The following is a 72,089-nucleotide window of genomic DNA, read 5'->3' on the forward strand; positions in this document are numbered from 1 at the left end:
GGGAAGTCTCCATTACTATTTTTTAAAGCACAAATGCCCGTACAACTTTGGCTTATAAGATAGTTCTATATAGAATATATTAAAATACTAGTGACCTTGATATTATAAACTGTGTGTATGCACAGTCGCTGAGTTGTGTCTGGCTCTTTGCTGCCCAAAGAGTAACCTGTTAGGCACCTCTGTTCATGGGATTTCCCAGGCAAGAATACCAGAATGGGTTGTTGTTTCCTCCTCTAGGGGATCTTCCCCACCCAGGGATCGAACCTAAGTCTCTTGCATCTCCTGCACTGGCAGGCAATTCTTTTCCATTAGTGCCACTTGAGAAGCCCTGGGTCCCATACAGGCAAATTAAGACTGTTTTCTTCAGGCTGTTTCAATAGGACTGGATTTGGTCATTTCCATTTGGAAAATACTCCCCCCCCACCCCCCCAAAAATTATGTGTAAGTGTGATGCTACTGCATTTGGATAAAACTGGCAAGTTCTTCCTACTATCATAGACCAGGCAATAGCACCAAGGAAACCTAACATATTGGAATAGATGTTGCAGCATTTGGCACACAGTTTGATAGCTCTTAGGGTTAACCTGAAGTTGTCAAGGTTTAGTGTGTGTGTGTGCACACTCAGTTGTGTCCAACTCTTTTTGACCCCATGGACTGTAGCTGCCAGGTTCTTCTGTCCATGGGATTCTCCCAGCAAGAATACTAGAGTGGGTTGCCATTTTCTAATCCAGGGGATCTTCCTGACCCACGGATCGAACCCAAGTCTCCCGTATAGCAGGCAGATTCTTTACCACCGCACTGCCTTTGAAGCAATGTTTAGTACTAGTAGTAAAATTTCATCAGTTATGCTGCAACCAATAAGACTTCTTATGCATCTTATATCTAAAAATTTAAGCAGACTGTCATCTTTTAAATCCAAGTATTCTGCAGTGTCCATCTTGCAAACAAAATATCAATCTCTATTCCACAAAAGTGCAACTTGATAACTGGTTACCAATGCCTCTTCAACAGCTCTTCCATCTTTTAGGTGTGTTCTAAGTCGCCTCAGTCATGCCCAACTCTTTGCGACTCCATGGACTGTAGCCCACCAGGCTCCTCTGTCCATGGGATCCTCCAGGCAAAGATACTGAAGTGGGTTGTCATTTCCTCCTCCAGGGGATCTTTCCGGACCCAGGGATGGAACCAGCATCTCTTATGTCCCCTGCATTGGTAGGCGGGTTCTTTACCACTAGGACCACACGGGAAGCCCCTTACATCATTTACTTCTTCCTGTAATTTCAGTTTATCATAGTATGAGGTGAAGAAGACACTTCCATAAACATGTCTTCGGGCAACAAAACACATCAATTAGTGTCAGCACCTTCTGTATGTACTCTTCATCTATGAGATCCAAAAGTAAAACATTTTACTGAACAGTTTATTTTCCCAAAATGAAATTCCTGCACTGTAGTTCCTCTTCCCAAACCCCAAAGGGATTCAGAACCTCAACTAGTTTCTGCGTAAGTAGGCACTCAGTTTCCTTGGGGTCTGCTGAACTGATGGGAGAGGTGATGCCATAGTGTTTTCGGAGGTGGCTGTGTTTGTTTGGATCCCTGAGTAGTAAGGACTCAGCAGCTGCTCTGGGCGTGGCCACTGAGGGGAAAGGGAGAAGGGGCGAGACTCCGCCCCGGGGGCCACGGCCACTCCCGCCCCACCTCCCCCACTGTGTCAACTCGGGTTGCTTTCAGCGCTGCTCAGCTTTCTTCTTTGTCCTCATGTGGTGCCCAAAGACGGGCACAGCAACTTTCTAGAACGCTGGTTGGACTCTTGTTGAACTCCAGAATCAGTTTGTCTTCCAGCTTACTTATCAGAGCGAAGTGTGGTAGGAGAGTTCTTGCCTAAACAACAGTGATAAATACCGTTTCTCTGTATTACAAACCAGAGCCTTAATATACACTGTGCAGCCCTCAACATGCCAGCAAATTTGGAAAACTCAGTAGTGGCCACAGGACTGGAAAAGGTCAGTTTTCATTCCAATCCCAAAGAAAGGCAATGCCAAAGAATGTTCAAACTACCACACAATTGCACTCATCTCACTCTTGCCTGGAAAATCCCATGGGCGGAGGAGCCTGATAGGCTGCAGTCCATGGGGTCGCTAAAAGTCGGACACGATTGAGCGACTTCACTTTCACTTTTCACTTTCCTGCATTGGAGAAGGAAATGGCAACCCACTCCAGTATTCTTGCCTGGAGAATCCCAGGGACGGGGGAGCCTGGTGGGCTGCCGTCTATGGGGTCGCACAGAATCGGACAGGACTGAAGTGACTTAGCAGCAGCACACGCTAGTAAAGTAATGCTCAAAATTCTCCAAGCCAGGCTTCAACAGTACTGTGAACCATGAAATTCCAGATGTTCAAACTGGATTTAGAAAAGGCAGAGGAACCAGAGATCAAATTGTGAACATCTGTTGGATCATAGAAAAAGCAAGAGAATTCCAGAAAAAACATCTATTTCTGCTTTATTATGCCAAAGCCTTTGTGTAGATCACAACAAACTATGGGATATCAGATGGGAATATCAGGCCACTTTACCTGCCTCCTAAGAAATCTGCATGCAGGTCAAGAAGCAACAGTTAGAACCAGACATGGAACGACAATCTGGTTCCAAATCAGGAAAGGAGTATACTTCAAGACTGTATACTGTCACCCTGCTTATTTAACTTATATGCAGAGCCCATCATGCAAAGCGCTGGGCCAGATGAAACACAAGCGGGAATCAAGATTGCTGGGAGAAATATCAATAACCTCAGATACACTGACACCACCCTTACGGCAAAAAGTAAGGAGGAACCTCTTGATGAAAGTGAAAAGAAGAGTGAAAAAGCTGGCTTAAAACTCAACATTCAAAAAATGAAGATCATTTCATCTGGTCCCATCACTTCATGGCAAATAGATGGGGAAACAATGGAAACAGCGACAGACTTTATTTTCTTGGGCTCCAAAATTACTGCAGATGGTGACTGCGGCCATGAAATTAAAAGACACTTGCTTCTTGGAAGAAAAGCTATGACCAAACTAAAAGCATATTTAAAAAGCAGAGACATTACTTTGCCAACAAAGGTCCATCTAGTCAAAGCTATGATTTTTCCAGGAGTCATGTATGGATGTGAGAGTTGGACTATAAAGAAAGTTGAACACCGAAGAATTGATGCTTTTGAACTGTGGTGTTGGAGAAGACTCGTGAGAGTCCCTTGGCCTGCAAGGAGATCAAACCAGTCAATCCTAAAGGAAATCAGTCCTGAATATTCACTGAAAGGACTGATACTGAAGCTGAAACTCCAATACTTTGGCCACCAGATGTGAAGAACTGACTCACTGGAAAGACCCTGATGCTGGGAGGGATTGGGGGCAGGAGGAGAAGGGGATGACAGAGGATGAGATAGTTAGATAGCATCATGGACTCGATGGACATGAGTTTGAGCAAGCTCTGGGAGTTGGTGATGGGCAGGGAAGCCTGGCGTGCTGCAGTCCATGGGGTTGCAAGGAGTTGGACATAACTGAGCGAATGAACTGACTGACTGACTAAGATACACTATTTATGAGGGAGCAGGAACTCCTAAGAACTTTCTGTGTTCAGTATTATGTTCTCAGTTGCAGAGACCAGGGAACTGATGATTTGAGAAATTAATTTCTCTTGGTGGCTAACTCATAAGTGGTGAAATAAGAGATTCTGACCTAGGGTGTGCTGCCCATTCATTTTCCTTTTTAAAAAAAAAACTTTTCTAGTATGAAAGTTACAGGCTTCTCACGTGGCTCGGTGGTAAAGAATCCACATCCAGTGTAGGAGATGGAATAGAGGCAGGTTCAATCCCTGACTTGGACAGTTCCCCTGGACTAGGAAATGGCAACCCACTCCAGTATTCTTGCCTGGAAAATTCCATGAATGAAGGAGCCTGGTGGGCTGCAGTCCATGGGGTCAGAAACAGTCTGACTTAACTGAAGTGACTTAGAAGTCACACACATAGTTGATTTACAGTGTGCGTCAGTTTCAGATGTACAGCAAAGTGATTCGGTTATATATGTATATATATGTTTATGTATTTTTTCAGTTCTTTTATGGATTATTACAGAGTATTGAGTATAGCTCCATGTGCTATACAGTGGGTCCTTGTTATCTATTTTATATATAGTAGTTTATAGTAGTTATATATATAGATAAAGTATTTTATATATAGCCTATGCTAATCCCAAATTCCTAACTTATCCCTCGTTTCCCCTTTGGTAACCATTCATTTGTTTTCTATGCCTGTGAGACTTATTCGTGTCTAAAGGTATGACAGTCATAGTGAAAATGATAAGAATAAAAATGAAACTAAATGGGCACTCCAGAATTACTACTCTTTGCAATTTGTAATACCATTCTATAGCAGGGACAGCAGTATTTCTGTTTCTCTTTTTAGAAAGGACACTGATTTAAAATAATGTACTGCTAATGTTGATATTTTAGCTTGTTTTAAACCTTTGATTTCTTTCTGGTTGTGTTACAAGAATTTTAAATTTCTCCACTTCTAGAAAACAGAGAATATTTGTTTTTGAACTAAAAGTCATGTTACTTTTCATTTTTAAAGTAGATTTCAGGGCATATTCACAGATATTTACTAATTCGATCCCCACAATGATACTGTGATGAAAAGAAGTGGCTATCAGTATTTTATTTTGCAAACGGTGACCTAATGGTGCAATCAAGATACACAGTGACTCCCTCAAGGTCACACAGCTGATCCAAAATAGGGTTGCGATTCAGTTTTTCTTTTTAATATTTACTTACGTATTTGTTTATTTTTGGCTGTGTCAGGCCTTAGTTGTGGCACTGGAATCTTACTTTGTGCCTCCTGGGCTTAGTTGCCCCATGGCTTGTGGGGTCTGAGTTACCTGACCAGGGATCAGACCCATGACCCCAGCATTGGAATTCTTAACCCATGGACCACCAGGGAAGCCCAGAGACCCAATCATAGCATCTTCCTCCTAGAAACATTCCATGTAATGTCTTGCCATCCACGTATCTTTTTCCTTAAATTTCTTAATTTTCCTTAAATTTAATAAAAAACAATATGGAAACATAAAGACTGTTTTTCTTCACTGGATTTAAATTCTTAAATTTCTTAAATACTGAAGGAAAGTGCTTCATGTAACTATTTATCAGGACTTAAAGACTGGAAGCTGAGGGTATGTACAAGTTATTTCTGAAATTCTCCTTATAAAAAATGATTCTTAATATAGATAACCGTTACATCACATGGTTGCCATAGCTAAAAGTTATGAGGTTTTCTTATGTTTAAATGTTTGAATAATTAAATGAACAGCAGTGTGTACAATGTAAATTTCTTAAATTTAATTAAAGGATACCCCTATAGAAAGCACTATTGTGAAATGTACATGGAGTGATTAAAGAGTTTAGTACATGTAATTTTCCGTAGTGTTTAAAAGGTCACTAGAAAGAAAAAAGTGACAAATATGCTGTTTTAAGCTTTTTTTCTTTTTTTTTTTTTTTGCCACTTTAAAAATGTCACAGTGAGTGAAAGGAAAAAGCTGCCCGATAGCAGATGAATGGGTATTGACGGCTGCACCAGTGTTAAATGCTGCATGGCAGAAAAATCTAGGGAAGAAAAACAAACTGTAGTCACGTTTCCATATTGCTTTTTATTAAATTTCAGTAAAGAGACTTTAACTTTGACTGATATCTGAATTTGATAATGAAAGCAATTTGTGAGACAAATCCATGCACACACAGAAAAGATAGGTGTATAATATAAGACATTTTAATCATGCACTAAATGTAAAATTATCCTGACAACACATGTGATATTTTATGGTGTCCATATGGTATTGCATATGCAGCTTATAATATACAACTGGTATCTGGATAACATATGATATAGATGTAAAGCACACCCTACAAGCTTAGAATTCTGTGGTTACACACACACACACACAGACATAATATTCATGCTTTCTCTGTGCTGAATATACATTATACATTTAACCCCTGTGCCTGTGTATTCATATTGTGAAGGGCTCAGGTTACTTTCTGGGGGCGTGTTAGATTTCTTTTGGCTTGAACAACCCTTTTCCCAGAAGCCTGGAAAATTCATCATGTTGGATAGCCAGGTGTTCTCCATTTGCAAATATTATTACCTTGTAGGATTAGAAGAAGGTTTAATTATGAGAGAGGATAAATAAACAGTGCTGCAGGCAGAAAGGCCCACCAAGCCCCTTTGTTGGGGGGTGTCCTCTAGGACAGCAGTCCCCAATATTTTTTGCACCAGGGACTGGTTTCATGGAAGACAGTTTTTCCATGTATGGCTGGTGGGGGGCGGGGGATTGGTTTAGGGATGATTCAAGAGCATTACATTTATTGTGTATTTCTATTGTTATTACATCAGTTCCACCTCAGATCACTGGGCATTAGATCCCGGAGGTTGGGGACACCTGCTGTAGGACTCAAGGTCTGTGAACAGTCTTGATGCAACGGGGGAGGGATTTCTAAGCTGGAGACTACAGGGTTTCTGCCAGCAGACTCTGATGCTCAGTTGCAGGAGGACCCCAGGAGCCAGTGTCTTTTGCTCGATTGTTCTTTACCATGGATCTTCCTTCAGAGCAGACTTGACTGATGTTTACCTGAATCACCATCTTTTCCAGGAGAAGCTTGTAGCCATGTTCAATCTTAACAACTTCAGGCAAATCCCTTGTGCATCTGTCTTCCCCTTTCCCTCCCTAGACTGGAGCAGAGACCCATCCTTTTCATTCTTGAATTCCTGCTGCCTGGTACCTTAGTAGGCATAGGTGCATCAGTGATCAGTTGTGTCCAACTCTTTGTAAGCCCATGGACTGTAGCCCGCCAGGCTTCTCTGTCCATGAGATTTTCCAGGCAAGAATACTGGAACAGGTGGCCATTTCCTTCTTCATGGGATCTTCCCGACCCAGGGATCAAACCCATGTCTCTTGTATCTCTTGCATTGGCAGGTGGGTTCTTTACTAGCTGAGCCACCAGGGAAGCTCTACCTGGTGCCAGTCATCTAATAGGCTCTCAATAAATGTCAAATGAATGAATGATTGCACCTATATCTTAATGCAAAGTGGAATGCCTTTCTGGAGTTCTTTAGTACTGGGGTCATTTGTCATACTTCTGTCTGCATTCACAAATAGATTAAGGATGTCTGAAATTTCCCTGAATTTTCTCACTTTCAGGACCTTCCTTCTGAAGTAATCCTTTCAGACTTTACTGTCAGAGTTTGCTGTGAGCCCACGATTATATCAAAGATGCTCTTTCTGTCTATTCTTGGGGTTTCTTATTATGCAGATTAAGAAAAGGAACTTGAGAAAGAATTAGCAGACATCACCTTGGGTTATATAGTTACAATCCACAAAGAAATTGTGAATAGTATTAATGAAAAAATACATGGACTTGGAGTTTAATTTTTTTTTTTTTTAATTTACGAACATCTTTAGGGAGTATAACTGAGTACCAAAAAAATTACATTAACTAAATTACTTTGTTGTATAATTAGAGCATTCTACCAGCATACATAAATTTTAGAAGTGAATGCTGTCAGTTTTCATTTTTAAAAATATATCATGTGATGGATGAATAATAATCACACCTGGAAACAGTTTTATAAATAAGAAAATTAAGTTGCATGAAATTATATTCAAAGGTGGTAATGAGTGTCAGTATTGCTCAGAAAGAGAAAAGATGATTTTTCAGACCCTCAAAATGTGCTTAAGTGTTAACTAGATGTATTTATGTTTCACAGCCAACTATGCTGTAGTTTATATTCCGAGGAATGGCATTAGTGCTTTCTGAACTATAATCATTTATATTATTTTCCACAATAACAATGCCTCTAATCCTTATTACCGAAGAAATCCCACTCTAGTGTTTATAGGTAACTTGAGCTATATAAACATACAAAACAAGCATATGAAAACTAGAACTCTGTTAACTTGTTGATGAGTTCGAGATTAAAACCTGAGTGATATCAAACCCTGGTAGTTCATTTTTTTCTCATTGAATCAACTGAGATTTCAAATAAAATCAAGCAAATAAATAGCATATTATTTAGTTTTCTATTGAAAAATTAGAAGACTGACAATTAAAAATCCACTAGTCTGTGGATTCTCATTTCAAGTTATCCTGCAGACTGGTGGGACACTACAGTTGCCTCATCTTCTGGGCCACTTTACTCCATGTTAGTTTACCCCCCTTTAGAGATGATCTTCCCTAGGTGTTCTCAGGGAAAAAGTACTGATCAGATTTCTCTTTTTACTAAAGTAATGTCATTGCTTGGTGTTTTCCAACCTCCATTTCTGAACCAGTATAGCTAAAGTTGATCTCCAAGGGGAGTAGACAGCGAGGCTGATGATTTTCTCTTTTTCCATCAGGAGTCAAAGCTTATGGCTTTGCTCTTCACACTTCATCTTCTCTCTGTTTGCTGGGAAGGCATGTAGAGAAATCGGTGGTTGTAAATAAATGTCTGTCCATGCCACATTGAGTTGATCCTGCCAATGGAATGATCAAAAACACACTAAAGAAGAATTAGAATAGGTTCATTTTTTGTTGTTGAGTGTGTGGTGGGAGAAGAGGTTTCTGTGGGCTCATCAAGGCTTCTGTGTTATTGAGTTGGACAAGGCAGAAACTGGAAAATTCTCAAAGAAATAGGACTATCAGACCACCTGACCTGCCTCCTGAGAAATCCGTATGTAGGTCAAGAAGCTACAGTTAGAACCAGATATGGAACAAGAGACTGGTTCCAAATTGGGAAAGGAGTATGTCAAGACTGTATATTGTCACTCTGCTTATTTAACTTATATGCAGAGTTCATCATGAGAAATGCTGGCCTGGATGAAGCACAAGCTGGAATCAAGATTGCTGGGAGAAATATCAATAACCTCAGATATGCAGATGACACCACCTTTATGGCAGAAAGTGAAGAAGAATTAAAGAGCCTCTTGATGAAAGTGAAAAGGAGAGTGAAAAAGTTGGCTTAAAACTCAACATTCAGAAAACAAAGATCATGGCATCTGGTCCCATCACTTCATGGCAAATAGATGGGGAAACATTAGAAACAGTGACAGACTTTACTTTTTTGGAGCTCCAGATGGTGACTGCAGCCATGAAATTAAAAGACACTTGTTTCTTGGAAGAAAAGCTATGACAAACCTAGACAGCATGTTAAAAAGCAGACATTACTTTCCCAACAAAGGTCTATCTAGACAAAGCTATGGCTTTTCCAGTAGTCATGTATGGATGTGAGAGCTGAGCTATAAAGAAAGAGCTATAAAGAAAGCTGAATAGAAAGCTTTATAGAGCTTTATAGCTCTATAAAGAGCTATAAAGAAAGCTGAGTACCAAAGAACTGATGCTTTTGAACTGTGGTGTTGGAGAAGACTCTTGAGGGTCCTTTGGATGGAAAGGAGATCCAACCAGTCCATCCTAAAGGAAATCAGTCTTGAATATTCTTTGAAAGGACTGATGCTGAAGCTGAAACTCAAATACTTTGGCCACCTGATGCAAAGAACTGACTCATTTGAAAAGACCCTGATGCTGGGAAAGATTGAAGGCAGGAGGAGAATGGGATGACAGAGGATTAGATCGTTGGATGGCATCACTCATTCAATGGATATGAGTTTGAGCAAGCTCCAGGAGTTGGTGATGGACAGGGAAGCCTGGTGTGCTGTGGTTCATGGGGTTGCAAAGAATCGGACACGACTGAGCGACTGAACTGAACTGAAACATCCGTGGGTTGGATGAAGCACATTAGAAGTCAGAGGTGCTTATTCTCACAGAATATATCACTTAATCTGAGGGAATTTGGGAAGGGTCAGCTGTAATTCTGTAAGTTAAAATTTGGCTGGGATACTGGGATCGATACCTCTCTCTTTGATAAAATTACCAAGGGACTGTTAATGATCCTAGGAAATCTGACCATGAGCCAGACTTATAGAGCATTTGTAACTTACTGAAGTTCTGACTGCATAAAAGCCATAAGTGAACCATTCCTTATTTAATTGGCTTTGCTTGCCAATCATAATGGCCATTTGGATTGGCAGTACAGTCAGTAGATACTCTCTTTAATAGGCTTGAATATATCAGATTGACCTTTTTCATACCGTTGTCTTTAAGCATATGGACACAGTAGCATCAGAGTGAATTTTACTTGTTTAGGTGGGTTTTCTAGGTGGCCTAAATTACTTCTGTGAATAAGTTGAGCACATTTGAAAGTCACAGGAACACTTAAGTAATCAGAAAACTATATGGTTTATGGAGACCATAACTTAATCTCAGGAAAGAGCTACTGTTGTGAGAATAATTTAGGTGCTAAGAAAAATCAGTACATCAGATAGTAACTTACTAAGGAGTACCCTAGAGGTTTGAAGAGTTAATGTCGTTTCCACAGCTGTGTAAATTATTCCCAGAGAGTAGCTTAGCATGCCTGGAAGAGAGTTCAATGAGCCACCATAATCTTTTATAGTACCTCAATTCACCTTTGAAATCTATTTGGACTTGTTTCATTTCTGATTTCAAATTTATAAAACATGAGCTTCTTGGTAGAATTTTTGGTCACATCACCATCTTTGAAATCCCTTTTCATTCTCTGTATATGCTCAGAATTTATAAAATAGCTTTCAGAATTCACTATAACAAAGTCCTTGCTCTAAATTTTATCTCTATTCTTATTATTTTCCAAGAATGGCCACTAGATTTTAGCCATGTCAACTAACTCTGAAATTTATCCTCTGAAATGTCTCAGTTTAAAAGCGATTTTACAAATATAGTTGAAAGTATACAAGATATATGAGTTACATGTATACCTACATGATATACAAGTTTGGTGTTTTTCCAATCTGTATTTTTTTTTTTTTTTTTTTTTTGGCCAAACCGTGTGACATGTAGGATCTTAGACCTCTGCATTGTCAGAGCTCGGAGTCTTAACCAGTGGACCACCAGGGAAGTCCCCCCAGTTTGTATTTTAATACTACACTTACTTTGTATATATACTTGTATATATGGTACTGTTTTATACTGCATACATATATAGTAGATGTAGTACACGTCAAAACTCATAGTAATGAGTTTTTGGGAGAAAGGGAGGAGAATTGAACTGGGAAGAGGAATAGAGAGGATGTAAACTGTATTTATAAGGATCTGTTTCTCTCAAAAGTGACTTGAAGCAAGTATGACAAAATATGAGTATTTGTTTAAACTATGTATTAGATACACAAGTGTTTATTATATTATTCTTTGCAGTGCCCTATATTTTAAGGACATTTTTAATACAAGAAAAACCCTCTGAAACTATTTTCCTTGATGTTGCATTCACGCCGAACTCCTTCTCATCAATTGCTCTTTACTTAGCTTCTTAAATTCTTGTCCTTTTTTCTTCTTCAAAACCAGAAAATTACTTTGGCATTGTTTAAAGAATGATGAAAATCTCATTTAGATCTGGATTGCAAAATCCTTGCTAATTCACGAAAGCATTTATTTTTTTAAACATTAGTTTAAGTCTGTTCCTCAGACTGTCACATCTTTCTTCAGGGGTTTCTCATAGTCTTTAGACGACTCCATCTGCTCTTCTAAAAGGAGAACATCAAACCAGTTTGTTAGATGTGACACAATTAGATCTCAGATGCTCAGTTGCCTGACCATTTGTAAACGCATTTTCTGGAAATTAGGAACAGACCAAAGAACTCTGACTTTCTCTAAGGCTTTTATTTAGCCTTCATTTTATGTGACTTTGGTTTATGTTTCTATTCAACTTCTTCTCCTGGGAATATGAATAATTCTGGTTCAAAGTCATTCTCCCCAAACAATACTACACTGGCTATTAATCAATGTTTATTTCTCCTCCTCTTCTACTTTTTTTTATCTTTTTTGTTATTGTATGGTTAACAGATATTTGGTCCATGCTAAATTTTTTTTTTTGTTATTTTGTTCTATCCAAAACCATTTGTCATGGACCAAGTGTGGTGATGGACATTTTGAATAGGACCAAATTTCAAGGAGCTTTAGGTGTGGACCATAGGTCTTTAAAATTTTTTTTTTAATTTAAATTTATTTATTTTAATTGGAGGCTAATTACTTTACAATATTGTATTGGTTCTGCCACACATCAACGTGAATCCGCCACGGTCGTACACGTGTTCCCCATCCTGAATCCCCCTCCCACCTCCCTCCCTGTACCATCCCTCCGGGTCATCCCAGTGCACCAGCCCCAAGGATCCTGTATCAAACCTGGACTGGTGATTCGTTTCTTATATATTATACATGTTTCCATGCTATTCCCCCAAATCATCCCACCCTCTCCCTCTCCCACAGAGTCCAAAAGACTGTTCTATACATCTGTGTCTCTTTTGCTGTCTCGCATACAGGGTTATCATTACCATCTTTCTAAATTCCATATATATGCGTTAGTATACTGTATTGGTGTTTTTCTTTCTGGCTTACTTATTTTGTATTTATTTTAGGCTGTGCTGGGTCTTCGTTGCTGTACACGGGCTTTCTCTATTGTGGCAACTGTGGGCTACTCTAGTTGTACACAGGCTTCTCAGTTGCAGTGGCTTCTCTTGTTTTGGAGCCTGGGCTCAAGGGTGCGAGGGCTTCAGTAGTTGTGGAGCATGGGCTTAGTTGTTCCGTGGCATGTGGAATCTTCCCGGACTAGGAACGGGACCTGTGTTCCCTGAATTTGCAGGTGGATTCTTAACTACTGGATCACTAGGGAAGTCCTTGGGCCATATGTTTTATGGACCAGTTGTCTTATTGATTATTGGACAGGGCCAAATGTCTTGCAAGGGAATTGTATACCTTAGAAATCATGTCAACCGATCCATAGTCAAAGAGATATGTTTCCCCTAGTTTTAAAAATTGTATGTGACTGAAGAAACAATACATGAAAAACAGAACAAAACAAAAACAAATTAGTGCACATTTATTTAGCTCAGCACAAAATAAGTATTAATACATCCTCTTGAAAGGCCAGGAGGTCAACTGCTTTACCAACGGGTTCTCAAAATGGCAGAACTTTGGTGTGGTCTTTGATATAACAGATCAAAGAATTCAGCTTTGATAATTTAGTCAAGCAGGCAGACTTGATGTATCCCAACTCACAAACACTGATGTATAAATAAGAATGTCAGTTTATTAATTTATTCTGAGAAAGCCATGAAGTGATGCCAGTGGTTCTCCCATTCTCTCATTGTAGGGGGAAAAAGAAATCCAGGAAATAAAAGTATAATCTTAAGGTTTGGAAATTATAGTATCAGAGCAAGGGGGATATTTGGATGATCTTGATCTGAAATGAAAGTGAAAGTGAAAGTCGCTCAATCGTGTCTGACTCTGTGGCCCCAGAAACTATATAGTCCATGGAATTCTCCAGACCAGAATACTGGAGTGGGTAGCCTTTCCATTCTCCAGGGGATCTTCCCAACCCAGGGATCAAACCCAGGTCTCCTGCATTCAGGTGGATTCTTTACCAGCTGAGCCACAAGGGAAGCTCATGAATACTGTAGTGGGTAGCCTATCCCTTCTCCAGGGGATCTTCCTGACCAAGGAATCAAACCGGGGTCTCCTGTATTGCAGGCAGATTCTTTACCAACTGAGCTATCAGGGAAGCCAAGCAGAGACCAACCTAGACAGTATATTAAAAAGCACAGACATTACTTTGCCAACAAAGGTCCATCTAGTCAAAGCTATGGTTTTCCAGTAGTCATGTATGGATGTGAGAGTTGGACTATAAAGAAAGCTGAGCACCGAAGAATTGATATTTTTGAATTGTGTTGTTGGAGAAAACTCATGAGAGTTCCTTGGACTGCAAGGAGATCAAACCAGTTCATCGTAAAGGAAATCAGTCCTGAATATTCATTGGAAGTACTGATGCTGAAGCTGAAACTCCAATACTTTGGCCTCCTGATGTGAAGAACTGACTCATTTGAAAAGATCCTGATGCTGGGAAAGATTGAAGGCAGGAGGAGAAGGGGACGACAGAGGAGGAGATGGTTGGATGGCATCACCAGCTCAATGGACATGAGTTTGAGCAAGCTCCGGGTGTTGGTGATGGACAGGAAAACCTAACGTGCTGCAGTCCATGGGGTTGCAAAGAGTCAGAAACGACTGAGCAACTGAACTGAACTGAACTCATCTGAAATATCCCTCCTATGGCTAAGTTATTTGAACTGCTCACACTATTTGACCAGAGTGCTACTTTCCCTGAACTATCCTGGATAAACTTTAAGAAATTCTTCCTCTTTTGGACTCACTTGAAGCTTCTTGATGTTCTTTTTTATCAGACTAGCTGAAGTAGAACTGAATATGCCATGGATTTATGTTAATGCTTTAGAAGATAGTAAAACACTCAGCCCAATGTTAAGTACAGAGGAACAAATGTGGGTTGCTGGTTCTAGGGATCATGTATATCTTAGTGGCAAAATCATGGGCACTTCAGTCAGCCTGGACTTGAATTCCAGTTCTGCTCCTTATCAATTATACGGCCTTTAATATGTTACTGATCCCCTTTGTGCTTTAATTTGCTTAGGGGTAAAATGGAGACAATAATTGTACCAATTTTATAGGATTGTTGCTAGGATTAAATGGGATTAGACACACTGGCTTCTAACATTGCGCTTAAAATTGCAAGCCTTCAACACTGCTTATTTTTTGTTGAGATGACATGTGTCAGTCATGATTGGTCTTTCATTTCTCTCAGAGCACAACTACTCATTTAGTTTCTCTCTTTGGGTAGATTATGTTATTGGTGGCCCATTTATCTTGTCACACATTTCTAGTTAATAATTTTATTAATACTAATTTTTCCATTTTTACTTGTTGAATTTAGGATTGGAAACATACCAACTACAATAAAATCTGTTGTTGTTCAGTCACAATCAGAAGTAGATGGACATTGTTGTTGTTGTTTTTCAATGGCTAATTCATGTCTGACTCTTTGCGACCCCGTGGACTGCAACTTGTCAGGCTTCCCTGTCCTTCACTATCTTCCAGAGTTTGAAATTCATGTCCACTGAGTCAGTGATGCTATTTAACCTTCTCTTCCTCTGCTGCTCTCTTATTCTTTTGCCTTCAATCTTTCCCAGCATCAAAGTCTTTTCCAATGAGTCAGCTCTCTGCATTAGGTGGCCAAAGTATTGGAGCTTTAGCATCAGTCCTTCCAATGAATATTTAGAGTTGATTTCCTTTAGGATTGGTTCGAGCTCCTTGGTCCAAGGGACTCTCAAGAGTCTTCTCCAGCACCACGGTTTGAAAGCACCAATTGGCTCTCAGGCTTCTATATGATCCAGCTCTGACATCTGTACATGACTACTGGAAAAACCATAGCTTTGACTATATGGACCTTTGTTGGCAAAGTTATATTATTGTTGAAATAAAATAAGACTCCCAATAATATACACTGACACATTTAGTATTATGCATAATTCTTATTGTAAAGCATGAGCATTAGAAATAAATGCTCAGTAGTTTACACATGAGACAGTAATTTGTGTTGTTATTACAGAGCCAGGGAGATGACCTGGTGGTTAACAAATGGCACAGATACTTTCCTGAGGCCATATATACATTTTAATCCTTGTTGTTGTACATATTCCCATACAAAATTAAAGAGAAATGTTCTGGAGAAAACTTCCTTACAGCTGAAATTCACCTCTCTTCCTTCACCCTCATGTGTTCCCCTTCTCCCATCTCCTTCTTTGGGTCATTTTCTCTCAAGAGTCCCTTCCAGGGCTGCAGAATCACACAGGACCAGGAGCTGACTTTCACATGGTATCTAAATTAATTCTGCCCCCGAAGCTGCGTCAAGTGGTTGCTCTGAGAGCGGCCGCATAGCGGCATCCAGCTTCCTACTTCCGTTGTTCTGTGTCTCGACTGACACTTGGGGCCCCAGCCCAGGACCACCACTGCCATCAGAGGGCAGGCAGTAGACCACTGCATGTTGCATCTCGGGTGAAGGGCGAGCACCGGAAAATAACCATGTTTTTTCCTCCACGCCTTGAGTTCTGTTCTTGTTTTTTGTGTTTGTATGAAACTAGAGTTCAAAAGATAACGTCAGGGGCTAAAGGTTCATGTAACCTGTGGGCCAGAAATGTAGGTGAGTAGATTCAGTCACTTTGACCTTTAACTAAAGGTGCATTGTTGAGTGCATCATGACCTCCGTGAATATGATGGCCGTGATGGAGGCTGATGGCTGACTAGGTGTAGGGGAGAGGACAGGTGGGTAGAAAAAGAGAGGGAAAGAGGCAGTTAATTGGTGAAAGCTGCTTGAGAGGCCAGTGATGCCAGAATAATCTCTTCCAAGCTTCAAAGATCTTGGGGAATAGGCATGCTGTGGTTGTAGCCAAGGTCTCTCCTCTAGGAAATGAGGACCTGAGAAGGTGCCATAAAGGGCAGAGACTGGTCTTTCACAGCCTCTCTCACCTGGCCTCGTAAAGCATCATGGATGGTCTGAATAGGATTTTGAGGGTAAGGAGACAGTCTCTGTTTCCTTCTCCCATTTGCTTGCTGATTCTTGAAACTTTGCTTTTCAAGCAGGAAATAAAACTTTTCATTTCATAGAGCCAGAAAAGAAAGGGCTGTGTGCAGACTTCTTGGATGGTCATTCCCCTCCTCCCCTATGGCCATGCCTGCTTGACCCATGCCTTCCTTTTTCCTTGCTGGCCATGTGCGCAACATTTCTCTGTGATGCTCAACTCTGTAGCCTCCTTATTGACACAGACCGTCAGCTTGTCCAGGATTTTGGTTCTCAAAAAGTGGCCCATGTCATGTGGACACAGTGGGGGAAGGAGAGGGTGGGACTAATTGAGAGAGTAGCATGTAAATATATACATTACCATATGTGAAATAGATAGCCAGTGGGAATTTGCTGTATGACAGAAGGAACTCAAACCTGGTACTCTGTGACAACCAGAGGGGTGGAATGGAGTGAGAGGTGGGAGGGAGGTTCAAAAGGGAGGCAACATATATGTACTTATGGCTGCTTCATGTTGCTGTATGGCAGAAACTAATACAATATTGTAAAGCAATTATCCTCCAATTAAAAATAAAAAATGTAGCCCATGAATGCACAGCATTAGCATCACCTAAGAACTTGTTAGAAATGCAGACTCTTCAGCACCCCCCAAAACTACTGAGTCAGAATCTGCCATTTTACAAGAATATCCAGGTGATTTGTATGAACATTAAAGTTTGAGAAGAACTGGCCAGAAACACTTCTTTATACCTACGCTTAAACTGAAATCTTTTTTATAAATAAAGGTTATCGTCATAGCAGTTTTTAATAGCTCTTTTATCATGTCCTTAACAAATGTTTATGGAATGCCTATCAAATTCTCGGTGCTACCTATGCTAAGATTTGGGGATCCCAGAATAGAATCTGTAGCTCACATACAGAAACAAAACACGATACCCAAACAAAAATCTGTAATTTTGTCCCCAAGTTTGTTCAAAGATATGCCCTCTAATTAATGCTTTATTTTTCTCCTCATGTCTTTTACTTTTCTCCCACAATCCATGGACTTTGTGAGAAAAAAAACACAAACTTGAAATGTTACCCTCTTTCCATTTCTTTTCCGTTCATAACTGTCATCGCGTTGCCAGTATAAGCTTCTTGAAGTAGTAATCTCAAGCCCAAATAGAAAAAAAAGCAAACACATAAAAATGTTCAAAAATGTCAGGATTTAAGGGTATTTGCTGTTCCATTCTCTCAGATTATTTTTTAGGTCTGCATTTCATCTTCAATTAGCAGTCTTCCCTTACTATTACACAGTGTGTTCTGGAAATTTACTTGTTTCAGTTTTTTTATTTTTTTTTTTTGGAGAGAGGAGTGGGGAAAGAAATGATTATACTTATTTACTGAGCCCAACTAAAACTGTTTAATTTTTGGAGATAGCAGAAAAGACTTTAAAAAAGTATCATCTAACAGCACAAGTGAGGGGCCCAAGGATATCAATACAGCAAGAACGGAGTGTGTTTATGTGAACTTGGAAGAACTGATTCTGGTGACTTTAGGAAAATACTTAGGAGCGTCATGTATAGAAGCCTCATCTTTTGTGGAAAACAGCTGCTGCGTCCGTTTCCAGGGATGCTGCAGTCCTTTGAAGTCAGAACATCTGACTGATTTGAATTTAGGTTTCTTGATCAAAAATATCAGACGACACAAAAAGCCTGATTATCTTATCTTATGGGAATTTAAGGCTTTTCTCTTATTTTTGAGATGGTTTTCTAGAGCAAATTTCAAAGAAGTTTTTGGATATGTCTTACATCACACTCTGCCATTATGCTCTTCCTAGAAACTGAAACTAATACAGTTACTAAGAACAGAGTAAATGAAATGCCCATCTTTTTGGCTTCTGTTCAGCAGGTCTTGCTGTCTTTGACTTCACTGTAGCCGTAGCTGTTACCGTGCTGATCCAGCAGGTTACTTCAGTCTGGGGAAGGGTGAGGAGCATTTGCATTGCTTACTCAGCATGTTATTCCTCTTTGGAGCAAATTGCAGTGGCTTCTGGTCAATTTTTGAATTGATTTTAGGATGGCTTTTAATGATTCGTAAAGCAGCATTTAATTTTATACACTTGGTTTTGCCTCATGAAATCACATGAAAGTGTCTAAGGCTGTGTCAGTTGTCTCCTAAAAAACACACACACAAAACAACTCTTTGGAGAAGATTCTGTGTCCATCTCTGCCCACAACCAAAGTTTCACATGCCATCATTTGACTCTTCCAAAACTGAATTTCAGTGATTTCATCCTGTCAAAGTAAATGTTTCAAAGAAGTAAAACGATTACTTGTACAAACAGAAAGTGAACACATGTCAAAGAAATCATTTATATCTATGCTGGGTGAAAGTCTATAAATTAGATTGTGACTTTAGAGTCTGGGTTATAATCAGTGGTAAATAGTTGCTGTTTATGCTAAGTTGTGTCTGACTCTTTGTGACCACATGGACTGTAGCCTGGCAGGCTCCTCTGTTCATGGGATTCTCCAGGCAAGCGTGCTGGAGTGGCTTTCCATTTTCTTCTCCACGGGAGCTTCGTGGGTCCCTTGGATCGAACCCATGCTTCCGGGTCTGCTGCATTGACAGGTGGATTCTTTACCGCTTAGCCACCAGGGAAGCCCCAAATAGTATGTCAAGCAAAAGGACATTCTTGTAGAAAATGAAATAAATTTTGGGCAGACCTATTAGCGAATGCCACAGTATAACACTAGAAAGGTAAACTGTCATTCTTTTGCTTTGTTTTCAAGTTTTGGATATTTTTTCTTAACAAATTACAACCCCCTCCCCAAGATAAGAATTAACTCCAAAGATTATTTTAATCACAAAGAAGTCTTGTTATATTGTGCTTTGTTCTGTTCATTTACCTTGATGCAGCCAGGAATGTGCACATATGAACCTCTCTGGAGTATGGTTGAAATATCTAGAGCCCTGCAGTGGTGAACAGCTATTAACCCAGAAAATCAACTTCTGCAGGTCACCTTCTGCATCTCCAATTACACATATATTAGACTTTTCAATAGTGTTCCCCAAGTTCTTTATGCTCCGTTCACTTTTGTTTTTCAATCTTTTATTCTCTGTCTTCTTCAGATTGTATAACTTCTGTTGTCTGTCTTAAGTTTCCTGATTCTGTTGTTTGCTTTAGAAAATAATGAAGGGCATAAAAATGCAGCACAAAGCACAGAACATTATTCTGCTGAGATATAGAATTTCTGTTACCTGGGCTGGTAACAGAGAATATGAGGAATCTCTTTTTACTACTTCTTGTTAAGAGCAGACTAATTACTCAGAACAGTTTTTCATTTCAAGAGAGAAAAACCTAATTCTAGTCTTTCATGAAAGCCTTCTATTTTGAAATTAATGCATCAAACTATGCATACTCTGCTGATTTTCCTTTTACATATTTCATTTCTTCTTTTCAGACTCATTGTTTGCACATATTTAAAACCAAAGCAAATGGGGTTTATGGTCTAACTTTCTATGACTTTCTAAATTCATTCAAGTTTTCTTTCATAATTCCTTTTCATGTTCTGAAACAAGACACTTTAAGACAAAGCCACTCTGTTTCTTTGCGCAGGGGGGACTCACACATACCCCATTTTCTTACCTTCACATTTGTACCTGATTGTTCTAGTAAACCTTCAACAATACAGTGTTTAACCTAAGTAACTCACTTCTATTAATCAGAAAAACACTGGAGGTAGTTCATTGTGAACTGTTTGTGATAAACAAGCCTTTTAGCAGACCACAAAACTTATGAGTACACATATGTTTTACAACTACACACATCTTTTCATACCTTCCAAAAGTAGTAAAAATGAATGTGTATGTTACCAGCTCAGAAGTATAGCTCTTTACAATGTGCAAGAAAAAGAAACAAAAACACATATATTAAAACTATGTTTACTTAGATATTATGTCAGGTATCCAAGAGCATTCCAATTATTAACTCAATTTAATATTAGTTTTCTGTCTTAAAAATTAAAAAAAAAAAGACCTTGGAAAACAAATTTCAGCTGACACACTACAGGACATAATTACTGTTGATGTAAAATATTCATCAGATTTACAATTATTTAGTTGAAGTGTGTATTCGTGCATGCTAAGATGCTTCAGTTGTGTCTGACTCTTTGTTACCCTATGGACTGTAGCCAGCAGGCTCCTCTGTCCATGGGATTCTCCAGGCAAGAATACTGGAGTGGGTTGCCATGCCGTCCTCCAGGGATTTTGCTGACCCAGGGATTAAACGACATCTCCTGCATTGACAGGCAGGTTCTTTACCACTAGCACCACCTGGGAAGCCCAGTTGAAGTGTAATCTTCCTCAATTAAAAATGACATAATAGCAATATTATCAGAACTTATAAAAAATAAAAAAATCTAAGAACCACAGATTCCTAGTTTCTTTGTGATAAGTAAATACAAATCTTTAAAAAAGGTATGCTTTTATTATCCTTCACTTTGATAAAACTAGGGAAAAAACAAGCAGCTCTTAAAGAATTTTTTTTTCATTTAGTAATATTTATTTTTGGCTATGTTGGGTCTTTGTTGCTGCACAGGCTTTTCTCTAGTTGTGAGGAGCAGGGGCCACTCTTCAGTTGCGGTGTGCAGGCTTCTCAAATCAGTGGCTTCTCTTGTTGCAGAGCACGGGCTCTAGGGCACTCGTGCTTCAGTAGTTGCAGCTGGAGGGCTCAGAAGTTGTGGCTCCCGGGCTCTAGAGCACAGGCTCAGTAGAGGGCTCAGAAGTTGTGGCTCCCGGGCTCTAGAGCACAGGCTCAGTAGAGGGCTCAGAAGTTGTGGCTCCCAGGCTCTAGAGCACAGGCTTGATAGTTGTGGCACACAGGCTTAGTTGCTCCACAGCATGTGGGATTTTCCTGAGTCAGGGATCGAACCCATGTCTCCTGCAGTGGCAGGCAGATTCTTTACCATTGAACCACCAGGGAAGTCCCACGAGAAGTTCTTTTTAGGAAAAATTAGAAAATTCATTGTGATTTGTGCAAAATTCACTTTCATTGTGTGAACTTGAATTATTATATAAAAATGCTTCTGACCTTGCAGTTTCTGTGAAAGCTTCTATTTTTTGCTTTTTTTAAAGGCTAGCACATTCAGAGCATTATCAAAATTCTGGAAATCCTAAATTTATGTAATCCCTTGTAGTTCTCTATAACCAAATAAAACAGAGCTTCTTTAATTTGAGGTTTTATAATTTAATGTATTATTACCCTCCAGACGCAGGAAAATATTTCATAGTAATGCAGTGAAAGGAATTCTTTTCTCATTTATCAACACAGAGACACACAGAAGGGTTGTAGCTTCAATTCCACAACTACAGACACAGGTCTAAAGTAAACAAAAATGAAAAACTCATCTGTCTAGATCTCAGAGAGCTCCTTTTCAATAAGCATAAAGCATTTTCCTAATTGGGTTAGGCTCACACATAGACAAAGCAACAAACCAAAAAGTCAAACAGACTATAGATTGTCTGTCATCTCTCATCTGACCAAGACTGGGTCCCCATTATATTGACAGAGCCATACCATAAAATCAGATTTCCAATCATCCTTTGTACCACTGGTGAATAATGCTCAGCAGGTAAAGAACCTGCCTGCAATGCAGGAGACACTGGAGATGTGGATTTGATCCCAGATTTGGGAAGATCCCCTGGAGGAGGAAATGGCAACCCACTCCAGTACGCTTGGCTGGAGAATCCCATGGACAGAGGAACCTGGCAGGCTACAGTCCATGGGGTCACAGAGTCAGACACCACTGAGCCACTAGGCGTACGTGCAGAGCAGACTCATGTATATGCAAGGTAATCTCTAGACTGAGATTGGCCTAATGGTCCACTGTTTAGAAATCTATGGACTGGATGATGGGAGAAGACATGGCCCCAACCACAAATTGGACAGAATACAGACTCACAACCAAAAGTGAAAATAAAAACACAAAATCAGAAGGATAAAAAACAGGCAGTCAATGACAGAAAAGTAATTTTGCTCTTGGGATTTCCTCCAGGACTCAAGAGAAATGTTTGAATGAGGAAAAAATTCATAAGGTATACTTCTTGGACAACACAGTGAAATAGACTCAGCTCACAGGTGATTAAAGTATAATTTTCAGAAAGCTAAAAACATGACTCTGTACAAGTATAAAGTAAGAATGTGTCAATGTTTATTTAACTCATTAGTGAGGGGTCCAGCCAGGAGGTAAAACTGGTTTAAAAAAGAACTGAAGGAACAAAGACTTTTATAGTCAGTCATGAAAGGAATGATAAAACAAGCTGGCTAAATAAGAGACTAAATGCATTATATCTCACAGAGCAATAAAATAATAAACATTAGGGTTATTTTTCTATTGGAGAGAAATCATCACTTATCAGACTAAAGTTCACAAAGTGATACATAGCTTTATAGAGTCTGAGCTTGAATGAACAGTAAATGAGGAGTCAAACAAAGATATATTCCCCTAGAAAATTAAATAAACCTTGGACAGACCTGTTAGACAGTGCTCCAGTATGACAATGAAAAGTGATTTTGGCATCTTTGGATTTATTTTGAAGTTTTAGATACTTTTTCTGATCAATTCTAGCATCTTAGAGTTCTTAGCATTTTTCAGTATTATAAAGGTTTAGAGAAACAGTTGAATAATATCTATTTGCCACATCATGACAAAAGGGATATTGCTTTTATGTCCTTGAAATTCTTTGTTAACTCGACTGACAAAGTTCTAAAATTTGATGTAGCACTGGATTTGTTAAACCCTGTGTTGGTCAAGGGAGACCTATCATCTATTTGTACTCCAACCAGTCCATCCTAAAGGAGACCAGTCCTGGGTGTTCACTGGAAGGACTGATGCTGAGGCTGAAACTCCAATACTTTGGCCACCTCATGAGAAGAGTTGACTTATTGGAAAAGACCCTGATGCTGGGAGGGATTGGGGGCAGGAGGAGAAGGGGACGACAGAGGATGAGATGGCTGGATGGCATCACCAACTCGATGCACATGAGTTTGGATGAACTCTGGGAGTTGGTGATGGATAGGGAGGCCTGGCGTGCTGCGATTCATGGGGTCACAAAGAGTCAGACATGACTGAGCAACTGAACTGAACTGAAGTTGCAGTGGTGATTTAAAAAACAAAGGTCCACAAGTTCTTTACTATTCCTTCCTTCATTTCAGGAAGAGGAAGTTAATTCCTTTTATCTTGGGGTAGATTTAGTGACTTGCTTAAAACAAATGGGATATGTTGGAAATGATGAGACTAGGTGGCAGAAGGCATTTGGTTCCTTCCTTATTCTTTATCACATTACTTGCTATGTGGGAAGCCAGCAGCCATGTTGTGAGGACACTCAAGCAGCCCAAGTTCTGAGGAACTGAAGCCTTTTGCCAACAGCCAGCACAAAGCTGAGGCTTCTGGTCGATAACCATGTAAGTGAAGTTAATCCTCCAGTTCTACTCAAGCTTTCAGATGACTGCAGCTTTTCCTACCATCTGTTCTGGAATTCGTAAGCTGCACCTATCAACTAAGCTGCTACTGAATTCATGACCCACTGAAACTATGAAATAATATTAATAGATGTTTATTGTTTCAAGCTTCTAAGTTTTGAAGTAATTTGTTACACAGCAATTGATAATTGATTCTATCTTTAAAGTCTGCCTGCAGTGCAGGAGACCTGGATTTGATCCCTGGGTGGGAAAGATCCCCTGGTGAAGGGGATGGCTACCCATTCCAGTATTTTTCCCTGGGGAATTCCATGGACAGAGGAGCCTGGCAGGCTACAGTCCATGGGGTTGGCAAAGAGTTGGCACAACTGAGTGACTAACACTTTTACTTTTTTCCACTATCTTAAACAACAGCAAAAAAAAATTCCCTGTCCTTTGAAAGTTGGTAAAGTAGAATTTGTCACAGTTATCAAGTAAACCAATTTCCTCATGCTCTAGAGATAAGGAGCTTATAATGTCTTCTGTGACTTACCCTCTGCTTGGTTCTCAGGTGACCTTGAGCATGGCAGCCTCCTGGTGTGACTTGCTCACTGGGTGTGACTCAAGGCTTGTTTAGGATAGATTTCTGAGCCTGCATCTAGAGCAGACAGGCTGAAAACTATGTTTTTCCAGAGAAAACCCCTTGGAATTGCTACTCTTATATCATGGAGCATATCCTGGAGTCTAAAGCTCATTTTGAGTCTCTTGTCTGAAAACTGAGCCCTGTATTCTTTTGGACAGCTTCTCTACCCCATCCTTCATGGCTAATAGACTGAGACATGTCCATCTACACTTGTAGAAACATACTTTGAGGAAAATTATGAAAATAGATTCAGCTTTCTTATTTATTTACCAGAATGGGAAAAGTCTTCTGTTTAACGCAGTAGAAAAGTAAAGATAGGTTCCAACAACATGATGAACAACTATGGGCTGCTACTGCCTCCACAATCTAACCCTGGAGACCCACATAAAGAAAAACCAGCGTGAAAAACTAAATTGACGACTGTGAGATCCATTCAAGAAGGTAGTTGTGATGGTGTGTGTGTGTATGTGTGTGTGTGTATATATATTGGTAAAGAGTTGGGAGGGAGCTTTTGGGTTGTGAATGTCTCTCTGCATACATCTCTCTGGGTAGATTATTATTTGCTCCCATGTAACTTTAGAACAGAAAATATGGTAGTGCCAGCCCAATAACTCAAGAGTTTGTGGGGCAACATTATGGCAGTGCCAGAGACTGGCTTGAGTGAGGAGCAGATAACAAAAGAATGACTTGGTGCCGGTCCCTCCATGCTCTAAGTTAGATCAATATATCAAAGGAAGAAAACCTTCAGAAGAGAGCAGTTTAAGGTGAGAGGAAGCATTCCTTAAAAGTTGGGGTCACAAAGGACTTGCCTGGTGGCTTAGATAGTAAGGGGATTCCCTGATAGCTCAGTTGGTAAAGAATTGCCTGCAATGCAGGCGACGCTGGTTCTATTCCTGGGTCAAGAAGATCTGCTGGAGAAGGGATAGGCTACCCACTCCAGTATTCTTGGTCTTCCCTTGTGGCTCAGCTGATAAACAATCCGCCTGAATGCAGGAGACCTCGGTTCAATTCCTGGGTTGGGAAGATCCCCTGGAGAAGGGAAAGACTACCCACTCCAGTATTCTGGCCTGGAGAATTCCATGGACTGTATGGTCCATGGGGTCGCAAAGATGACTGAGTGACTTTCACTTTCAGATAGTAAAGAGCTACGGTCACAGGCAATAAATAGAAATAGTCAAGACATGGAGCTCCGTGACTTGGAGTGTGGGCACCCGTTCTTCATAAACTTATGAAGAGAACAAACAGAATCCTAAACTTTGCCCTTCTCATGTTTTGGCTAATACAGGTAATTTTTCTAGGGTAAAATAATCATCATTTGGCCAAAAGCTGAGAAGCACCCTATGCCTAAAGAAAGAAAACACTGAGATTATCTATCATAAACCAATCAGAATGAATGAAACAGATGGATAAAGAATTTAAAATAAATGTAATAAATGTCATCAAAGAGATGAAAGCATTTTGGTTACATAAAGCATGAAGGAGCAGTTATAATAAACAGCCAAATAGAAACACTGGCTATAAAAATTATAACAGCTGAAATAAAGAATTTCAATGAAGGATAAAGAGCATGAAGGGTAGAGGCAAAGAAAAAATTAGTTAACTGGGAAGTTAATGTAAGAGTATCTCCTAGAAGACACAGGAAAGAATTAAAAAAAAGAAAAATAGAAAATAAAAAATTATGATAAGGAGGATAAATGAGAGTATACCTCTGGTGGAGTCTCAGGAAGACTGGCTGCTGCTGCTGCTAAGTTGCTTCAGTCGTGTCCGACTCTGTGCAACCCTACCAGGCTCCCCTGCCCCTGGGATTCTCCAGGCAAGAACACTGGAGTGGGTTGCCATTTCCTTCTCCAATGCATGAAAGAGAAAAGTGAAAGTGAAGTCACTCAGTTGCGTCGACTCTCAGCAACCCCATGGACTGCAGCCGACCAGGCGCCTCCATCCATGGGATTGTCCAGGCAAGAGTACTGGAGTGGGTTGCCATTGCCTTCTCCCAGGAAGACTGGAGAGTGGGAAATTTAATAGGGTGAGGGAACAATTGAGAAATAGTGACAACACATTTTTTGCAATTAAGAAAAAATGAACATTAGTTATACACAAGAGCTTATGGAGTACAAGATAGGATAAATAAGGAAAACCTTACCTGGAGGTGTGAAATTTAAGAATATCAAATTCAAAGAGAAAATTTTAAAATTCTAAAAGTTTTTAGATCCACAAAATTGAAAATATCAGATTGAAATTAGACTTTTCAATAGTGATACTTGAGGTAAGAAGATAATGCAATAATTGTGTCAACATGTTAAAGAAAAATAGCCTTAAACTATTAAAAATAATAATCTCAAACTATTAAAAAGAGGAAGTAACATATAGCATTGTTTGAGTTTATGACATATGGAGTATACATTGCAAAATTGTTACCACAATAAGTTAACACATCCAGTACTTTACTTAGTTACCATTATTATGATTACTTTTTTTTTTTTTTTGAGTGGTGAGAACTTTTAAGATTTATTCTCTTAGCAACTTTCAAGTATACAACCCAGTATTGTGAACCATGTTGGGCATTAGATCCCCAGAATTTATAATTTATAACTAAAAGTTTGTATACTCTTCCACCATCTTCACCAATTTCCCCCACTCCCTGCTTCTCATAATCATCCTTCTACTCTTTTTCAATTACTTTAATTCTTTTTTTTTTAAGCTGAGCACTGAGGAATTTATGCTTTTGAATTGTGGTGTTGGAGAAGACTACTGAGAGTCCCTTGGACTGCAAAGAGATCCAACCAGTCCATCCTAAAGGAAATCAGTCCTGAATATTCACTGGAAGGACTGATGCTGAAGCTGAAACTCCCAATACTTTGGTCACCTGATGCGAAGAACTGACTCATTGGAAAAGACCCTGATGCTGAGAAAGATTGAAGGGAGGAGGAGAAAGGGATGATAGAGGATGAGATGGCTGGATGGCATCACCGACTCGATGGACATGAGTTTGCGCAAGCTTCGGTAGTTGGTGATGGACAGGGAAGCTTGGCGAGTTGCAGTCCATGGGGTCATAAAGAGTCAGACATGACTGTGAGACTGAACTGAACTGAATAGAACAGCATCTTTCTCTGTCTGACTAATTTCACATAGCATAATGCTCTAAGATCCATCCATGGTATCAAAAATGGCAGCATGGCCATGTTCTTATGGCTGAATAGTATTCTATTATATATATAAGTGTGAGTTATAGTAGCTCAGTCATGTCCAACTCTTTGTGACACTATGGACTGTAGCCCGTCAGGCTCCTCTGTCCATGGAAATCTCCAGGCAAGACTCCTGGAGTGGGTTGCATTTCCTTCTCCAATTGTATGTATGTATACATACACGACAACTTCTTTACCCATTAATCATCAGTGGACAACTATTTTGCTATGTCTTGGCTATTTAAATAATGCTGCAGTGAGCTTGAGGCTGCAGGTGTGCCTTTGAGATAGTAATTTCATTACCTTTGAATATATACCCAGAGGTGGGATTGCTGGATTATAAAGTAATTCTGTTTTTAACTTTTTGAGGAAACTCCAGACTGTTTTCCATAGTGTCTACACCAATTTACATTCTCAACAGTAGTATAGAAGAGTTCCCTTTACTCTACATCTTTGCCAGCACTTGTTATCTCTTGACTTTTTGATAGTAGACATCTTAACAGATAAGAAGTGACATCTCATGGTTTTGATTTGCATTTCCCTGATGAATAGTGATTTTGAACATTTTCTGCATGTACCTAAGGCATGAGTTTTTTTTTTTAAATGTTTATTTAGGTCGTTTGCCCATCTTTTAATTAGATAATTTGTATTTTTGCTATTGAGTTGTATTATTTCCTTATTTATTTTGAATATTAACCCCTCATTGGATATATGATTTGTCTATATTTTCCCCCATTCCACAGGTTGCTTTTTGTTTTGCTGTTTCTTTTGCTGTGCAAAGTTTCTTAGTTTGATGTAGTCCCATCAATTTATTCTTGCTTTTGTTGCTTGTGCTTTAGTGTTATATCCAGAAAAATCATTGCCAAGACTAAAGTCAAGGAACTTTTTCTATATGAAGATATTCCTAAGTACTGAAAGTTTAGACAATTGCTGTGAATAAAAGAACATGAATATGGGTCTTACTCGGGTAAGGATATCCACCAGAAAATGGAAGTAACATGAGTAAAATCATTTTTTAGCAGAAGTTTTACCTACTGAACAGAAGAAAGTTAAGTATGGAGAAAGTGTAAAAATGGAGTGAACAGAAAATATAAGATGGTGAGAAATACCTCATTTTATTAAAAGTATAGCAGTATATTGTCTATAAGACACAGAAGTTTTTAAAAAGTGAAAATATTTGCTAGGTAAAATATATTTGCTAGATAAAAAATATTTGCTAGATAAATATGAACTAAAGTGACTTGCCTGGTGGTCCAGTAGTTAAGAATTTGCTTTGCAATGCAGGGGATGCAGGTTCCATCCCTGGTTGGGGAACTGAGATCTCACATGCCTCGGAGCAGCTGAGCCCGAGCGAGAGTCTGTACACTGCAGTGAAGAGCTTGCATGCTGCCACTAAGACCTGATGCAGCCGAATAAGTAGTAAATAAATAGATAAATATTTAAAAATTGAGCTAAAATAAATAACCTCCAGGAAACAGCTTTAATATCAGAGAAATAGAATTCAAGACTAAGGTCATAAAGGATTAATGGAGATGTTATAAATGGCAAAAGGAAAAACAAATAAAAAAGATATTATGTTCATACACACATACACATATATCTAATAGTATAGATTTAAAATATACAAAGCAATGAATGATAGATTTGTAAGATGAGACAGAAGGTTAAGGAATCATAGCTGGAGATTTTAATTTCCTTCTCAAAAGCTAAGTCAAAGAGACAAAGTTAAATGTTGAGGATTAGAGTAGGAGAATTAATTTGCTTAAACTCATGTATAAAATGTATTATTGGATATAAAGTTTTATAGATGCCACATATTTATATATTGTAAACACACATATCTACATAGATTTATTCAATAAGTAGGAAGTATATATTCTTGTAAAGAATCCAACTGACTGATAAAATTCTAATAATTTCCAAAGAACAAGATCATACTGACTATATCAGTCCCCCAAAATGTCCATATAGCTGGAAGTCAACATTACTGTAAAACCCTTACGGTAAAATATAGTAATGTAAAAACATTACTATACAAAACTGTAATATTTTATATAGTAAATACAAAATATTAAGAAAATGGAGAGATAATTAAAATTGATGACTAATGAAAATTTACATGGTAAAGTATGTATAATAGTTGAAACAGTCCTTTAAGCGAAGTTTCATTTTCAAAAAGTGAGCCAAACTCTCGACTCAAGAAGTTTGAAAAATACTATTAGAGAAGACCTTTTTGAGAAGGAATAAAATTAAAAACTTAAAGACAGAACTCAATGAAATAGATGACAAAAACCAGAGTTGAACAAAACAAAGCTATTCTCTGAGAAGATTAATAAGGTAAAAGAGAGGTGCTGCTGCTGCTGCTAAGTCACTTCAGTCATGTCCGACTCTGTGCGACCCCACAGAGGACAGCCCACCAGGCTCCCCTGTCCCTGGGATTCTCCAGGCAAGAACACTGGAGTGGGTTGCCATTTTCTCCTCCAGTGCATGCAAGTGAAAAGTGAAAGAGAAGTTGCTCAGTCAGAGAGGTGCAAATAAAGTAAAAAATAAAAATAAAGACATGACTATAGATATGAGAATAAAAATATGAGCAACTATATGCTAACAAATTTGATAACTTAAGATAAAAACATGACAGCAATGAAGCAAGAAGAAAGAAAAATTAAATAACAGTTGTAGAAAATGGAAATAGAAATTATGTATCTTTGCTCTCCAAATGCTCAGGCCCAGACAGTTTCGCAGATAAGTTTATTAAAGTTTTAAGGATCTGTTGATTTCTAGTTTATTGTTTGCTAACAGGAAACAATTTAGAGCTGCTGAAAGTATTTTATACAAGTCCTTAATTTCAAAATATTGTAGTAGTATATCTATATCTACTATACAAATACACAAGTACCCATTAAAGTCCTAAATAACATATTAGCTAGCTGAATCCAGCAGTGTGTTAAAACAATATTATTATTATTTTATCCCCACATGTATAAAACAAAGAAGACAATTCTTTTTATTATCTGAATAGATGCAGAAAAAGCATTTTACTAAATTCAGTATTGATTTATAATTTTTAAAAACCTTATAAAATCAGGAAGGGAAGGGATTTCTCTATTTTGATAAATAAAATATTCTGAAACTTCTAGAAAAATGTTTACACCCTGGGGAAAATTCAGCTACATGTTCATTAAAGTTAAGAATAAGACAGGATAACCACTATCAGTGCAGGTGTTTAATGTGATTTTGAACTCATGTTCAATGCTATAAGACAAGAAAAATATATGAGATATAAAGTTTAAGGTTATTATTTGAAAATAATTGATCATCATAGAAAATCTGACAAGACCAACCAAAAAAAGCTACTAGCAATATGCTAGAAAGAGTCAAGCAAATGTGCTAGCTAAAAGGTCTAACAAAAATCAGTAGTATTACTCCAATCAGCAATAATCAACTAAGAATGCAATAAAATATACCATACACATCATAGTAAAGACTATGCTATATCTACTAGTTGAGCTATTAAGGATGCATAAGAGCTTAACATAGGTAACTTTGTAATCCTATTAAAGGACATAACAGCTTACAGTAAACAGAACTATATTCTATATTTTGGAGTTTGAGTTAACTCCGGGAGATAATAAAGGACAGGGAAGCCTGGCGTGCTGCAGTCCGAGGGGTTGCAAAGAGTAGGACATGACTTAGCGACTGAACAACAACAATATTCCATATTTATAGTGGACAGGATTTATCTAAGTAAAGATGTTAATTGTCCCCCAGTTAATCTACAGACAATAAATGAATTTCAACTGGAATTTTGAAAAGCTGGCCAAACACATTCAAATATGCTTAAAGTTGATAAAAACTACATCAATTTGAAAAAAACAAAAGAAGGAGTCTTATCCTACAGGATATTGTAGGATAATAACTACACAGTTATTAGAAATAGTTTTGCCTGACTCATGAATAAGCAAATTGACTAATGGAGTATAGAGAACTCAAAAATAGATTTATTTAAATACAGGAACCCAATAAACAATACATGCAGCATCACAAATTAATGGGATATGTGAACTGAGTTGAGTTCAGTTACTCAGTTATGTCTGACTCTTTGTGACCCCATAGACTGCAGCATCCCAGGCTTCCCTGTTCATCACAACTCTGGAGCTTGCTCAAACTCATGTCCATCGAGTCAGTGATGCCATCCAATCATCTCATTCTCTGTCGTCCCCTTCTCCACCTGCCTTCAATCTTTCCCAGCATCAAGGTCTTTTCCAATGAGTCAGTTCTTTGCATCAGGTGGCCAAAGTGTTGGAGTTTCAGCTTCAGCATCAGTCTTTCCAATAAATATTCAGGACCGATTTCCTTTAGGGTTTACTAGTTTGATCTCCTTGCAGTCCAAGGGACTGTCAAGAGTCTTCTCCAACACCATAGTTCAAAAGCATCAATTCTTCGGTGCTCATCTTTCTTTATAGTCCAACTCTCACATCCATACATGACTACTGGAAAAACCATGACTAGACAGACCTTTGTTGGCAAAGTAATGTCTCTGCTTTTTAATATGCTGTCTAGGTTTGTCATAGCTTTTCTTCCAAGGAGCAAGTGTCTTTTAATTTCATGGCTACAGTCACCATCTGCAGTGATTTTGGAGCCCAAGAAAATAAAGTATGTCACTGTTTCCATTGTTTCCCCATCTATTTGCAATGAAGTGATGGGACCAGATGCCATGATCTTAGTTTTTTGAATGTTGAGTTTTAAGCCAGTTTTTCACTCTCTTCTTTCACATTCATCAAGAGGCTTTTTAGTTCCTCTTCACTTTCTGCCATAAGGGTGGTGTCATCTACATATCTGAGGTGATTGATATTTCTCCCAGCAATCTTGATTCCAGTTTGTGCTTCATCCAGCCCGGCATTTTTCATGATGTACTCTGCATATAAGTTAAATAAGCAGGGTGACAATATATAGCCTTGACGTACTCCTTTCCCGACTTGGAACCAGTCTGTTTTTCCATGTCCAGTTCTAACTGCTGCTTCCTGACCTGCATACAGATTTCTCAAGAGGCAGGTCAGGTGGTCCGGTATTCCCATCTCTTGAAGAATTTCCCATAGTTTGTTGTGATCCACAGTCAAAGGCTTTGGTGTAATAAATAAAGCAGAAGTAGATGTTTCTCTGGAATTCTCTTGCTTTTTCTATGATCTAATAGATGTTGGCAATTTAATCTCTAGTTCCTCTGCATTTTCTAAATCCAGCTTAAACATCTGAAATTTCACAGTTCATGTGCTGTTGAAGCCTGGCTTGGACAATCTTGAGCATTCCTTTGCTAGCATGTGAGATGAGTGCAATTGTGCAGTAGTTTGAGTATTTTTTGGCATTGCCTTTCTTTGGGATTGGAATGAAAACTGACCTTTTCCAGTTCTGTGGCCACCACTGAGTTTTCCAAATTGGCTGGCATATTGAGTGCAGCACTTTCACAGCATCATCTTTTAAGATATGAAATAGCTCAACTGGAATTCCATCACCTCCACTAGCTTTGTTTGTAGTCATGGTTCCTAAGGCCCACTTGACTTCACATTCCAGGATGTCTGGCTCTAGGTGAGTGATGACACCATCGTGGTGATCTGGTCATGAAGATCTGTTTTGTATAGTTCTTCTGTGTATTCTTGCCATGTCTTCTTAATGTCTTCTGCTTCTGTTAGGTCCGTACCATTTCTGTCCTTTATTGTGCCCATGTTTGCTTGAAATGTTCCCTTGGTATCTCTAATTTCCCTGAAGAGATCTCTAGTCTTTCCCATTCTATTTTTTTCCTCTATTTCTTTACATTGATCACTGATATGTTAACTATTCAGTACAAAATGCTGTAAAAAACTCATTAAAATGAGGAAAAATATCACTATATCCTTATCTTACACTGCTTATAAAAGTGTATTTCAGATGAATTCAAGTAAAAAAAATTAATGAAGTTGACTATATCAAAATTATAGATTTTTGTTTCATAAAGGAAACTGCAGAAAATACTAATAGACAAAAATGAAAAAAATATTTTGACATCTTAAACTGACAAAAGTATAATATACAAATATAGAAAGAATTGAGAATCAGTAAAAATAAACAAAACTGAAAATATATAAACACATATGAATAGGCAATTTGTAGACCGTGGGCTTCCCTGGTTCGGTGGTAAAGAATGCACCTGCCAATGCTGGAGACAGGGTTCCATCCCTGCATTGGGAAGATCCCCTGGAGAAGGAAATGGCAACTCACTCCAGTATTCTTGCGTGAGAAATCATGGACAGAGGAGCTACAGTCCATGGGGTGGCAAAAGAGTCGAATATGACTTAGCGACTAAACAACAACAAACAGAGTCTAAATAGTAGCAAATTATGAACTCGTATCTTATCTAAGATACACAGATTAAAACAGTGATGAAACAACACGTTTCATATGTCATAAAATAAAAAGTTTAAAAGGCAATAAAAGTTTAATAAAACTTTTAAATTAAAACTTATAAAGTTTTAATTAATAAAACTTTAATAAAAGTTAAAAGGTGAGTGAATTCTGATTCTTGGCAAGGATCTGAAGATATAGAACTCTTTTGTATTGCTTATGGGGGTGTTAATAGTTATGGTCATATGGACAGTAGTCCAATACTGTTTGGAGAAATATACCAGTTCCCTGTGATCTATTGTTCCCACTCTTAAGTGCTTATCATTTGAGAATACACTCAAGACTTAAAGGGAGAACATTCAAGAAAGGTTTCTGCTCTGTTATTTTTGATAGCTGATAGCTGGAGGTAATGGGGGCAATGGCACCCCACTCCAGTACTCTTGCCTGGAAAATCCCATGGACGGAGGAGCCTGGTGGGCTGCAGTCCATGGAGTCGCTGGGAGTCGGACATGACTGAGTGACTTCACTTTCACTTTTCACTTTCATGCATTGGAGAAGGAAATGGCAACCCACTCCAGTGTTCTTGCCTGGAGAATCCCAGGGATGGGGGAGCCTGGTGGGCTGCGTCTATGGGGTTGCACAGAGGCAGACACGACTGGAGCAACTTGGCAGCAGCAGCTGCAGCAGCGGCAGCAGCAGCTGGAGGTTAAGCAACTGTGGTAGACTGAATGATTGGTCTCTAAGCTTCATTCTTCTATAGAAATGTAATACATTTACCTCCTTTTCGGAGCTCAAGGTAGTCTTCGTGGACTTCTCACTTGTCTTTGAGTTAGACCATGTGACTTATGTTTACACAAAAACCTTTACGTGAAGTTTACACAAAAACCTTTATGTGAAGTTTACACAAAAACCTTTACTTAAATGTCCACAGCAGCTTTGTTTGTAATAGCTGGAAACTGAAATAAGCAAATGTCCTCCAAAAGTGAATGGTTACACAAACTGGCATGTTTATACCATGGACTATTCATCAATAAAAAGGAACAAGTACTTGATACATGCAACAACCTGGATGAATCTCAAGAGTTATGTTGAGTGAAAATGCCAGTCTCCAAAGGGCTACATACTGTACAATTCCATTTGTGTAACATTCTTGAGATAAAAAAACTGGAAATAGAGAACAGATTCGTGGTCACCAGGGCTGAATGAGGCAGTCGGGGAGGAGGAAAGTGAAGTATGAAACAAGAGAGATTCTTCTGATGATAGAAATATTCTGTGGATTGCTGTATCAATGTCAGTATTCTGGTTGTGATCTTGCACTGTAGCTTTGCAAGATGTTGAAAGTGAGTCAAACGATCTCTGTACTATTTTTTTACAATTGCATATGAACCTACAATTACCTCAAAATTAAAAGTTTAATTAAAAATACATTAAGCTTCTTCCTGTTTTGAGGAGGGAAAGGCACAGACATGAAGGGGAAAACAGAGTGAAAAATTAGCAGACCTTTAAATGGATTGATTAGGCGTATAAGCTATAAGCTCACAGGCATGATATACTCATTTCTGCACCTGGTTTTCTTTCTTTTTTTTTTTTCAAGGGGGCAAAAAAGAAGAAAAGTATGTAATATTCAAAATTGGGATACCACTTTTTTTTTTTTTTGCTTTTGGAAATTTGGAAGATGTCATCATCATTTAAATACTTATTCAACTAACATAGTTTTAAGAACCAGGAGCGTGCCCTTTGCTCCATCCTTTAGAGATACCAGTGAGCAAAGTGAGACAAAGTCTCTGCCCTCATGGAGATTATAGCTGACTTCTAATTCTAGCCTGAAAGCTTTAACCAAAATAATTTCTCTGAATGCAGTTATTTCCTAGGTTATGCTGTAGTGATTAATTATAAATGAGCATGTGTAAATTCATTTGTTGTTCAGTTGCTAAGTTGTATCTTACTCTTTGCAACCCCATGGACTGCAGCATGCCAGGCTTCCCTGCCCTTCACTATCTCCCGGAGTTTTCCCAGACTCATGCCCATTGCCATCCAACCATCTTGTCCTCTGTCATCCCCTTCTCCTCCTGCCCTCAATCTTTCCCAGCATCAGGGTCTTTTCCAATGAGTCGGCTCTTTGCATCAGGTGGCCGAAGTATTGGAGCTTCAGCTTCAACGTCAGTCCTTCCAATGAATATTCAGGGTTGATTTCCTTTAGGATTAACTGGTTTGATCTCTTTGCTGTCCAAGAGACTCTTTAAGAGTCTTCTCCACCACCACAGTTCAAAAGCATCAATTCTTTGGTGCTTATAATTATGTAAACTCACAGTAAGTTGTATTATGTCCTTGATATTTTAGGACTAATAGAATGGAGTGATTATGGAGTTTCCTTGTGGAGTGGTCATGAATAATTTTGGTTCTAAATACATTTCTTTATTCCCACTTCTCCCACATTGAACATATAAAGAATTATGATTGGTTTTGGCCTCAGGAGCACCAGACCACTTGGGAGGTTGACTGAATGGGACTAGGAGGTTGAGACTGGGGGAGGGGGAATGTGTCCAGGAGCTAGCCCAGTGGGGCCCATTAGCAGAGTGCAACAGGTGGAAGAGTAAAGAGCTGTGCAAAGAGCTCAGGAAGAGGGGATGGGAGATCTCTGATGGGGGACAATGAAGGGGAGTGAAGATCGTAAGCAGTTAGTGAAAAGTGAATACAGATCCCAACAAAGTATGCCCATGTTGAAGGGAAAAGTAGGATTTCATTGTTGGAGCTTCATTTTTTTTTTTTTTTTAATTTTATTTTATTTTTAAACTTTACATAACTGTATTAGATTTGCCAAATATCAAAATGAATCCGCCACAGGTATACATGTGTTCCCCATCCTGAACCCTCCTCCCTCCTCCCTCCCCATTCCATCCCTCTGGGTCGTCCCAGTGCACCAGCCCCAAGCATCCAGCATCGTGCATCGAACCTGGACTGGCAACTCATTTCATACATGATATTTTACATGTTTCAATGCCATTCTCCCCAATCTTCCCACCCTCTCCCTCTCCCACAGAGTCCATAAGACTGTTCTATACATCAGTGTCTCTTTTGCTGTCTCGTACACAGGGTTATTGTTACCATCTTTCTAAATTCCATATATATGCGTTAGTATACTGTATTGGTGTTTTTCTTTCTGGCTTACTTCACTCTGTATAATAGGCTCCAGTTTCATCCACCTCATTAGAACTGATTCGAATGTATTCTTTTTAATGGCTGAATAATACTCCATTGTGTATATGTACCATAGCTTTCTTATCCATTCATCTGCTGATGGACATCTAGGTTGCTTCCATGTCCTGGCTATTATAAACAGTGCTGCGATGAACAGTGGGGTACACGTGTCTCTTTCCCTTCTGGTTTCCTCAGTGTGTATGCCCAGCAGTGGGATTGCTGGATCATAAGGCAGTTCTATTTCCAGTTTTTTAAGGAATCTCCACACTGTTCTCCATAGTGGCTGTACTAGTTTGCATTCCCACCAACAGTGCAAGAGGGTTCCCTTTTCTCCACACCCTCTCCAGCATTTATTACTTGTAGACTTTTGGATCACAGCCATTCTGACTGGTGTGAAATGGTACCTCATAGTGGTTTTGATTTGCATTTCTCTGATAATGAGTGATGTTGAGCATCTTTTCATGTGTTTGTTAGCCATCTGGATGTCTTCTTTGGAGAAATGTCTATTTAGTTCTTTGGCCCATTTTTTGATTGGGTCATTTATTTTTCTGGAGTTGAGCTGTAGGAGTTGCTTGTATATTCTCGAGATTAGTTGTTTGTCTGTTGCTTCATTTGCTATTATCTTCTCCCATTCTGAAGGCTGTCTTTTCACCTTGCTAATAGTTTCCTTTGATGTGCAGAAGCTTTTAAGGTTAATTAGGTCCCATTTGTTTATTTTTGCTTTTATTTCCAATATTCTGGGAGGTGGGTCATAGAGGATCCTGCTGTGATGTATGTCAGAGAGTGTTTTGCCTATGTTCTCCTCTAGGAGTTTTATAGTTTCTGGTCTTACGTTTAGATCTTTAATCCATTTTGAGTTTATTTTTGTGTATGGTGTTAGAAAGTGTTCTAGTTTCATTCTTTTACAAGTGGTTGACCAGAGTTCCCAGCACCACTTGTTAAAGAGATTGTCTTTAATCCATTGTATATTCTTGCCTCCTTTGTCGAAGATAAGGTGTCCATATGTGCGTGGATTTATCTCTGGGCTTTCTATTTTGTTCCATTGATCTATATTTCTGTCTTTGTGCCAGTACCATACTGTCTTGATAACTGTGGCTTTGTAGTAGAGCCTGAAGTCAGGTAGGTTGATTCCTCCAGTTCCATTCTTCTTTCTCAAGATCGCTTTGGCTATTCGAGGTTTTTTGTTTTTCCATACAAATTGTGAAATTATTTGTTCTAGCTCTGTGAAGAATGCTGTTGGTAGCTTGATAGGGATTGCATTGAATCTATGGAGCTTCATTTTTTTATGCACGCCTGATTTGCTTTGTCAGGTTGGGAATGGAAGGCACTAAAGGGTATCTTGGAGCAGTGGAATCTTTGAGCTGAAAGTGACTTATCTTCCATTTTCCCCTCCATATGTACATTGCACCTTTTCTGTGCCCCAAGAGGCTGACTTTATGGCCTGCATTCACACATTTCCTTGCCAAATGGGAGTCACCGGCAGGAGATGGGATGGAGGAAGAAAAGTGACATTGGGGTGTTTGTTTCCCTGGATTCCTCACTGCTGAGCCACTGTGGCTCCTTCCTTTGGTAAAGGCTACATTACTATCAACCCTCTCCATAAAGTCTCTTGTCTGGGGCTAGTGCTTGGCCCTCCCCTTGTCTCTTCAGATCTGGAGATAGTGAGAGTTTGCTGCTGTTGCTAACTCCAGGGGCCTACGCCATCCCTATGCCTTTCCTAAACGGTTGTAAGAGTTTCTTTTTTAACCTCTTCTCAGCTATCCAGTTGAGCAGTACCATCTGTTCCCTCTGGTACTCTGATATAGAAGTTGCTTGATGCAGCATTCCTCTCCATCCAAAATTCTCTGCAGTCAGAAGCAGTCACTAAGTACATTGGGTATTAGGCTGTTTTGTCTTTTTTCATTGGTTCATGCTCTCCTTTCCCAGCCAACAATGGTTTTTTGTTTCTCCTTTCTTCTTTCGCATAAGCTTTTTAAAACATGGAGCACTTAAGTGTCCCTTGTACTACTACTTTGAATTTCTTTAAGACAGTTCCTTTTTTCTCCATTGGAAATTACTTGATATTGTGTTGCCTAACTTCATGTTTTAGAATTTCTCATCCTTTTCCAAATATTTATCCTTTTAGTACTTATGTCTACTGAATCACATCTAACTTCCCTCTGCTATGCTTCAAATTTGCAGTCATGAGAAAGGGAAAAGCAATGCCTGACAGCTAGAACCTGACCCAGCTAAGCTATAGTGTTGCTATGGATTGTCCTCACCCTCTATTTAGGCCACAATGGCCTCTTGTTGAAGATAAAAATGTTATAGAACATTAACATCAGACGAGACCACTTTGTGGCTATGATGGATCAAGACAAACCATACCACCCCATAATCATGTCCAAACACGGCCCCAAACCTGAGCAGTGTTCAACCACAAAAAATTAAATCTGAAGCAGAGCCCCACTTCTTGACTCCTCCTCACAGACATCTAAGACAAATTCCAAGTCTCATAGCATATTCCTTAACAGTCCCATAGCAGCTTCTTACTGGGAGGGCCCCATGGTTCTCCATGTGTGTGTTCTCCCCCATTGCAACATGTCAGTAAGCCCCTCTTTGTTGAACTGCAGGTGTATTTCTGGTGTCATTGACTAGAGGCATGGACAGCATATATCTGACTGTTTCAACACCTGTTCCCTTGTTTTTTCTGTTTTCCTACAAGATTTACATCTCTAAGACAGAATTTTGGACATTGAAAGACATTTTCAGAAATCTCCCCATTGTAGCTATCACCCCACATTTAGGACAGACCCCGACTGTTGTTTGCCTGAAGATGGGAACAGGAATAAAAACAGGCATGTCTGATCATTGTCAGTCCCTGCCTTTACCTCCCAGTCTTTTGGTTTTTCAATTTCACTTCAGGTATTTCTGCATGTTCGTGCTGGGGAACTTCAAGTGCTGCCCACTTGCTCTATCCAGGAAAATGCTGATGAGGGATCTGGCCAAGGATACGACTGGTTCAAGGTCCTAGTGTGCAGGGGCTGTCTTGTGCTCAGCAAATACATGAAAATATTTTGGTCTTTTTTCCTTTCTTTTAAAATTTATTTAATTTATAACTGGAGGGTAACTGCTTTACAATATTGTGTTGGTTTCTGCCATACAGCAACATGAATCAGCCATAGGTATACATACCCCCTCCCTCTTGAATCTCCCTTCCTCTTCCCACCCCAACCCACCCTTTTAGGTTGTCACTTGTGTGCATGCTAAGTCACTTCTGTCGTGTCTGACTCTTTGCAACTCTATGGACTGTAGCCTGCCAGGCTCCTCTGTCCATGGGATTCTCCAGGCAAGAATACAGGATGGGTTGCCATGCCCTCCTCCAGGGGCTCTTCCCAACCCAGGGATCGAACCTGAGTCTCTTATGTCTCCTCCACTGGCAAGCGGGTTCTTTACCGCTGAGCCACCTGGGAAGCAGCTAGGTTGTCAGAGCACTGAGTTTGAGTTCCCTGAGTCGTACAGCAAATTTCCACTGGCTATTTAACTTTACATATGGTAATGCATATGTTTCAGTGTTACTCTCTGAATTCGTCCCACCCTTTCCTCCCCTCCTTCTCCTTCTGTGTCCACAAGACTCTTCTCTATGTCGGTGTCTCCAATGCTGCCTGGCAGATAGGTTCATCAGCACCATCTTTCTAGATTCCATATGTGTGTGTTAATATATGATACTTGTTTTTCTCTTTCTGACTTACTTCAATTTATATAATAGGCTCTAGGTTTATCCCCCTTAAAATATCTTGCTTTCATTCACCGTAATCTCTTAGGCTTTCTCCTTTTCTACTCAGAGTTCCTCTTTTTGGATTCTTCCCTCTGGGTATTCGGAGAAGACAATGGCACCCCACTCCTGTACTCTTGCCTGGCAAATCCCATGGACGGAGGAGCCTGGTAGGCTGCATGCAGTCCATGGGGTCGCTAGGAGTTGGACACAACTGAGCAACTTCACTTTCACTTTTCACTTTCATGCATTGGAGACGTAAATGGCAACCCACTCCAGTGTTCTTGCCTGGAGAATCCCAGGGACGGGGGAGCCTGGTGGGCTGCCGTCTATGGGGTCACACAGAGTCGGACATGACTGAAGGGACTTAGCAGCAGCAGCAGCTCTGGGTATTACAGGCCTCAGATTGCCTCTTATACTGGCTCTCATCTTCTGCCTTTAGTCCACTGGTCACTGAATGGCTAAGGGTAATCTCTGATGTGGGGCCTATGGTAGTGAGTCATTGTCTAGAAAAGGGCTCAGCAACCCTTACCCAGGAGCCAAGTCTGACCTATTGCTTGTGTTCATAACTAAAATTTTATTAGAAAACAGCCACATCCATTCATTTTTATGTTGTCCATGACTGGGTTGGCACTATAATAAAATTGGTTAGTGTGACACTTATGTATGTTCCCCTATATATAAAATATTTACTATTTTGCCCCTTAAAAAAACTTGGCTGATGTATGATGCACAGTACACTAATTCTAAGAAATATTAATAGTTTTTTTTTACATAAAAATGAGTTTCATGGTTAAATAAGTTTGTGAATTAGCATGGTTAAAAAATTCAAGCACATCTATTAATTGTAAATCTTTTTGGTGCCTTAAATGTATATATATTTAATTAATATGTCTTTTTATTTTTATATTTAAATGAATGAATACATATAGAAATATTATAAATGATATAATTTTATAAGTATATACAAAGTAATTATTTAATAAATTAGATTATATCGTGTGTTAGTTGCTCAGTTGTGTCCGACTCTTTGCGACCCCATGGACTGCAGCCTGCTAGGCCCCTCTGTCCATGGAATTCTCCAGGCAAGAATACTGGAGTGGGTTGCCATTCCCTTCTCCAAGGGATCTTCCCAACCCAGAGACTGAATGCAAGTCTCCCTCATTGCAGGCAGATTCTTTACAGTCTGAGTCACTAGGGAAGCCTAATTAAATGTATGTAGCATGATTTGTGATTCTTGAAGAGGTGGTAATAATGTCCAGAGTCTTTCAAAGGCAGTTGACCACATACCTTTTTGATGTAGGTTAATCTATGAGACTAGTTGTCCTTGGAATACAGTTTGATAAATATAAGTCTAGATGGCTTAAACTGTTTATCCTCCAAGAAGAAAATATTACTTTCTGCTCACGTGAGTTCACCAGGATCAGGGTTTCCACATACTTGTTCAGGGTCACATCCCTAGCCAGTAAAAAATAATGTGTTTTTTCTTAATTTCCTCTTTTCGTATCCTACTCTTCTGCATCTAGCAGGTGTGGTTGAATTGGGTCTCCTGAATTATTCCCAGGTTCTCCTTCACAGCAGATCAGACTCTCATTTGGCTTCAGCTTAAACACGTGTTCCTCCAGGAGAGGTCTTTCCTGACATCTTCTCCTCCCCATCTCAGACAAAGTTTGGGACTCCTGTTATTCTGTTACAGCTTGTTCACACTTTATTATTGCTAGTGACTTAGAGTGATTTTTCTACTCATTTGTAAACTCTCTGACTGCAGAACCCACATTTTTATTATGGTAATGGAAATTTAAAAAATTATTTTTAATTTGAAGATAATTATTTTATAATATTGTGTTGGTTTCTGCCATACATCACCAGGAATCAGCCATAGATATACATATGTCCCTTCCCTCTTGAACCTCCTTCCCTCCTCCCATGCCATCCCACCCCTCTAGGTTGTCACAGAACACCAGGTTTGAGCTCCCTAAGCTATACAGTAAATTCGCACTGATTACCTGTTTTACATATGGAATCCTCATTCTTGAAGTATGATGCTTGTTGGATGAATGATTATCCCTTGGCAGGCCAGTTTGGCCACTGGGCTGCTCCTTGAAGTCTTGGCTTTTCTTCTCTCGTGGGTCCCACTGTCTTGGAGTGGACTAATGCTTTGATTTCTTTGATCTTGGCTTATAGTCTCTTCCAAAGGTTATGGAGCCTTGCTCTTGAACCTCAGCAAGAGGGTAAGGCCATTGCTGTTCTTGGTCCTCTTTCCTCTTTCCCAGTGACTATAATTTAAATGAATAGACGGCCTTAGATTAGAAACGGTTGATCTTAAAACTTCTAAATGTCAGCGGTCCCCTGGATTCCATCCACCGAGCTGGGACCTTGCACCATCTGTTGCAACCCTAGTGCTGACAGTCAGCTAAATCAAGACAGAATTAGCCACTGTTTCTGGACATTTGCCTTGCTTGACTGAGGGAGCCCCTGCTGTTGGCTGGGTTTATGTCTTGGCCTCGGGAGATTGGTGTGTATAGACTTCTGTCTTCCTCACCTGTTTTACTCAAGAAACCACTGTTTGACCATCCTTGTTCTTTAGTCACTAAGTCGTGTCTGACACTTTGCCGCCCCATGGACTGTAGCCTACCAGGCTCCTCTGTTCTGGGATTTCCCAGGCAAGAATACTGGAGTGGGTTGCCATTTCCTTTTCCAGGGGTTCTTCCTGACTCATGTCTCCTGCATTGGCAGGCAGGGATTCTTTGCCACTGAGCCACCTGGGAAGCCCTTATTCATCCTTAGTCAACCCCTAAATAATATTGTGAGAAAAGAGATTCTGACTTTCTAAACTTATCACTGCTGCCTTAATAGAAATTTCTTTCCTTCTCACTCCTAGAGGTCATGATTCTCAGGACCAGCCATTGTTATTTATTGAGGATTCATACACCTTTGCTGAATTCAGTAAAAGTTATACCTGTGGCGGATTCATTTTGATATTTGGCAAAACTAATACAGTTATGTAAAGTTTAAAAATAAAATTAAATTAAAAAAAATAAACTAACAATTACCAAAAAAAAAAAAAATTCTGCCTTATAATCAGGAAATCAAATCACAAAACTTAGAGTCTTGGGTTAGAAACACAGTAGCTGTAATTAGAAAAAAAAAATAAATGAACAGGGAGCCCGAGGAAGTGTAGATTAATCTTCTTTTTCCATGCAATATTTTTCAAAACAAACTTGTAGAAGTGTAGAGTTAGGAGAAAACAGAACAATTACACTAAATATGATGATATTTAAAAAGAATTAAGGAAGGGGGTAACATTGTGGATGACTTTATTGACAGATATTGTTTATGCATGTGAATTATACATGTTTAATATTTAACTTCATTTTTGCTGAACAAACTAAGCCAGTCGATCAGTCAAAGAGTGCTGCTTAAAAACATTACCTTCACGTAGAAACTTTCTTCCAAAGTTTTTTTTTCCGGGAAATATAATTCAGTACAATAAGAATTTCTTGTATATATTGTAGCCTTAGGAATATATATTGAAAGTCCCTGGATTGGACCTGAACCCAAAGTGCTTATCTTTAATTCTTGCCAGGGAGTTAAGACTACATACTACAATCAGCAAAGAAAATTTTGTGAAATTGGGAAAGGCTAGATCAAGGTCAGGAGCTCAATGATAAGTCCTTTTGCTGCCCCGAGTCTCAGCAACTATTATGGTGCCAGAACTATTTAGAAGACCAAGAAAGAACTACATGTTTTAATTAAATAACACATGGCAGAAAGCACAAGATACCAGCTTGGGTTTATCAGGCAGAACAGGAGCTATCCTTGTGCTAAACAGACAGGCACCAAGGAAAAGAGAGAACCCGAGAGACAAGTCTAAAAAAACTTGGGAGCTATTTAATACAACATCCTAAGACGAAATCTAACGCTACCCGTAGACGTGAGGGGAGCCGCATTTAAGAAAGGCAGCCTGGTGTAGAATAATGATGGAGTAAAGTAAATGACACGGAACTATGACAAATTCAAAACCCAACTGGAAAATTAGGAAAGAGAATGAAGTGTCGTGGATAATGACACCCTGACAATTACCCTGGAGCAGTGGGGCATGTACTGACACATTTACCTATCCCGGTGCCGTGGGCACTGGTGTCTAGGCTTTCTGTTTGCACAATGGGGCTTTGTGTACCACGGTGGCCCATTTTCCATCTCTGGGTCTCTGTCAGGCTTCGAATGCCTGGCTTTCTGCTGCTTGTTAAAAGGCATTCAGAACAGACAGTGTAGGACCTTCAGGTCAGCCGGATTCATCTCTTTCTAAATGAAGACAGAATTTTTTAAAAATGGAAATCACTAATACTAAAAGCCATTTATAAAATTCGACAACAAGGAAAAACCCCGAAAAAGAAACTGACTCCCAGACCTAGACAAGGTGTCAAAATTTAAGATTATTTTATCCTCCTGTATACAAAATTGCAGAGAAAAACAGAGCAGCAGGAGGTCTAAACATGTCAATCAAAGAGGAGACAGCATATTCTAGACTGGGAATATAATTAAGTAGAAGATATAAAAATAGGATTTCCCAACCTGGCAAGTGGAAATATAAACCAACTGGCAAAGAAAGAGTAGAGAGGATAATCCCACCCCTTTGGAATAACTATAGAAAAACATTAAGAATCAGAAAATGGAAATTTGTGAAGAAGTAAAGACAGGAGAGGCAGATGAAGAAAAGTTCTTAAGCGCGTGGAAACGATGCAGTCACCAGTATCTAAGACAAACCTCTAGCAAGCTAATTTAGGGGTAAAGATACTGACATTTTTGGTAGATGATTAATAAGTGATCTTCTACAGAGTTCATCCGGTTGATCAAGGAGTGAGTCCTGTTGCTCAAATGGAAATGAAATATAATCATATGAGGTATGATTATATTCATTATAACCATGAGTATGAAACGTTAGTCGCTCTGCTGTAAGTGGCAGGAATGAGCTGTGTGGACCGTGCTGCTGTTACAGAACTACGCACCACACCTCAGTTTGTTTCTGTTAATGGCATGGAATCAGTTATAACTCCTCCTGCGTATATTCATGACATTAAAAAGTTAGTACCGATATACGCATTGTGTTCCTTCAAAGAGGCTGCAATGAAATGAAAAAGCTGTTTAATAAAAATATAATAAAAGTATTTCACATGCATTTCTCAGCCATAATAAGTGGAATTATAGAAGGAGGAAGAGGGGGAGGAAACCTCTCGCAGGTGGACGAGCCCTAAGCCGCCTTCCCTCATTCTCTACTTAAAAGCTATCAATTTAGAGCTGTCCTGTGTACCGCCCTGTGAATTGAACAAGCCTTTTCAGTCTTTAATTAAGGGTGAAAAACTCTTTGAACATCACAGCATTCATCTGTTCATGTGTGGAAAGCCTAGTGTAACAAAAGAATTTAATCAAACTACAAGCCTAATAAAGACTACATTGCCTGAACTAAATGATGTTATTGCAGTAGCGGCTCATAGTTTTACATTTAAAAAAGCGGGTCAGAGTGTTCATTCATCTTGATTAGCAATGCCAACCTAATTACTTCTGGAGGAAACAGTAATTAGCTGGAGTCTCACCTCATTAATCATGACATTCTTGTAGCCGACTATTTTTATCTGATAAATGGCTTGGATTGGAACAAGGTGTATATTTGAATTCTAGTTAATTGTACACAGCTTGCTGCATAACATTTCACATTTTTATCATTTAACTACTTCCTTTCTGTGAACCTCTTGAGGAGCTTTTGTTGGTTACTCTCATTCTTGGAGTGAAAAAAAAAATCTGACTTAATGAGAGAGTCAGTTGTGTGTGTTAGTGAACGTGTCAGAAACAGTGTCTCAAGGACGTAAAGGAAAGGATAGAAGATCTCCATGTGTAGATGAAGTCATTCAAAAGACTGTGGGCCACTTACTGTAAAGTTTCTGCAGTGGATTCAAAGTGATAGCCTCTTATGACTTGGCCCAGTAGCTTCTATAGGATCAATAACAATCATGGACAGAAGCACTGCCATTGTATATTAGACAGGGACTCACAATACATTCACTCAGATCTGTGTTCCTAAACCAGTGCCAAAGGGAGCATCATGTTTAAAGAGAAAGAGTCTAATCAGCCCTGTGTATCCTTGAGTTCAACATTCATGTACTTAAGCAAAATTTGGGATCTATCTGTGGTTGGTTGAATTTGGGGATGTGGAACCTGCAGGTACAGAGGGTTGACCATACCAGCTAGTTGTTTTATATAACGGACTTGAGCATCTTCGGATTTTACTAACCTCTTCCTGGAACCATTCCCCATGGATACCAAAGGAGGATTGTAATTTGAATCTGCTGTCTACTTAGCTACCCAGGTGGCGCTAGGGGTAAAGAACCCACCTGCCAATGAGGGAGATGTAAGGGATGCAGGTTGGATCCCTGGGTCGGGAAGATCCCCAGGTTGGGAAGATCCCCTGGCAGAGGAATGGCAACCCACTCCAGTATTCTTGCCTGAAGAATCCCATGGACAGAGGAGCCTGGCAGGCCACAGTCCAAGGGGTCGCAGAGTCGGACAGGACTGAAGTGACGGTACGCACGCACTAGCGACTGCTAGGGTCACTCTTTTCTGCAGTAACATAGCTCTGACCACTTCTTCTCCGTTCCCCTCGGTCTTGTATTTCCCAGGATTAAAACACATATTTAAGGAGAATATCTTATTTGTTGCTTCCTTGTGGTTCCTTTTCAAATTGTGAATGTTTCAGTGGAACACCATTGGGTATAGAGAGAATTCTGATTTTGTTCTTTAGAAAATTGTAGAATGCTTGCTTGCAGCTATCAACAACATCTGGGTATTTTTGCTAGGGAAAGTCAATGGAGATTGAACAGGATGACCTTAGTTACCTATGCCCAAGGTCAAGTTCTCAGTCTTGCATTTTCTCCTTAAGAAGAGTGGATCAGTTTCTTAGCGGATGGCTTACATGAACCAAATTTGAGAAGACTGATGTATAAAGTAAGAATGTCAGTTTTTAAAATTTCAGTGAGGAATGGCTTTACATATATGCTTGTTGTTGTTGTTTAGTCAGCCATATCTGACTCTTTTGTGATCCCATGGACTGTAGCCTGCCAGGCTCCTCTCTCCGTGGGAATTTCCCAGGCAATAATACTGGAGTGGGTAGCCATTTCCTTCTCCAGGAGATCTTCCTGACCCAGGGATCAAACCCACATCTCCGGTATTGGCAGGCAGGTTCTTTACCACTAAGCCACCAGAAAGTGAAAGTGAAAGTCACTCAGTCCTGCCCTACTATTTTCGACCCCATGGACTAAACAGTCCATGGAATTCTCCAGGCCATAATACTGGAGGGGGTAGCCATTCCCTTCTCCAGGGGATCTTCCCAACCCAGGGATTGAATCCAGGTCTCCTGCATTACAGGCAGATTCTTTACCAGCTGAGCCACCAGGGAAGCCTTCAAATGTATAGACACAGGATATTATGGATTTTCTGTTGTCAAGCTACATAGCAAAATAATAATCAATCAATTTAATAATATACAATATGAAATTATGGTTCATCAGGGCCATAATGTTTACAATGGATTTTGTCAACACAGCATTATGTCTCTGTAGGAATATCTACATAAGAAGCCAGCTCATAATTTGAGAGTTGCTTGTTGATTAAGCCAACAGAATGGGCAGAATTAGAAGAATTTCATATTTAATGGAGTCAGCCTGGTGCAGTAAGATGTAGCCATCTTTGTTTAGAGTTATCCATTAGCCTCATCTCTTCTTTATTGGACAGTGCTAGGATGGACTCTGCCAGCCTTTTCCTGAATGCATTTTTATTTCCAGGATGAATATTCCTTTTTTCCTAATTTGTTGTTTGTTTTGATATATTAAAAAATTACTACAGTTATAATTGAGTCTTGCTGGCCTGAATACCATTCTACTTCCTCCTACTAGGTGACTAGTATATCTATACATGATCTATTCATCAGCTGGTTTTATTTTCCTTCTTTCCAAGTTTTCTGGGCACCTCATTGAGGCTAAGTAATGAAGTGCTTCTACTTATGAAAAAAGTCATTCCTAAGTGCATTGCACATAAATCAGTATGACACAATATGACTTGAAGCCTGAAACTATAATACAAGCTTTTGTTGTTGTTTAGTTGCTAAGTTGTGTCTGAATCTTTGCAACTCCATGGGCTGTAGCCTGTCAGTCTCCTCTGTTTATGGGATTTTCCAGGCAAGAATATTAGAGTGGGTTTCCAATTCCTTCTCCAGGGGATCTTTCTGACCCAGGGATCAAACCTATGTCTCCTGCATTGTAAGGTGGATTCTTTACCACTGAGGCATCAGGGAAGCCCAACACAGGCTTTAGGATTCGCTTTAAGGTTAATAACAAAGCCATAGCAATATTCCTACGAAGAGTTTAAGCTTGCATTTTTCAAGTGCATTTTTACAAAATGTAAGTTGGGAGAGTTGACACAAGGCATGCTGTTCTCCTGATTAACACACAGTCTATCAGATACCTCTCCTCCAAATACTGGTTTTGTCTACATAGCTAATCTGTTGAGGCCATTAAAAGCTCTCTGCCTGGTTCTCTGGGCTTCCCAGATGGCGCTAGTGATAAAGAACCGCCTGCCAATGCAAGAGACATAAGAGACCCAATCCCTGGGTCAGGAAGATCCCTGGAGGAGGAAATGGGAATCCACTCCAGTATTCTTGCCTGGGAAATCCCACGGACAAAGGGGAGCCTGACCGGCTACAGTCCATGGGGTCACAAAGAAATGGACATGATTGAAGTGACTCAGCATGCAGGCACACCTGTTTCTCTGTGTCACTGGTGTCGGGGGATGCCGAGCTTTGGGTGGAGTTTATCCCACCTCTCAGGTCCATAAGGAAATTGGGTAGATTGAAACAAGGCCTTGACTGATGGACTCATCTATGGTTTGTAACAAAGGTTTCATCTACAGCATATTGACCATGCTTAGCATTTAAGTTCTCAAACGAATGGCCAGTGAATTACCATTAGCTTGCCAGATGTCCAGTTTTGATGCTTTATCATCTGGCCGTGCCCTCAAAGTTGTTCATTGCCCTTACACACTTTTCGTCATCTGTTGCTGATTCCTGTGGATCAGCTAGGTCTGGCATTTTTCACATGTCACATGATTTGCCTTTTTTTCCCCCTAAAGAATTTCCCTTCTGGTCCAGTGATTCAATTCACCTGGATGTATAACATGTCATCATCTTCTCACTACTTTCAGTTTTAAAAGGTGTTTTCTCGTTTTGTTTCTATCATAATCACATGCCTATTATTACCATACTTCAAACTTTCTGCTTTTTAACTGGACATGGTGTGGCTAATAATAGCTGTACAACTGTAAAATACCTCAAAACCAGGTACAGACACAACACACAGGTGCTCTCTGTGAATGAAGTGGCTGGATGTGAAGCCTCCAATATCTGTTGACTTTTTTTTCCCTTCTTTGAAGTATAGTGTTGCTTGGTTCTTATCTGAGAATTCACAGAGGTACATGTTGCAGACTTCCTATTTTGAACACATAACTTGGTTGGTGATATTATTTTCGTTGTTGAGAATTTGCTTAATATGATAAGCAATACTCATTCTTTGCTGTTTATCAGGGTCCAGGCACTGTTGTAAATGCTTTAGCTATATTAATTAATTTAATTCTCATATCAATCCTAAGAAGTGAGTATCATTTTTATTCCCATTTTACAGATGAGGAAATTGAGTAACAGTAGAGCTAAGATTTGAACTCCAATGTGTTGGCTCCAGAACCCGCTCTTAATTACACTCTTAAATATTTCTCAAGTTATGGGTTCCTTGTCACACTATCCCAAAATGTAAAAAAGTTCAAAGGAAGAAAATAACATTGACTGATAATCCCACCATTCAGATACACTGTCATTTTAATTTTGATTACATACATTTCCAGAATTTTTTCCCCCAGAATAAATTTGCTGCTTGTTTCACTCAGAAAATATAAGAAGTATCTTTACATGTGTATAGATATATTTACTGATTCAATTTTAGAGACTGCATTGCATTTTAGTATTTTTAGCTATCATATGTACTGGAACAATTTGTTTCCCATTATAAGCAATGACACAATGCATAATCTTGTGGAGAAACCTTTGTTCACATACTTATTTTTCTTTAGGAAAAGTTCCAGAAGTGGAATTACTGGATTGAATAAGAGAGTGGATATTTTTAAGAGCTCTTATACCTATTGCCAATTTCCCTTCCAGAAATGCTATATCAGTTTGTACTCCCACCATCAGCATATGAAATGTCTGCTTTCCTATACCCTGAGCATCACTGGGTTCTAGTGTTCTCTTCTTTTTTCTTGTTAATGTGTGCCCTATTTAAAATGTGTGCCTTCTTTGTTTTCTGTTTCAGTGGATTACCTTTCTGTTGTTGTTACCTTGTCTTTCACTACCTCAGTTTTCTCTGTAAAAATAACATAATATTAGAAAGATGGTAACAATAACCCTGTATACGAGACAGCAAAAGAGACACTGATGTATAGAACAGTCTTTTGGACTCTGTGGGAGAGGGAGAGGGTGGGATGATTTGGGAGAATGGCATTGAAATATGTATAATATTATATATGAAACGAGTCACCAGTCCAGGTTCAATGCATGATACTGGATGCTTGGGGCTGGTGCACTGGGACGACCCAGAGGGATGGTATGGGGAGGGAGGAGGGTTCAGGATGGGGAACACATGTATACCTGTGGCAGATTCATTTCGATATATGGCAAAACCAATACAATATTGTAAAGTTAAAAAATAAAATAAAAGTTAAAAAAAATAACATAATAATAGTAGCTACATTAGGGTTGTTGTGGGAATAAAAGTTTTTCATGTACACATGGCATCAAAAAGTGCTTGCCACAGAGTATTTACTATCATTATTACTTTTTCTATTTTTTAAAATTATTTTTATGTGTTAGATAATCCAGCTCTTCTTGGGTATTTGAATTTTAGTGTATGCTCCAGGATGTGGCCATCTTTTTAAGTTCAATCTATGTATTCTCTTTTAGTCATATATTCCATGATTTCTTTCACATATTCATACTCAAATTCATTTTTGTACCCCCAAAGGAACCATTTTTTTCTATCTCAGGACTCAAGTGGAAATAGAAAATAGTTCTCTTTAATCTGAAACTGTAGCATAATATTCTTTGCAGGTAAAAATGATAGATCCAAGATTCATAAATAACGAACTTACCATTTCCCAGTGTCTACTCCTCTTCCTTCTCATGGGTGGAAGGATCTGTTACTTCCTTAACGCACTCCCTACCCAATTTTATTTCCATTGCTGGGCTAGTTCTGGTGGTGGGAATTTATAACTCAAGGCAAGTCAACATCCCCAAACTCATACTTTTGGTAAGATTTAGCAGTTGGTGACCCCATCATAAAGGTAGAGGCTCCACTTTGCTTCTGGAGTGGACTGGTTGTCCTCAAGCCCAAGACTAAGCCCAAGACTAAGACAAAGAAATCAAGGTTTTAGGACTGTGCTTTATGTTAGTTTAGTCCTCATCTATGGGTTCTGCACCTTGGTTCTGGCTTTCTGCTTCCCTCCAGTAATTCTAGGACATCAAGTGAAGACTGTCATGCTCATGTTCTGCAACCAAAGTATGAATTGTAGGATTTGAAAAAAGTTCTAAGACCATAGGCTTCATTTCTTTCCCCATATGAGTGGCTTCCACTTTGTTTCCATTCACTGTTAGTCAAACCTTTGTTTGAACACACCAAGGACAGGGAATTTGCACGTGTCAGAGTCAGCTCTGGAGAAGGCAATGGCACCCCACTCCAGTACTCTTGCCTGGAAAATCGCATGGATGGAGGAGCCTGGAAAGCTGCAGTCCATGGGGTCGCTGAGGGTCAGACACGACTGAGCGACTTCACTTTCACTTTTCACTTTCATGCACTGGAGAAGGAAATGGCAACCCACTCCAGTGTTCTTGCCTGGAGAATCCCAGGGATGGGGGTGCCTGGTGGGCTGCCGTCTATGGGGTCACACAGAGTCGGACACGACTGAAGCGACTTAGCAGCAGCAGCAGCAGCAGAGTCAGCTCATATTCAAGCAGCTCTAATTATGAGAATACTGGAATGCCCACCTCAAGAATACTGGAGTGGGTTGCCATTCCCTTCTCCAAGGAATCTTCCTGAGCCAGGGATTGAACACAGTCTCCCACGTTGCAGGCAGATTCTTTACCATCTGAGCCACCAGGGAAGCTTCAATTATGAGAATAGGTTCAGGCAAAAAAGTACTTCCTGACACCTTTACTCAGCACAGTTCTGTCTTGTAGAAGTTTAACTGTATTATCTCTACGAGACAATTCTCCAAATATTTGGAGGCAACTATTGTGCCTCCTGGGCTTCCCTGGTGACTTGGTTGGTAAAGAATCTGCCTGCAATGCAAGAGACACAGGTTTGATCCCTAGGTCAGAAAGATCCCCTGGAGAAGGGAATGGCAACCCACTCCAGTATTCTTGCCTGGAGAATTCTATGGACAGAGGAGCCTGGCAGGCTACAGTCTGTGGGGTTGCATAGAGTCAGACACGACTGAGCGACTGACACACACACAGATTGTGCTCCCTCAGTCCTCTTCTGTAGACGAAGCAGTTTTAGCTTCTGCTGCATTTCTTAATGCTGCTTGATTGTTTACATCTTTACCCTATGGTAATGTCTTTGCACTCTTCCAGCTTGGTTATGTGCCTTTGAAGTGAGTTTCCCAGATATGGTAGGACCAAGAACACAGTAAATGTAGGCTACTGCTTCCATTGCCCTTGGTTCTGTGTTTTGTGTGTTAAGCCGCTTCCTTCATGTCTGACTCTTTGCAAACCTCTGGACAGTTGCCTGCCAGGCTCCTCTGGGATCCTCCAGGCAAGAATACTGCAATGAGTTTCCACGCTCTCCCCGAGGGTTGAGATATATAGATCATCTGAAAGTCTCTACAGTTGATAGATACCACTTTAATTAAATGATCAAAATTAAAATAGTATCACCAGTAGTGGGAACAGATGGACATCCCTTGCCTCTTACTATGATGTACCCAGAAAGATACAACATCACTTCTCTGGTATTCCCGCAATACTGCATAACCTAACTCTAGCCATGAGACAATAGCAGACAAATCCAAACTGATGGACACTTTACAAAATGACTGGCTTGTACTTTCACAAAATGTCCAAGTTGTAGGAGACAAAAGCAATCCTTGGTTCTATAATACTGGTAATATAAGAGCATATTAAAGTTTTTGTGGTCAGCTACACTGTGCTGTTAATGTATAATGAGCTTCGTGCCAAAATCTGAAGTTTTTTCATATACACAGCTGTTATCTTTTCTCCTCCATCAACCCACTTCTGTTTTGCACTTGCACCCTTCTTTTTCCACTACCCCTTGTAGGATCTTACATTATTCACCTTCATCTTGTTAGAATCAACTCATGGTTGCATCCAATTGAATTTTTAAAAAAATTTTAGTTCTCCGTGGTGACATATTGGCTGTCTGTGCCTAGTCTGTAGCATCCATAGTTTTTAAAAGTACCACCCAATTCTTCAAACAAGTTGATGATGATGATGTTAAGGGCAACATTAAGGTCAAAGCCTTGTTACCTTCACTGGAGATCTCTCTTCATCTCAGGACTCTGTTTATGGGTATGTTTGATCTAATAATCAGGAAACTTTCTAATTGTGGATTTTATTCCATACATATTTCTTGTCTCAATAAAGCAATTCTCAAATTTATTTCAAGAAGATATTAAGAGATATACCTAAACAAAATTCAGTGCCACATTTTTAAAAGTTTGGGGGACATTCTGGGTGGTCCTCTGGTTGGTAGCTTGCCTGCTAATGCAGGGGACGTGGGTTCGATCCCTGGTCTGTTTGGTAGGACCCCACATGTCACAGGGCCACAAAACCCATGCACCACACCAAAAATAAATAAATAAACAAACATTTAAAGAAGTTTTGGGGATGCTCCTCACTGTATTCTCTTCTTACAGAGCCTCGGTGCATATTATTTTATATATTTCACTTCAAAATCTGTATTTTGTTTAACTCATGATTTCCAAATGTACTTGTGCATGAACTCTGCTCCCGGAAGATCTATGAATATCCCGTGAAAGTCTGTTCTCTGCAGACACCAGTTTGGAAAATACTCCCTGCAAAGGTAAAATGAGAGAGCCTGTCAAATGCCTTGCTGAAACTCAGACCCATATGTCCACAGTATTTTTCTTGTCTCCCACTCTAGTAATTTATCAAGAGAGAAAATGAGCTAGGTCTGGCTTGAATTGTTCATCACAAATCTAGGTTGGCTCCATATAGATCCGTTTGACTTTCTCATTTCTAATCCTGCTCAAATCAACACAGAATTTAAGAATTCAATTAACGAAACTCACTCTTTTACACTCATCTTTTAAGTCTGTTAAATTAATATTAGCTTGTCTCTATCTTCTGGCGCTTTTCTTTTACTCCAAGTTTCCTTAATGCAAATTTCATTGAGGTTCAGACACTTTATTGTATGGTTTCTTTCAGAAGCCTGAGATGAACTCCCTTGGTCAGAAGCACTTGGCTTATCTTAAAAATGCCTGGCATTGTGAACTTGCTTTGTTCAGTTTTGGTCTTTAATTCTACCTTCTGAGTTTCATTCTTGCCTTTCTGGGCTAGCTGACATTTCCCTTGACAGATGATACACAGGAAACAGGAACTAATATCCCGAGCTCTGGTTCCATGCCTTCACTATCAGCGGCCCCAAAGCTGTGTATCTATTTTTGTAGTTGTTGTTGTTAGTTTCTTTATCTACCAAAGGAAAAAAGGTCTTTTCATTGATTGTTAGCATTTTTTTTAATATAAAAAGTTTCAGTTTTTAAAAAATATATATTTTTGGCTGTCCTGGGTCTTCTTGTTGTGTGTGAGCTTTCTCTCTTTATTGTGGTAGCTTCTCTTGTTGTGGAGCTCAGGTGCTAGGGCATGGGCTCAGTAGTTGTGACACATGGGCCTGGTTGCCCCGTGGCACATGGACTCTTCCCAGACCAGGGATGGAACCCATGTCCCCTGCATTGGCAGGCAGATTCTTAACCACTGGACCACCTGGGAAGTCCTTTGAAAGCCTTTACTGGTTCTTGACTTTTAGCCTTCCTAACATGGCTCTTTTAGTTCCATGACACTTGTCTAGAGTTCACCTACATTTGATGCCGAGGCCTTCTCTTTCCCCCTCCTCAGAGGAGTGATTTGACTTTGTGTTGTCAGAATTTTATGTCTGTGAGCTTTTCTTCCCTGTTGGCACATCTCCCTTTTCAGAGGTTCTGTCTAAGGATCCTACCTAACTAATCGTTTTGAAATCTATATTTTCTCTGGTCTTCCCCTCACTGACTGTTAACACATCTTAAATGAAATGACTGCATTCTTTCAGGGGTCCTCTCTTCTATGGCCAGTTTCACTTCTTAAATACCATTAGACTCAGCATTTCTGTGTCTCTCTTACTATTTCTTTGCTTTCAGAGAAGAGGCTGGGCAAGTCAAGAATCCATTTTACCAACAGGAAATGGCCTCTAGTGTTTATCTCGATAGAAGAAATTCCTTCCAGCAAGAATTTGTTCTTGGCAGACAGGCATATTTTATCTTACCATACAGTGTGAGAATGGTGTGAGTCCTATAAGGGAAATGCAATTAATAGAGGCACATAAATAAATAAAATTAATTAAAACAGGTTTGTCATGATAATTAGTTTGGTTTACAATAGGGTATTTGGATGTTAACAGACCTGAGAATGCTTTAGGGCAGTATCTTTTATTTCTAACTGTAGCTCTTGAGGTATTCTGTGAATATATTACAGTGAATGAATTTTACTAATTGATTTTTTTGTTATAAATTATGCAGTTCTGGAAAACACAAGAATGCATTTCTTTTATGGAATAATGTGAATTCTTCCAGTTCTTTTTATTGATCATCCATTGAGCTATGGTGGCTGATGATTTAGCCACTGAGAGGCATAGAAACTGTCTGACGCTATTAAGAACAGATAAAGGGGCTCATCCAAGAAAGCAAAGGACCCTCTTTTTGGAGACATGTGAGGTTGGCAATGGGAGGGATGCTGAGAAAGTGTTATGGTGTAATAACATTCTTGCTAAGTCACTTCAGTCGTGTCCGACTCTGTGCAACCCCATAGACGGCAGCCCACCAGGCTCCCCTGTCCCTGGGATTCTCCAGGCAAGAACACCGAAGTGGGTTGCCATTTCCTTCTCCAATGCATGAAAGTGAAAAGTGAAAGTGAAGTTGCTCAATCGTGCCCGACTCTTAGCAACCCCGTGGACTGCAGCCTACCAGGCTCCTCCTTCCATGGGATTTTCCAGGCAAGAGTACTGAAGTAGGGTGCCATTGCCTTCTCCAAAATAACATTCTTACTGCTACATAAATTAGGATGGGCTTACCCACTGGCTCTGCAGTAAAGAATCCGCCTACAGTGTAGAAGACAAGGGAGATGCAGGTTCAATCCCTGGGTTGGGAAGATCCCCTGGAGGAGGAAATGGTTATGCACTCCAGGATTTTTGCTTGAGAATCCCATGAACAGAGGAGCCTGGTGGGCTATAGTCCATGGGGTCACAAAGAGTCAAACATGACTCACTGAGCACAGCACACAGCGCAGATAAATAGGATAGGCTAATGTCTCCCCATTAGACTGCAAAGAGATCCAACCAGTCCATCCTAAAGAAAATCAGTCCTGGGTGTTCATTGGAAGGACTGATGTTGAAGCTGAAACTCCAATACTTATGGCCACCTGATGCGAAGAGCGGACTCATTTGAAAAGACCCTGATGCTGGGAAAGATTGAGGGCAGGAGGAGAAGGGGATGACAGAGGATAAGATGGTTGGATGGCGTCACTGACTCGATGGACATAGGTTTGGGTGGACTCTGGGAGTTGGTGATGGACAGGGAGGCCTGGTGTGCTGAGGTTCATAGGGTCACAAAGAGTTGGACATGACTGAGCGACTGAATTGAACTGAACTGAACGTCTCCCCAAATTTCCCCCCTTCCAAATAATAGGCTTTTTTTTTTTCACTCATAGATCCTTTGTTTTAAAATATTGTCTTTGGCACTGTGGTTGTTAAAATGATTTGTTTTCCCATCGTTTTAAATAATATATACATATAGTAAATTCCACTCAAAGGTTCTGACCAGCATGAGATAACTGATGATGGCTCACTCGGTTGATGTATTTCTCACCAGAAAAAATTAAATTTGATGTTTATTTAGCCTTCCAACCTTAGCATGAGAAGATTAATCATAAAAATATTTAGATTTATAAACGATTAGAACTAGTTCGTGGACTATTAGGGCACCAAGTAGAGAAGGTTTGATTTTTATTGGTCGTTGAGTACCCAGATTCTCATCTGATGCAGATGTCTATAACTAATGATTTTTTCAGCACTTTTAGTCAACATATGGTAATGTAAGAATTTGGAAAACTGAAAACAGATAACGAGAGAGCCTTCATTTGGTAAATAGTTTCTCTCTTCTTCCAAAGAACTCTGACTACTTAGTATTTTTTTTTTAAGAATTTTTTTTTTGATGTGGATCATTCTAAAAGTCCTTATTGAATTTGTTACAATATTGCTTCTGTTTTATGGTTTAGATTTCTGCTTTGAGGCATGTAGGATCTTAGCTCCCCAACCAGGGATCGAATCCACACCCCCTGCACTGGAAGGTGAAGTTTTAACCACTGGGCCAAAAGGGAAGCCCCTGACTACTTAGTATTTCCTCATCTATGTTCTCCAAGTCTTATATCCAGGATGGATGTCCCAAAGAAGCAAAAAAGACAGAAAACATGGAAGAGGAAGGGGAGAAGAAACAGGTGGCATCACCAGAGAGGTGCTGAGTGAGAGGCTCTGCACCTCTCTCTTCTAGGATAGGCTTAAGGTGACAGGGAATCTTCTAGGTGATCAAGCTAAGTCAATAATTGTGCATTTTCAAGTATACAGGGCAAGAGAAAGTATTTTTTTCCTAGACTTTTTTTAGGAAGTCAGATTTCTTAAGTAGTGATTTTATTGGTATATAATTGTACCAAGTTGTCATTAATAATTTCCAGAAGAAACTGAATTAGGAACAATGTAGTAACAGCTACTATATATAAAGTGGCTACATCAGTAAAGAATCCACCTGCAATGCAGGACATTGTCTTCAATGCAGCGAGACCCAGGTTCAATCCCTCATTCAGGAAGATCCCCTGGAGAAGTAAATGGCTACCCTCTCCAGTATTGTTGCCTATGAAATCCCATGGACAGAGGAGCCTGGTGGGCTACAATTCATGGGGTTGCAAAGAGTCTAACACAACTTAGCGACTAAACCACCACTGTAAAGTAGCCAGAAGGTACAAGGGATACCACATACATTTTTCTAGACCTATCATCACAGTTAAGGCTGGTTTTCATGCACTCCTAAACAGTAGAAAACAAAATTTCAAAAGCTACAGCAACATGCCTAAATGTTTCATAGACAGAAAGGTTCAAGTTTAAATTCAACTTAGTTCTTGCTTCAGAGCCCCAGTTCTTTTCTCTTTGATAGTGTGTCTCTCTTTGTGACATGAACAGCTGTGTAGCTCTGGATCTCGTTAAGCTTTTGATTACACATAGGTGTGGTTTTTTCCAATGCACTCATTTTTACATTCCCAGGGAAGTTTTGAATTCTTGGGATTTTGAAGAGCCTAGAAATAGATTTCTCCAGAACTTTAAGAAAAAAAATGCCATTGCTCTTCTGAATTTTGATCATAGAACTAAAATACTTCTGGGTATGCTTTAGGTAGAAAACTCAAGAAAGCTTAACTTTGACTTGAAAAGAAAAAGACAGGGAAGTAGTAAAAATAGATTTGAGAAAAGAGACTTGCAGAAGAACATACCTATGTCAAGGGATTTCTGAGACAACTTTGGAGGTTGTTTGGAAGGGGTAAGCCAGTCTTTTTCAATTATTTCTTTTCTGCTAAATTGTGAGCTTTTGGAGGATAGAGACATGCCTTTTTCATCATTGAACACTGGAGACCTGGCAGATTGACTCAGACAGCTTTGAATGAATGCATCAAGCATTTGATTGATGCTTCTCATGTGATAGGTTCAAAGGTCAGTTGTCTGAAAGAGTCAGTCATTCAGTCAGTTCAGTTGCTCAGTTGTGTCCGACTCTTTGAACCCCGTGGACTGCAGCATGCCAGGCTTCCCTGTCCATCACCAACTTCTGGAGCTTGCTCAAACTCATGTCCATTGGTTGGTGATGCCATCCAACTATCTCATCCTCTGTCGTCCCCTTCTCCTCCTGCCTTCAATCTTTCCCAGCATCAGGGTCTTTTCCAATGAGTCAGTTCTTCCCATCAAGTGGCCAAAGCATTGGAATTTCAGCTTCAGCATCAATTCTTCCAGTGAATATTCAGGACTGATTTCCTTTAGGTTTGACTGGCTGGATCTCCTTGCAGTCCAAGGGACTGTCAAGAGTCTTCTCCAACACTACAGTTTATTTATTTTTTTAATTTTATTTTATTTTTAAACTTTACATAATTGTATTAGTTTTGCCAAATATCAAAATGAATCCGCCACAGATATACATGTGTTCCCCATCCTGAACCCTACAGTTTAAAAGAGTAGGTTCTATGCATGATACTGGATGCTTGGGGCTGGTGCACTGGGACGACCCAGAGGGATGGTATGGGGAGGTAGGAGGGAGGAGGGTTCAGGATGGGGAACACATGCATACCTGTAGCAGATTCATTTTGATATATGGCAAAACCAATACAATATTGTAAAGTTAAATAAAATAAAATAAAAAAAATGTTTAAATAAAATAAAATAAAATCCTCTAGAGTAAAAAAAAAAAAAACAAAAAAAACACACTAAGATTGCTCTGCATATGAAACAAAACAGATTTTGGCTGTTAGAGTTAGCGACCATGTCAATTATGGGCAAGACCTTCAATTTATCTAGAGTGATGGAAGATTTTGGATTCAGCATATATAGTTAATATTGATTTCCCAGGTGGTACAGTGCTAATGAATCTACCTGCCAATGCAGGAAATGCAGGGGATCAGTTTCGATTCCTGGGTAGGGAAAATACCCTGAGTAAGAAATGGCTACCCACTCCAGTATTCTTGCCTGGAAAATCCCATGGACATAGAAGCCTAGTGGGCTGTATAGTCCATGGGATCACAAAGAGGCAGATACGACTAAGCATGTACACACGTACATATATAATTTATGGGTCTAAACCTGACATAACTCTTCAGTCACAGACATCCATATGACATATCTCCCTCCCTCCTCCACATAGGTGAACACACCTCAACTGATGTTAAAACATCATAGAGTGGATGGTTCCCTTTTCTCTATCATGTACCTCTACTCAGCAGAATGGCATAAAGCTCTAAGGAGGATATCTTAGCCACACATCAGTCATTGTCATCAAGGAGAAGAAAGCATGTTTCCTAAACCCAAAAGTCATGCATTTGAGATAAAGCGTTTGAATGCTTTGTTTAGCTTGCTTTTTATCTTAATCAGTTAACTAGCTAGTTAATTCATTAAGTTAGATATTAGGCAGGGCAAGACTCCATATCAGCTAGAGGCATAGTGAGGAGAGAAAATTGCTGCTGCTCAAAGTAAATGCTTTACTTTGTAAAGCTGTAAAAAAAAAAAAAAAAGGCAGTAAAAGCTGGCTCTTAGCACAAGACCCATTCTTAGTGCAGACCTGAGATCTCGTGGAAGGAGTGGCTCACTCAGGTGGAGACTGGTGCCCACAACAGAGTTGTAATAGGCAAGAACCTTTGTAGTCTAGTCTAGTACAAGCATCACTAGAGGGATGCTGCCTGTAAGCTTACAGTATACAGCATGGTCCATATCTAGGGACTCTGCCTCCCAGGTAATGAACATTAAGCTAAAATACCTTTGTTCAGCTCACAGGAAACATCCTGACCAGGAATGACTGCAGGAAGGAAGAAATGAACACTTCCCATCTGGAGGCTGACAGGAACCAGGAAATAACCAGGAAATGGTTGACCTTACCGCCACCACCCCACCCCCCGCCCCCCGCCCCACCCTCCTCCGTCCCACTCCCGCCCTGCTTTCATGTAAAAGAAGCCTGAATTCTAACTGTGGCAAGATTGTTCTTTGGGACACCATTTTTTGGTCTGCGGGTTTTCTGAATAAAGTTGCTATTCCTGGCCCTAACAACTCATCTCTTGATTTATTGTCATGTGACATTTCATATGGTGATCTTGGACTCAATAACAAAGTGTGTATAGGAAGTCTTCCATGGCCAAATACTGAATTAAAGAGTGAGGAGCAAATGAATTGAAGGAAAAAAACAAAAGCTCTCCTGACATTTTTTAAAGACACTAAAAATTGATTGAGACTAATGACAATATTGCTATTTCAAATCCTGAAAGATGATGCTGTGAAAGTGCGGCACTCAATATGCCAGCAAATTTGGAAAACTCAGCAGTGGCCACAGGACTGGAAAAGGTCAGTTTTCATTCCAATCCCAAAGAAAGGCAATGCCAAAGAATGCTCAAACTACCACACAATTGCACTCATCTCACACTCTAGTAAAGTAATGCTCAAAATTCTCCAAGCCAGGCTTCAGCAATATGTGAACTGTGAACTTCCAGATGTTCAAGCTGGTTTTAGAAAAGGCAGAGGAACCAGAGATCAAATTGCCAACATCCGCTGGATCATCAAAAAAGCAAGAGAGTTCCAGAAAAGCATCTATTTCTGCTTTATTGACTATGCCAAAGCCTTTGACTGTGTGGATCACAATAAACTGTGGAAAATTCTGAAAGAGATGGGAATACCAGACCACCTGACCTGCCTCTTGAGAAACCTGTATGCAGGTCAGGAAGCAACAGTTGGAACTGGACATGGAACAACAGACTGGTTCCAAATAGGAAAAGAAGTACGTCAAGGCTGTATATTGTCACCCTGCTTATTTAACTTATATGCAGAGGACATCATGAGAAACGCTGGGCTGGAAGAAGCACAAGCTGGAATCAAGATTTCCAGGAGAAATATCAATAACCTCAGATATGCAGATGACACCACCCTTATGGCAGAGGGTGAAGAGGAACTGAGAAGCCTCTTGATGAAAGTGAAAGAGGAGAGTGAAAAAGTTTGCTTAAAGCTCAACATTCAGAAAACTAAGATCATGGCATCTGGTCCCATCACTTCAGGAAAAATAGATGAGGAAACAGTGGAAACAGTGTCAGACTTTATCTTTTTGGGCTCCAAAATCACTGCAGATGGTGATTGCAGCCATGAAATTAAAAGACGCTTACTCCTTGGAAGAAAAGCTATGACCAACCTAGATAGCATATTGTAAAGCAGAGACATTACTTTTCCAACAAAGGTCCATTTAGTCAAGGCTATGGTTTTTCCAGTAGTCATGTATGGATGTGAGAGTTGGACTGTGAAGAAGGCTGAGTGCCGAAGAATTGATGCTTTTGAACTGTGGTGTTGGAGAAGACTCTTGAGAGTCCCTTGGAGTGCAAGGAGATCCAACCAGTCCATTCTAAAGGCGATCAGCCCTGGGTGTTCTTTGGAAGGAATGATGCTAAAGCTGAAACTCCAGTACTTTGGCCACTTCATGCGAAGAGTTGACTCATTGGAAAAGACTCTGATGCTGGGAGGGATTGGGGGCAGGAGGAAAAGGGGATGACAGAGGATGAGATGGCTGGATGGCATCACTGACTCTATGGACATGAGTCTGAATGAACTCCAGGAGTTGGTGATGGACAGAGAGGCCTGGCGTGCTGCGATTCATGGGGTCACAAAGAGTCGGACACGACTGAGTGACTGAACTGAACTGAACTGAATGACAATATGGTGAAAGTATCATATACGGCATTTGACTTGTTTCCATCCCTCTTTGGGGAGAAGTGTTTTTGCTTCTTATATCTGCTGGCAGGAGATCTCTGGCAGGGGAGATCATTGCCTATCCTAAAATGCATTTTGCGAAGAAGGAAATCCAACACATATCATTTTATTATATTTTATTAATTAAATTAATTTACTTATTTTTGGTTGGACTGGGTCTTGGTTGCTTCATGCTGGCTTTCTCTAGTTGCAGCTCTAGAGCCTGTTGGTTTCAGAAGTTGTGGTACATGGGCTTAGTTGCCCCGAGGCATGAGGGATCTTCCTGGATCAGGGATTGAACCTATGTCTCCTGCATTGGCAGGTGAATTCTTAAGTGCTGAACCATCAGGGAAGTCCCATATCATTTTAAGGAAATATAATTTCTCACTTATGTAAGTAATTGAAATATTTCAGAGGCCACTCTCTTCATCCATTAACTGATGCTCTAGACCAGTGGTTCTTAAGATTTGGCTTGCATCAGAATCACTTAGGGAACTTGCTGAGAATACGAAGTTTCAGGTCCTCTCCTACTCCCAGGAACTGGCCTGGTGTCTTCTTAGGTTTCTGGGTGATTTCCATATTCATCCCTATTTGAGAACCAGGTAGTGGTAGACGTGGGATTCTCTTCCTTCTCTCTGCCATTTTGTTTGAACATTCCCAGTTTCCGCACAATTTTGTCTCCTGTCTCATGGTCTTGTCTCCAGGTCCCAGGCTCTTTATTTTGGTCTCAAATTGATTTCAATTTCTACTGACCCTGCTTGATCTGACCTCATTCTGACTCTTTGCAACTCCTGTATGCTTTCTGCCACTCCTGCTCTATGCCCTTCACAGCTCAACATCTTTCCGCCTGACTCCACCCCGTGTCTCTTGTCCCTACCCCTTATAAGAAGTGTGAGGTGCGGCCAGTGTTCAGACATTCAGCACATGTATTAAATACTTTATGCCTTTGTATTTTGTGTTGAGCAAAAAGAATTCATGACACTCTTTTATTAATATGGTATTAACATGATAACGGAGAAGGCAATGGCACCCCACTCCAGTACTGTTGCCTGGAAAATCCCATGGACGGAGGAGCCTGGTAGGCTGCAGCCTGTGGGGGTCGTTAAGAGTCGGACACGACTGAGCGACTTCACTTTCAGTTTTCACTTTCCTGCATTGGAGAAAGAAATGGCAACCCACTCCAGTGTTCTTGCCTGGAGAATCCCAGGGATGGGGGAGCCTGGTGGGCTGCCGTCTATGGGGTCACATAGAGTCGCACATGACTGAAGCGACTTAGCAGTAGCAGTAGCAATGTGATAAACTTAAAATACAATTCTCCTTTTGATTTTGGATATAAATGAATTTATTTGTAAGTCATCCACCATATATTTAATAGATTCATTATTAGTTAGCATGATCTGCCACAGCTAGGTAAATTTCAAAAGGTAGGTGGGCAAATATCCAAAAAGCACAGATAGAGGCATGTTTTCCCAAAGTGACTGCTCATGTATCCTTTCTGTTGACCTCTTAAAACCCAAGTGACACAACCTCGTTCAGTCAATGAGTATTTATTGATTGCCCATATAAAGCATGATAGATATTTGGGAATTTGAAAGTAACAGAAAATATTAGGTAAACATAGGGCTTACCCTCAAATGACCAGGAGAACCTGCTTAAGTAATGCTGAGAAAGTTACCACCTAGGATTTTTGTTTAGTATCCATAATTATCATCCAGTGTTTGAAGGCAATGGCAACCCACTCCAGTACCCTTGCCTGGCAAATCCCATGGACGGAGGAGCCTGGTAGGCTGCAGTCTGTGGGGTCGCTAAGAGTCGGACACGACTGAGTGACTTCACTTTCACTTTTCACTTTCATGCATTGGAGAAGGAAGTGGCAACCCACTTCAGTGTTCTTGCCTGGAGAATCCCAGGGATGGGGGAGCCTGGTGGGCTGCCATCTATGGGGTCGCACAGAGTCGGACATGACTGAGATGACTTAGCAGCAGCAGCAGTGTTTGAAATATTCTTTGATATGTAACACATAATTATCCATCACAATATAAAGTTTTAGATTTATTCTTCTTTCATGGAGCTACTTTATCTTGAAACTTTTTTAGCTGAGGTTTATTCAGAATGGAGCTTCCCAGGTGGCTCAGTGGGTAAATACTGTGCCTTCCATGCAGGGAATGCAGGAGATGTGTTTGATCCCTGGGTCAGGAAGATCTCCTGAAGGAGGTCATGGCAATCCACACCACTATTCTCGCCTGGAGAATCCCATGGATAGAGGAGCTTGGTGGGCTACAGTCCATCGGGTTGCAAAGAGTCAGACACAACTGAAGCTACTGAGCAAGCACACATGCATATTCAGAATATAGTCAAGAGTCTGGATGCATTCATTTACCATATTCCCTGGGAAAACATCAACGATGCAAAGTGAAAGGAGCATGAATGGAGGAATCATGAGCTAAGTTGGGAGATACAAAGGGCATCTCCTTTGTGAAAAATTGAGAGTATCTGTTTTGCCTTAATTTCTGTGCTTGCAGTTTTAGAAGACCATATCAGGTAGGCAAAAAATTTCATATGTTCACACAATAGCCTACATTTTAAAAAATATTTTTAATTTTTAGTTATTTATGTGGCTGTGCTGAGTCTTAGCTGTAGTATGTGTGGGTTACAGTCCATGAGATCTCCAAAGAGTCAGACATATACTTTGCAACTAAACCACCACTGCTTCCCACTGTAAAGCTGGGCATGCCAGATAATGACCTCCTTCTTGGTGTTTCTTGTGAGTAGGGTATGGGCAACATGACCTCAAAGTTCTTCCAGACCCACACTTCTGCCTAAATACGTGTGGGAAGTTTGTGAAGAGAAGAAGAACTGACCAGATTCTGTTCTGATGAGAATGATGATGGGATGGCAGTTGCACTGCTCCTAGAAGCAGGGGGAGCATTAATAGAGTGTCCTGGTCCAGTGCCCAGTGCTTGGGGGTGTCCGACAGAAGTGCCTTCTGCAAAGTCTGTACCATTGAAGATGGTAGTGATGATTTCATGATTTTGGGAACAGTTTATGATTGGCAGGCCCCCAGATTTGATTGATTAGTTTTTTTATCTGTAAATGCCCAATATTCTTTAAAAAAAAAATCTTTTAACTTAAGTGAGTTAGGGTTAGTTTTTTTTTTTAAAGGATATATCTATTTATTTGTCTGTGCACAAAGTCTTAGTTGTGACACATGGGATCTTCAGTTTTTGTCACAGCCTGTGGGTTCTTTAGTTGAGGCATAAAGGATCTTTTTAGCTGTGACATGCAAACTCTTCACTGTAGTGTGTGGGATCTTCCTCCCTGATCAGGAAGTGAATCCAGACCCTCTGCATTGGGAATATGGAGTCTTAGCCACCAGGGAAGTCCTAGGGTTAGTTTTTGGTGCTTGCTTTTGATGTGTGCAAATGAGAGTCTTAGCCAATATGTTACAGTATTTTATGGAATAATGATCAAGAGTCACATCTTTGGTTTTACTGGGTAATCTTCAAAAAATACGCCTTTGCAATTTTAAAATCTTGAAGACATTTTGTAGTGATCCACTTCCATTTGTAGATCAAGTTGGTCTTTCCAAAAGGCAAATGTTTCTGTTTGTACTGTAATAATGGCATAAAAGCAATTTCCTGTTCTAATTAACACACAGGGAATGGAACAAGAGCTGGAATAGGTGACATGCATAGGTGAACAGGTCCTCCTTGGATTGCTTGCTGTTAGAGACTCAGAGAGAAGTTTTAGGGTGGGACTTGGGTTTTCAGGTTGGAGATGTAAAGCCTAGGGTTTTAGAGGGCTCTTTCTTTAAACAATATTTTTTTTTTAATTAAAAAAATATTTTTGGCCACACCATATGGCTTGTAAAAGATCTTAGTTCCCTGACCAGGGAGCAAACCTGCACCCCTTGCATTGGAAGCAAATAGTTTTAACCACTGTACTACCAGCAAAGTTCCATAGGGAGCTCTTTCTTGAGCACCCAGTTGCTAAGGGCCTGGGAGAAAACTGTTTTCTGTGAGTCCTTGGACAAGTGACATCATAGGATGTGGTGGGCTTCAGCATGCTTATGGTGGGTGGTACCACTCATGTTTCATAGTCATGCATTGTGGTGTGACACTGGAGAAACGTGACAGAAAAGCACCTCTGTAAGGGGTTGGATCCTCCAGGATCCTTTGAGTGCCTAGTTTCATTAAGGGTAAACTTCAGAATATTTTAGAAATAGATAACTCATCCTTTAGTTAATCCTCCTAAAATATGTTCATTGAAAGTAAAGTTGTGATGAAGAGTTGGAGGCTTTCTGAAAACTACATGGAAATTGATGGTTTTTCCCTTATGATCAATAAATAATGAGAGAGAGGCAGGTTGACACCTTCTGGGTAGAGAAGAGACCAACCAGATGACATGGCTGAAGAGATGGCCACATCATCTGGGGGAGAAGAGATCAAGGATGGATTTGGAGTGAGGACCAGCAAAGGGGCCAACCTCCATTTCTTTATTCTCTGAAGGGCGAGTTGTTAACTTTATTCCCTGGAGGGTGGTCTTTGTGAAGACTGGTGGTTGGCTCTTTATTATCTGTGCTAATAATAAGGAAGAGGGGGAAATCCAAAATAGTAGGGTGTCCGCCAGTGGTTTAGGCTTAGTTTAGAAATCTTTTTAAGAGGTTAAAACAGTAGAAATCTCAGAAGATTTGCCTCTTCGCTTTATGTTTTCTCATAGGTGCATGTTATTTCCTTATTTTTATTTTATTTTTGATGCACTGTGAGGTATGTGGGATCTCAGTTTCCTGAACAGGGATCAAACCTGTGCCCACTGCATTGGAAGTGCAGTCTTCTGCTGGCCCTCTAGGAAAGGCCTGCTGCATCTTATTTAATGGGTAATTAAAAAAATGGTAATAACATCTCCCCATTTGTTGAGTTTCTGCAGTGCTCCAAGCAGTGGGCTGGGCACCTTTTCTGTGTCATCTCCTTTTTTTTGTTGTTTTGTTTTATTTATTTATTTTGGTGTCATCTCCTTTAGTTCTCCAGAGAAGGCAATGGCAACCCACTCCAGTACTCTTGCCTGGAAAATCCCATGGATGGAGGCACCTGGTAGGCTGCAGTCCATGGGGTCGCTAAGAGTCAAACACGACTGAGCAACTTCACTTTCACTTTTCACTTTCATGCATTGGAGAAGGAAATGGCAACCCACTCCAGTATTCTCGCCTTGCGAATCCCAGGGACGGGGGAGCCTGGTGGGCTGCCATCTATGGGGTTGCTCAGAGTCGGACATGACTGAAGCGACTTAGCAGCAGCAGCTAAGTTCTGCGTCTTTAGTTCTCACAAAAACTCCTTGAGAATGGTACTGTAATTTTCACGTATACTTCGGTACATTTTGTGTGAAGACTCTACACAGGAATCTGTCATTCAGAGTCCCAAGTAATACCAATAGTCATACATATATAAAAAAGCTAAGAAATCACAAAAGTTTAAAATAGAATTTCCTTCCAATTAATTAGTAATTAATAAACAAACAAGTTTATATGTTACCTTTATCACTGCTGATAATCAACTCCTAGGTAGTAGAAGATTGATTCTTACTGAATATTTTCAGAGGAAATTTCATGATGACCAAAGAAGAAAAAGTCAAAGCAAACATTTTAGGGAATGCTACGTTGATTTTGTTCAGCTGTGCAGAAACAAAATCATAAATATTCTTGTTCATTAATTTTTTCTCAACCACATTGGCTCTGGGCTTGGAATGGTTAGATCAGATCAGATCAGATCAGTCTCTCAGTCATGTCCGACTCTTTGCGACCCCATGAATCACAGCATGCCAGGCCTCCCTGTCCATCACCAACTCCTGGAGTTCACTGAGACTCACGTCCATCGAGTCAGTGATGCCATCCAGCCATCTCATCCTCTGTTGTCCCCTTCTCCTCCTGCCCCCAATCCCTCCCAGCATCGGAGTCTCTTCCAATGAGTCAACTCTTCGCATGAGGTGGCCAGAGTACTGGAGTTTCAGCTTTAGCATCATTCCTTCCAAAGAAATCCCAGGGCTGATCTCCTTCAGAATAGACTGGTTGGATCTCCTTGCAGTCCAAGGGACTCTCAAGAGTCTTCTCCAACACCACAGTTTAGAAGCATCAATTTTTCGGTGCTCAGCCTTCTTCACAGTCCAACTCTTACATCCATACATGACCACAGGAAAAACCACAGCCTTAACTAGACGAACCTTTGTTGGCAAAGTAATGTCTCTGATTTTCAATATGCTATCTAGGTTGGTCATAACTTTCCTTCCAAGGAGTAAGCATCTTTTAATTTCATGGCTGCAGTCACCATCTGCAGTGATTTAGGAGCCCAGAAAAATAAAGTCTGACACTGTTTCCACTGTTTCCCCATCTATTTCCCATGAAGTGATGGGACCGGATGCCATGATCTTCGTTTTCTGAATGTTGAGCTTTAAGCCAACTTTTTTACTCTCCACTTTCACTTTCATCAAGAGGCTCTTTAGTTCCTCTTTGCTTTCTGCCATAAGGGTGGTGTCATCTGCATATCTGAGGTTATTGATATTTCTCCCAGCAATCTTGATTCCAGCTTGTGTTTCTTCCAGTCCAGCGTTTCTCATGATGTACTCTGCATATAAGTTAAATAAACAGGGTGACAATATACAGCCTTGATGTACTCCTTTTCTTATTTGGAACCAGTCTGTTGTTCCATGTCCAGTTCTAACTTTTGCTTCCTGACCTGCATACAAATTTCTCAAAGGGCAGATCAGGTGGTCTGATATGCCCATCTCTTTCAGAATTTTCCACAGTTTATTGTGATCCACACAGTTAAAGGCTTTGGCATAATCAATAAAGCAGAAATAGATGTTTTTCTGGAACTCTCTTGCTTTTTCCATGATCTAGTGGATGTTGGCAATTTGATCTCTGGTTCCTCTGCCTTTTCTAAAGTTTAAAAATAAAATAAAATTAAAAAAAATAATAATAAAAAAAAAAATTTAAACCAGCTGGAACATCAGGAAGTTCACAGTTCACATATTGCTGAAGCCTGGCTTGGAGAATTTTGAGCATTACTTTACTAGAGTGTGAGATGAGTGCAATTGTGAGGTAGTTTGAGCATTCTTTGAAATTGCCTTTCTTTGGGATTGGAATGAAAACTGACATTTTCCAGTCCTGTGGCCACTGCTGAGTTTTCCAAATTTGCTGGCACATTGAGTGGAGCACTTTCACAGCATCATCTTTCAGGATTTGGAATAGCTCAACTGGAATCCTATCACCTCCTCTAGCTTTGTTCCTAGTGATGCTTTCTAAGGCCCACTTGACTTCACATTCCAGGATGTCTGGCTCTAGGTCAGTGATCACACCATCATGATTATCTGTGTCGTGAAGCTCTTTTTTGTACAGTTCTTCTGTGTATTCTTGCCACCTCTTCTTAATATCTGCTGCTTCTGTTAGTTCCATACCATTTCTGTCCTTTATCGAGCCCATCTTTGCATGAAATATTCCCTTGGTATCTCTGATTTCCTTGAAGAGATCTCTAGTCTTTCGCATTCTGTTGTTTTCCTCTATTTCTTTGCATTGATCGCTGAAGAAGGCTTTCTTATCTCTTCTTGCTATTCTTTGGAACTCTGCATTCAGATGCTTATATCTTTCCTTTTCTCCTTTGCTTTTCACTTCTCTTCTTTTCACAGCTATTTGTAAGGCCTCCCCAGACAGCCATTTTGCTTTTTGCATTTCTTTTCCATGGGGATGGTCCTGATCCCTGTCTCCTGTACAATGTCACAAACCTCATTCCATAGTTCATCGGGCATTCTATCTATCAGATCTAGGCCCTTAAAGCTATTTCTCACTTCCACTGTATAATCATAGGGGATTTAATTTAGGTCATACCTGAATGGTCTAGTGGTTTTCCTTACTTTCTTCAATTTAAGTCTGAATTTGGTAATAAGGAGTTCATGATCTGAGCCACAGTCAGCTCCTGGTCTTGTTTTTGCTGACTGTATAGAGCTTCTCCATCTTTGGCTGCAAAGAATATAATCAATCTGATTTCGGTGTTGACCATCTGGTGATGTCCATGTATAGAGTCTTCTCTTGTGTTGTTGGAAGAGGGTGTTT

The 72,089-nt window shown here is 39.9% G+C and overlaps 1 pseudogene; it reads right to left on the reverse strand.

Annotated features, from left to right (window-relative positions):
• Positions 1-308: 308 nt before the first annotated feature.
• On the reverse strand, positions 309-15,981 carry LOC102404815 (annotated as a pseudogene).
• Between the last annotated feature and the right edge of the window lie 56,108 nt (positions 15,982-72,089).

The sequence above is a fragment of the Bubalus bubalis genome, chromosome 4 (assembly GCF_019923935.1).
Source record: "Bubalus bubalis isolate 160015118507 breed Murrah chromosome 4, NDDB_SH_1, whole genome shotgun sequence".
Lineage (NCBI taxonomy): Eukaryota > Metazoa > Chordata > Mammalia > Artiodactyla > Bovidae > Bubalus > Bubalus bubalis.